General features: G+C 43.2%; 1 protein-coding gene across 1 annotated transcript; it reads right to left on the reverse strand.

Annotated features, from left to right (window-relative positions):
- Nucleotides 1-4429: 4429 nt before the first annotated feature.
- On the reverse strand, nt 4430-34886 carry gprc6a (G protein-coupled receptor, class C, group 6, member A). The gene is made up of 6 exons (XM_041187266.1): nt 34633-34886; nt 25103-25406; nt 22127-22972; nt 20824-21027; nt 9802-9925; nt 4430-7154 (listed from the first exon to the last, which is right to left on the reverse strand). The coding sequence occupies exons 1-6, from the start codon at nt 34818-34820 to the stop codon at nt 6073-6075; spliced, it is 2748 nt and encodes a 915-aa protein (XP_041043200.1). The 5' UTR covers nt 34821-34886; the 3' UTR covers nt 4430-6072.
- Nucleotides 34887-72089: the final 37203 nt, after the last annotated feature.

The following is a 72089-nucleotide window of genomic DNA, read 5'->3' on the forward strand; positions in this document are numbered from 1 at the left end:
GATGAATTTTAATTTCCCATTCCCAGTGGGAGCATAGCAGTAGCAGAATTCCAATTGTATTAAGATTCCTTTCGCCTTGCACATGCCTGCCTCGATTTCAATTGCACCAAGCAGTAAGGAGCTGCATTAATACATGCAACCAACACACAGAGAGCGGACCTGCGTCAGAAAGGCAGCGGCAGCAGGAGATAAAAACCCGCAGCAGTGAGGGAGGCCCAGCACACGGAGAGCAGACCTGTGTGAGAAGGGCAGAGATGGCAGGAGATAAAAACCCGCAGCAGAGAGGGAGGTCCAGCACCCGGACAGCGGACCTTTGTGAGAAGGGCAGCCACGGCAGGAAATAAAAACCCGTAGCAGAGACCCCTTCAATCTGTTCCTACCTGTCAGAGTCAGTGTCACAGGAAATGAGATAGGTGATTGATGGGTATCTCTTCCGTGTCTCTTTTGATTGGCCAAGTGGTTTAACTCAGGAGACTGAGCTGAAGAGTACAGTGAAGAAATTCACTTTTAAAATATTTAACATCCAAATTAATTAATTAATTAGTATAGAGATGGCTGGGCAGGCGATGTGTTGCAGCTGTAGCATGTGGGGGCTGGTGGACACCGGTGCGATCCACGGTGACCACATCTGCAGCAAGTGTTGGCTGCTCGAGGAACTTAGGCTCAGGGTTGGTGAGCTGGAATCCGAGCTGTGGACACTGTGACACCTCAGGGAGGGGGAGAGTTACCTGGACACTGTGTTTCAGGAGGCAGCCACACCCCTTAGATTAAATACAAATTTTGTCCGTGGTCAGGGACAGGAGGATGTGACTGCGAGTGAGGAAGGTGTGGGGATCCAGAATTTAGTTTTGGGGGAGCCTCAGCCAGTGCCCTCATCCAATAGCTATAAGGTTGTTGCTCCCGGTGTGGATGAGGGCACAGACTGCAGGGAGGATGAGCGAACTGACCACAGCACCGTGGTACGGAGCACCATTCAAGGCTCTTTATCTGAATGCACGCAGCATATGTAATAAGATAGATGAGTTGATGGCACAAATAGAAATAAATGAATACGATTTGGTGGTTACTACAGAGATATGGTTGCAGGGTGACCAAGACTGGGAACTCAATATTCAAGGTTACTCAACATTCCAAAAAAATAGGCAAAAAAGAAAAGGAGGTGGGGTAGCTTTGTTAATAAAGGAAGGTATCAGTGTGGTGGTGAGTAGTGATACAGGTGCAATAGATCATGATGTGGAATCAGTTTGGATGGAAATAAGGAATAGCAAGGGGGAGAAGTCATGGGTGGAAGTTGTATATAGGCCCCGAAAAGTTGCCTCACTGTAGGACAAAGTATAAATTGGGAAATAATGGAGGCATGTAAGAATGGCGCTACAATTGTCATGGGTGATTTTAACCTGTGTATTGACTGGACAATTCAGATTGGCAGGGGTAACTTGGAAGCAAATTTGTAGAGTGCATCAGAAATGGTTTCTTAGAGCAATACGTTGCAGAATCTACCCTATTTTAGATTAATGTAAGGCTATTTTAGATCTATTAATGTGTAATGAGGTGGGATTAATGAGATATCATAGTTAAGGATCCTCTAGGGGGTAATGATCACAACATGATAGAACTTAAAATTCAGTTTGAGGGCGAGCAACTCGGGTCTCAAACCAGTGTCTACAACTTCAGTAAAGGTAATTACAGAGGTATGAAGAAAGAGTTGTCTAAGGCGGGCTGGGAAAATAGGCTAAGGGAAGGTCAGTGGGTGAGCAGTGGACAACATTAAAGCAGGCATTTCACAATGCTCATCAAAAATTTATCCTGGTCAAAAAGGAGGAGAATTTTCTCCCTGTTTTGGTGGGGGGTTTGGTTTGAATGGGAGCAGGCACGAGTGGACCGCTGCTGCCATTTTATGTGGGTGGGCCAATTAAGGCTCGCCCAATGTGATGCGCACCTGGAAGCGTTCAGTGCTACCTGTGCGGGTGGGGGGAGTAGGCTGAATAATGGCCCACACTTTTTCACACATGCACATGAAAGAACACAGAAATCTCCCTGAGGCACAGGGCTGCTTCAGGGAGGTTACTATGATTATCAAAAATTTTTAAGACATGTATTATTATTAATATGTATCCACCAGCGAGATGAGGTTTCATGTAGGGTTTAAAAAACTTTAATAAAGTTTGAGTGAAATTTATTAACATGTCCCATCTCGTGTGACATTGTCACATGATGGGGACATGTTAAGGCTTTTTTTAATTTTTCTATTTTTAATGTTTGTACAACTGTCAGCGATCTCCCTGAGGCAGCACTTAGCCTTAGGGAGATGTGTGCTCTTTTGTGCGTATGCGCGAAAAAGCGCACTCTTGCATTTGGGGTATCCCCCTCTGCCCGAACAGGAAGCGCATATGAATAAAGGCAGCAGATGAATAAACACATTATCTATTTCCCCAACTCCATCTTGACTTAGACGTGTACTGTCATTCTTTAGTCATGGGCGGGCCTTAATTAACCCACCCACATAAAATGGCAGCGGGGCCCTTTTCGCCAGCGGGGATCAGCTCCCTATCCGCTGGAGATTGGGTCGAGCTGCCCGCCTGGTGGGCAGAAAATTCTGCCCTTGATGTCTTTCCTGGTTCTCCTCTTCCTCCAAAATAGGAACTTACAGAGGAGTGTAAAAAGAAATATCTATAGAAAAAGGAAATCAATTAGATGTCCACAGGGAAAATGTGGGCCTGGAATTTCCTCTAACGTTTCAATGTAACTATGGCATTAGAGTGACATTGCATCAATTTTAGAAGGAACTTCATGTGTAACTGATTTACATCATCTTTATGATGAAACATATGAGGAATGAGAATTTCCTCAATCCTTTGCTTTACATATAGAAGCCTCACTTAGGTCAAGAGTCCAGACAATGTAGGTTTCTTGCATTTATGGCAGTACTGAATGGATGTAAATTTATGCTCAAACTTTTAGGTGCTGTAGGACCTAAAGTAATACTTTAATGATTCTTTCAGCATTTTTTTAAAATTCTCCTTATTCAGAACTGCATTGCATTTTGGCATATCTTCAAATGTTTCTTTATGGCTTCAGAATCTATTATATTAAAAAGAGAAAATCTTTCACAGTTGAATTTTTTAAAACACGCTGGGCAGGAGTTTCTGTTAGGTAGTGAGTTTCTTTTTAAGCACAATTCATCTGAAATCAGCCAAACCAACTCAAAAGATTGAGGAATTTTAAGCGCAACTTACATTTAGCACAACGCAATTTCCACAACCTTTTGCACTAGTTTAAAAAAAGAGTTAGAATTCGGCCTTATCCACAAACCGGCACGCTTCCAGATCAAGTTAATCACCACTGCAAGTTTCCATTAAAAGCACCTGTTTTCGGGGCGCCAAGGAAACTCTTAAAATTATATTGTTCTTATAACGTAAGGAACTAATAGACACATTTTGAAAGCTTTTGAATATAATCATTCCTTACTTTACTAAGAAGTTGACTGCCATACATCAATATAATGAACAATCCATCCTGTATAGTTTTTTTTGAAAGTTTATTTTCAGTTAATGAAAATTGTGTTACAGGTACACTTTCCCAAAACTGGCTGTTTAAAGACTAGAGTTGTCCAAAAACTGGACATTTTTAGAATGTGCCATGCATCATTTTTTTTTATTCTATTCAATTAAAATTAACTCACCTGGAAAACTTGGCTAGGTGCTGCATGGAGCCGGACTTGTTATCTGCTTCGCCACTTGCGTGCCAGTCTGTTCCCACATTCCAAGAGACCCTTGACCCCACCCGACCGCAGATTAGCCCAAACTATCCATGTCCAAAGTGCCCAACCTGAAATCCAGCAAAATCTAAAATCCAGAATGACCTCGGACCTGAGGCTGCCAGTTTTGAGTGTACCTGTACTAGCAGGTGGTACACTAGACACTCTAATTAAAAATATTTATAGTCTGTGATAAACCCATTCATATTGAAGCAAAATTTTCTCTAAAAAAATAATTATAATCTAAAATACTGCCGGATATCTAAATGAGTTTCAGAAGAAACTTGGCAAAAAAAAAACACTTCGCAAGTTGAGCAGTTTTGGGCACTGTTTATGACTGGATCGCTGATTGCACCCAATGTGAAAACTCCAGGTTATTGTGTTTATTAGGCATTGATGTTGATTTCATGGTTTCAAACTTTAATTTTCAATGTGTTAGTGAGGCAAAGTGTGGCCTAAAAAGAAAGTTAGTGTATGGTTTGCACTTTTCTTAAGCCCCAATTGTTTAAGTATTTTTTTTCTTGTGTAAATTCCCATCAACAAGATTTGTGTGCAAAAAGGGTGTAACTTTCCATGTAGATGCAATCCAGGAAATTCCAGGCCATATATGTTTTTCTAGAATAATTCCACAGTATAGTAAAGCATAAGGATGTCACAAACAAACAAAAGACGTAATTTGATCTTAGGTTTATTTAAACAATAATTTGCAATGCATTCAAAAAATAATAATGTATTACATTTGTACATATTATTCTGAGATATTTGTATATTCCCCTTTACCTTTAAGAAGTAAAATTGAAATATATCAATAAAAATGTAGCATTACATACACAGCTGTGATCTATAATAATCAAGTTACTTAGTACTAAGATGATTCCAAGTTGCTAGTGGCTAGAGGTATAAATAATATTTTGAATAGTATGGGTCTTGTGTAGTCCACGTGTACATTAGTTTTGTCTGTTGTTAGTGGCAAGCATTTTTGTCTGTACAGTTATAAGAGATATTTGAGAGACTACACCTAGGGACAATATTAATAAGGAGATTACAATTTCTATTGAGTAAAAATGCTATGATTTGTAATTTCACAAATGTAAATTTCAAGATCGAAATATTCAGTATTTATATATATATATATATACATTACCAAAAACAGAACTCACAGAATATTAATTTAAAAGTAGTTTTGATTGGTGTCTGATCGGCTGTGGTAATTTACCCATTTCTTTACGGTTTTTAATTTACTGGTCTACTCAGCCCAATGTGTTTTTGCCATATTGCCAGAGGTGAACTATTTTAAACATTACACTGAGAAGCTTCTCTTTGTATAGTATAATCACCAAACTACAAGCTGTGGATCAATCTGGTGATACAATTTGATGTTAGACTTTAAGATCATCTGCAAGGTTTCCTTACATACTGAGTTTATCATCTGGTACTTTCAAACAGAGTAATCAACATGGAGAATCAGCTGCTGATTCACTCCAGAATCTGCTCATCAGAATCTCCTCAGGAATGAACACAGTGCAGCACTTTGAGAGGCCAGAAAACAGGCTGCTGAACAGCACCCATGTCATGGAATAAGAGGATCTAAGATGTGAGATGATACCTTATTCTTTGTTCTTGAGTTTTGGGTGATGGTGGCATATCTTTGGCATTCCTGAAAGGACTCTGGTGAGCCTTATTGTTTTGCTGCAGGGCATTTGGTGATGGTTTTTATGTGATGGTGTAAGGAAAGGAAAATGAAGAATGGGAGATATTAATACAAAAAAAACTATTTTCCATAATTTTCTTGAGAAAGAATTTCTTAGGAGTTATTGTTTGAAATTGGAAATTATATAAAATTAACGTATCAGGAAATTTACATTGTGTAGATTCACATTATGTAATTTCTCTGATATCCAGTGATGATTCAAGATTCAGAGATTTTATTGCAAAAAAGGTAGCAAAGATCAATTGGCATCACAGTCATCCCATCTCTAACCTTGATCATTAATTGTATGCATTACGTCCTCATCAGAAAGGATAGCTGTATGGGTAATAAATGACTTTGTGCTTCTGTCAATGAGTAATAGACTTCCATCTTGGACTGAAGTGTTATATTTGTGATGTGGGAAAGTCAGTCTCTGGCTTACCACAAAAGTACAATCCTTTGTTATTCTGAGCCATCTCATTTGGCAACCGAGATCAAAAAATTACAAAGCGCATTAGCATTATAGTGGGCAGAATTAAACTGGCCATAACGTAGATTCAAACCTAAAATACCTTCAATATGAAGTGACTATTCTGAGTGCAAATCGTTTTTATCATTTAAGCATTTACCAACTAGAACATCTTTTCCTTGAAACACCAGTGATTCTGTTGCTTTGTACAGAAGAATCAGAAGTGATGCTTAATGTATTGTGACTGTTGTTATTTTTGATGGACTTGCAAGATCTGGCATGTACTGAATGGTTTCGTGAAAATTGACTGTTTGTTACAATGTTTGTGCTTTTCAGTGAATAGTCAAAGAGATTTTTCAAAAATGAGGTGGTAGTGTTACATTCTTTCTTAAACAGAATAATATAACACTTTGGGAAAAATTGGCAGCATAATATCCCATAAGTTGAAGATAAAATTGCAACTACTTCCACTGCTGGGAGATACAGGCCATGAGTGGTTACATAAACAGGTACAAATGTAATCCATGAAATGAAGTAAATCAACATGCTAAATGTAATAAACTTGGCCTCATTGTAGTTTTCTGGCAACTTTCTACCTTTAAAGGCAAATGTAAAACAAATCAGTGCAAGGAATGCTATATACCCTAACATAACAGCATATGCTACATAAGAGCCCTCACTACACTCCACCAAAATTTCCTTTTGCAATCTGCTGACATCCTTGTTAACTCTTGGGCCATTAAAAACCAACCACATTGTGCAAATGACAACCTGAAGTCCAGTGCAGAAACCTGTGATGAGCCCGGAATTGTACAAATTCTTCAACTGATTTTGATTCGCTGGGTTAAAGTTGAATGCTAGTAGTATTTTAAGTGATTTTGCCAGAGCACATGAAACAGCAAGAGTAAAGCTGATGCCAAATAAGCACTGCCTGCTTCTGCAAGTAGTATCATTTGGTTTTCCAATGAAAAACCCAACACTTAAAAAACTGAGTAATAAAGAGGTGAGCATAATGAAAGACATGGTACCACCATTGGATTTAACAGCTGGTGTGTTGACATTCTTAGTAAAGATAACTGCTATTACAATGATCAAAACAATTCCAGAGGCCGAAAGAGTTAGCAGTACAATAGAAAATCCATTCCCCCAGTCAAGAAATACATTGCGTTTTTTGTGGCAACTTGCACTTCCACTCGGTGCCCACTCATCTGCTAGACAAGGATAACATTGCAGTGCATCTGAAATGAAGAAGATCAAAAATTATAAAAATTAACATACCAAATTATTCAGTTAAGCTGTCCTTCTGGTCTTAGTGGAAAAAGGTTTGTTGTGGTCTACCCATGTGTTCTTTTAATCCTATTTGCGATTGTTCTTCCACAAACTGAATGACTTTGCCTAGTGAACAATTGAACAACATGGTCCAAAATGGTCCCAGGTGCTATCCCTGGTCCTTGATAACTTAGATGATCTGAGCTACGACGGTGGTAAGAACGCTATAGTTGACATTAGGAAAAGGACATAGGCCAGACTTTTACTCCTAAACACTGCTCAGTAAGCTTTCTGGAGGGAAAAGATTGTGTCTTTGTATGAATTACAAGCAAAAACTAGATAAGGTTGGCTGTGATTTTCATCTTGGTTGAATATCCTGCCTGCAGTCACTGGACACAAGAATCAGGAGCAGTAGACCACGTGGCCGGTCGAGCCTGCTCCACCATTCAGTACGACCATAGCTGATCTTGGATTTCAACTCCACTTCCCTGCCCGCTCCCCATATTCCTTGATTTCCTGAAAGACCAAAAATCTGTCTATTCCAGCCTTAAATGTATCCAAGGATGGAGCATCCACAGCCCTCTGGGGTAGAGAATTCCAAAGATTCACAACCCTTTGAGTGAACCTCCTCATCTCAGTCCTAAATGATCAACCTCTTATTCTGAGACAGTACCCCCATGTTTTAGATTCCCTGATCAGGGCAAACAATCTCTCAGCATCTACCCTATCAAGCCCTTTCTGAATATTTTATGTTTCAATGAGATTGCCTCTCATTCTTTTAAACTCCAGAGAATATAGGCCCAATTTACTCAGCCTTTCATCATAGGGAACCCCCTCATCCCAGTTACCAACTTAGTGAACGTTCATTGTACTGCCTCCAATGCAAGTATCTCCTTTCTTAAATGTGGAGACCAAAGCTGCATAAGGTATTCCTGATATGGTGTCACTAAAATCCTGTACAACTGTGGCAATACTTCCTTATTCCTGTATTCCAATCCCCTTGCAATAAAGGCAATTTGCCTTCCTAATTGCTTGCCATATTTGCATGCTAGCTTTCTGCATTCTTGGTATGAGCATCAACACTTAAAAGTTTCTCACTTTTTAAAAAATATTCTGCTTTTATATTCTTATGACCAAAGTGAATAACTTCACGCTTACCTTCACTATATTCCATCTGCCATCTTGTTGCCCACTCATTTAACCTGTCTACATGTCTTTGCAGCCTTTCTGTGTCCTCCCCACAGCTTACCTTTCCAACTAGCTTTTCATCATCATCAAACTTAGATATGTCACTCTCTGTCTCTTTACCTAAGTCAATATTATAGATTGTAAATAGTTGAGGCCCCAGCACTGATCCTTGCAGCACTCCAGTATTCACTGCCTGCCAGCTTGAAAATGCTCTGTTTATGCCCACTCTCTGCTTCCTGTCCTTTCACCAATCTCTATCCATGCTAATATATTACCCTCAACTCCATGAGCCCTTATTTTGCCTATTAACCTTTGGTATGGCACCTTATTGAACGCCTTTGGAAATCCAGGTATACTACATCTACTGGTTCCCCTTTATCTACCTTATTAGTTACATCCTCAAAGACACAAATAAATTTGGCAAACAGGATTTTCCTTTATAAAACTATGTTGACCTAATCATTTTCCTTAATAATAGATTCCAGCATTTTCCCAACAAGTGTCGTAAGTTAATTGGCCCGTAGTTCACTGTTTTCCCTCTCTCTCTCTTGAGAAGTGGTGTAACATTTGCCAACATCTAATCTGATGGGACCATTCCCAAATCTAGGGAATTCTGGAGAATCATAGCTAGCACATCACTATCTCTGCAGCTATCCTTTTTAGAATCCTAGGGTGTAGACCATCAGGTCCAGGGGATTTGTCAGATTTTAGTCCCTTAAATTTTCTAATACTTTTTCTCTGCTGTTATTAATTTCCTTAATTTCCACACTCTATATAGCCCCTAGGTTACTGCCAATTTCTATATGAAACTTTGTGTCTTCTACTGTGAAGACAGACTTAAAAATACCTCTGCCATTTCCTCATTCAATTATACATCAGAGAGCCGAGGAGGGAAAAAAAATTGGTCAAAAAATTTTCAGTGTAAAATGTACACTGTTGTGAGATGCATGGAATGATTTTTTTTTTTATTCATTCAACTGATGTGGGGATCATTGGCTAGGCCAGCATTTATTTCCCATCCCTTAATTTCCCTTGAGAAGGTGGTGGTGAGCTGCCTTCTTGAACCACTGCAGTCCATGTGGTGTATGTGCACCTGCAGTGCTGTTAGGGAGGGAGTTCCAGGATGTTGACCCAGCAACCCAGTGAATGTATCCTTACGGCTCAAATTCTGTAGCATAGATTCTATTAGGATTGCTTTCTTCTTCAAGATTCTGTTAAAAGCTACATTATCTCACTGTGGATGTGGCTATAGAGGTGGAAGACTTGGAAAGTACATGACTAGTGCATTGCTTCCATTAGAAGCTTATTGATGCAAAAATATCGTCTCCTCCCTTTTACCACTCATACTTCACATATGTGGTATAGTGCATGACTGCACAAATAAATGATGTAGACAATAATTTACAGATGGATTTGTTTATTACCTACCACTTGTTTCAGAGTATGTATTGGAACTGCAATTTGCACAACTGTAGCAACATGTGTGCTGGCTTTCAGATGACAACTTTATTTGCCCTGGTTGACACTGGTTTGAGCAATTAGATGTGATAACCTTTTACAAAAATGAAAATAATATTTAGAAATGCAGAAAATATCTAGTAAGTACTACAATCACAAAATGCAATATCTAATTATACTTTCAACTAAGGTTATAATATGCTAGTTAATTATAAGCTTAAAAGCAAACAGAGGCAGCTTTATATGGTTGAAGCAAGTCCAGCTTGGAGTAATGCTGAGGCCAATTTGGTTGTTCTAAACTAAATTAAGCAAAATTTTCAAGAAGGAAAATTGTCAAGCGAATGGAAAATTTCAACCAATGTAAAAAGAATATCTAGTTGAAAAGTGGTAACTTGTGTGCTTTAAACATTTGCTAGCCAATTAATTAATTAAACCAATTAATTATGAACCCACCTTAACATATAAGAATCAAGACCGAGATTTTCCAGTCCCACCCGCCACAAGCAGGACTCGGAAATCTGGTGCATAACTATTGGTTATTGTATATTTTCAACTGAAAATAGTGTAATTTTCATATCCTTATTTAATCATCAGTAAATAGCCTAATCAGTTCTGCTCATTAGCATTTCCTTACTTTGTCTTTCAGCCAATGTCAGGTCTAATCAGTTAAAAATTACTTTAAAAAAAGTTATTGTAGTTAATCTAATGGCCATACATATTTACTGCCAAATATTTGTAGATTATTCAAAAGATGAAAATCATGGAGTTTCTGCTTGATTATGTCTGTTTTACAATGCAACTCAGTCTAAGTCAGTGTAGCCAGTACCAAAGATTTAAGCACAATCTGCCTCCAACACAACTCAAGCATCTGTGATCTTTTGGGAATAAGGGGAGGAATTTAATACCTTTCCATGTGGCGAGTTTGGTGGTGGTAACATTTAATCAGGCTAGAGGCTGGTGGGTGGAGACTCTGCTGCCTTCCCGCCTCCACTTCATTAAATCCATGGCAGGAAGCATCTGGACAGCCTTCCCGACCCAATGCCAATTAATGCCCAATTAAGGGCCTTATCTCGCTGTCATTGATATTAACCCGCCAGTGGGTGGGTATGCAGAGTTGCTTGCTGGCTCCCAAGATGGTCCCATCATTCAAAGGTACTCAGTGCATGATTGGAAGAACTGACATCGGGAATGGAGGACCTTGCTGAGGGGCATTGTTGACTGATAGGCAGCTGAGTAATCTCTGCAGTGCCAGAACACAGTAGTGCACGTTGCTGGGACTACAATGAGTCCAAAAAGGATGATGGTAGGTCTGGGGATTTTGTTGAGGGAAGGATTGGGGACGCTTGTAGGGTGGGAGGGGAGGGCTTTAAAGGCCAGCAGTGACTCACAAAGGGGGTTACCATGTTGGAGGCAGGGTGCCCCCAGTAGGCACAGGAGACCCCCCCTAAGAAAGTCCCTCCACTTGCTTCCCGGTTTTGAGCCTGAGCTGTAAAAGTTGCACCTTCCCCTGCCTGATGTATTATGGCAGTAGAGGCAAAATGAGGTCCCTACCTAGCCTTTAACTGGCAACTTAAAGACCTCAATAGGCCTAAGGGCAAGCAGTATATGATGACTTACCCAGAACATGGGGGACAGTTTGGGAGTGAGCGGGAAGGCGGTGGGCTGGCCACCTGCTTTACTTTACATGCCTCACTCACCTTCAACTATACTGGTGGGGAGCTGTAAAATTCCACGCTTGACCTCGGGTGGGTGTCATACCAGCAGCAGCCACCACCTCCCCAGTGGTGCTGCCTTTCAATAGAGCTGCTGATTTCTGGTTGGCGGCAGCTCTCGGTGGGCAGGAATCCCGGCACGGGATCCTTGGTCCCGACGAAGGACTGCTGCTGTCCAGTTAAGCGCCTGAGTGGCTCTTAATTCGTCGGACCTTCTCTAAAAGAGGCAACGTGGAGTTCACGCCGGCTTTCTAGTCCGCAGGCAACACATATAAACATAGAAAATAGAAGCAGGAGTAAGTCATTTGGCCGTTTGAGCCTGCTCTGACATTCACATGATCATGACTGATCCCTCGACTCCGTACACCCGTTCTTTCCCCATACCCCTTGATGCCTTTAGAGTCTAGAAATCTATTTCCTTCTTAAATATATTCAGTGACTTGGCCCACATAGCCCTCCGTGGCAGAGAATTCCACAGGTTCACCACCCTCTGCGTGAAGAAGTTCCTCCTCTTCTCAGTCCTAAATGGCCTACCCTGGATCCTGAGATTGTGGCTCTTTGTTCTAGACTCCCCCAGCCAGAGGACACATCTTCACTGCATCCAGCCTGAGCAACCCTGTCAGGATTTTATACATTTCAATGGGATCCCCTCTCATTCTTCCAAGTTCCAGTGAATACAGTCCTAGTCAACTCAATCTCTCCTCATACGACAATCCTGCCATCCCAGGAATCAGTCTGGTGAACTGCATTCCCTCTATGGCAAGTATGTCTTTTCTTAGGTAAGGAGACCAAAACTGCATGCAATACTCCAAGTGTGGTCTCACCATGGCCCTGTGCAGCTGCAGTAAGGCATCCTTGCTCCTGTACTCAAGTCCTCTAAAAATGAAGGCCAACATACCATTTGCCTTCTTAACTGCTTGCTGCACCTGCATGCTTGCTTTCACTGCTCAAGGACACCAAAATGTCCATTTTAAAAGCTTTTGAATATTATCTCTCTTAATTTACTAAGAAACTGGCTTCAATCTATGTAGAAAATTGATTTATATATACTTTTTAAAAGTGATTTTTAGTAATTTAAAATCAAGTTACTGAGAAATGGTGCATTAAAATGCTTTTCTTTATAAACCCATCTTCTTCTGTTTTAATTAAACATTACCAAGTTACCACTCTTCAAAAATATTCAGAAACAGCATTTTAAGAAAATATGTTTTAAAACGCTGCCTGATTGCACCAGCTCATGACAGATTCAGTGCTGTGGAAACAAGTTTGAGTGGAAACTCATGGGGGAAAAAACTTTTCAAACAGGCATAATTTTGGGCACAATTCATGCAGGAATTGTTGATTGAGGCCAAAATTGTAACTCTACTCCAGGGTGAGCAAGGGATTGATTATATTCCATATTCATTAGTTTCTCTCATAAAACCTCCTATTGTTTCATACTAAAATATCCGGTCATTTAATCCTCTCCTGTCCTCCATTTAAACGTTATAAAGCATTTAATTTCTACTCTGTGTTTACATGTATTATCTCATCCCTTCCCCGTGATCCTTTTCAAATGCTGTTCATCTGTAATGTCTTCCAATTCTGACACCCAAAACATCAATATGCGTCTTTTGCCCCAGAATTACAGAATTATAGAATTGTTATGGTGCAGAAGGAAGCCACTTGGCTTCCAAATGAGCTTTATGACTTAGTGCCAATCTCCTGCCTTTTCCCCATACCCCTTCACATTGTTTCTATTCAAATAATCATCTAATGCCCTCTTGAATGCCTCGATTGAACCTGTCTCCACCACACTTCCAGGCAATGCATTCCAGACCCGAACCACTCACTTCATGAAAAAGATTTTTCTCGTATCGCATTTGCTTCTTTTGCAAATCACTTTAAACCTGTGCCCTCTCATTCTCGATCCTTTTACAAGCAGGAACAGTTTCTCTCTATCTACACTATCCAGTCCCCTCATGATTTTGAACACCTCTATTGAATCTCCTCTTAGCCTACTCTCCAAGGTGAACAGTCCCAACCTCTCCAATCTTTCTTCATAACACAAGTTTCTCATCCCTGGAACCATTCTTGTAAGTTTCTTCTGTACTCTCACCAATGCATTCACATCCTTCTCATAGTGTGGTACCCAGAACTGTGCACAATACTCCAGCTGAAGTCTAACTAATGCCTTATATAAGCTCAGTGTAACCTCCCTGCTCTTGTACCTTATGCCTCTATCAATAAAGCCCAGGATAATGTATGCTTTATTAACTGCTCTCTCCACCTGTCCTGCCACTTTCAATGATCTATGCACATATACAACCAGGTCCTTCTGCTCCTGCACACCCTTAAGAATTGTACCCCTTATTTTATATTGTCTCTCCATGTTTTTCCTACCAAAATACAACACCTCTCACACTTCTCCACATTGAACTTCATCTGCCACCTGTCTGTCCACTCCACCACTGTCTATGTCCTTTCAAAGTTCTACACCTTCCTCCTCACAGTTTACAATGCTTCCAAGTTTCATATAATTGAAATTTCCTCTGCATGCCAAGATCTAGATCATTAATATATATCTAGAAAAGCAAGGGTCCCAATACTGATGCCTGGGGATCTGCACTACAAGCTTTCCTCCAGCCCAAAAAATATCCATTGACCACTACCCTCTGTTTCCTATTAGTCAGCCAATTTTGTATCCACATTGCTACTGTCCCTTTTATTCCATGAGCAATAACTTTTCTCACAAGTCTATTGTGTGGTACTGTATCAAATGCCTTTTGAAAGTCCATGTACACCACATCAATAGCATTACCCTTATTTACCCTCTGTGCTATCTCTTTAAAAAACTAATGCAATTTAGTTAAACATGATTACCCCTTTAGAAATCCATGCTGGCTCTTCCTAATCAACCCACATTTTTCCATGTGACTACTAATTCTATCCTGAATGATTGTTTTTAGAATCTTGCCCACAACTGAAATTAAACTGACTGGTCTGTAATTGCAAACTTACCCTTACAACTTTTTTTGAAAAAGGGTGTAATGTTTACAATTCTCTAGCCCTCTGGTGCCTTCCCTGAGTCTGAAAGATTATGGTAATTTCCACTCTTACTTCCTTCAATATCTTTGGATGCATCTCATCCGGTTCCAGTGCCTTGTCAACTTTAAGTACTGACAATTTATCCAACACTTCCTCTTTATCAATTTTGAAACCTTCTGATGATAGAGTTTCCTCCTCTGTCACTGTGGCCTCAGTAGCATCTGCTTCAGTAAAGACAGATGCCAAGTATTCATTTAACACTTCAGCCATGCCCCCTTCCTCCATGTGAAAATCTCTGTTTTAGTCCCTAATCAGCCTTACTCCTCCTTTTTCCACTCTTATTATTTATGTGTCGATAGAAGACTTTGGAATTCCCCTTTATGTTGGCTGCCAGTCTTTTCTCAAACCCCTTTTTGCTTCTCTTATTTGATTTTTCACCTCCCCTCTGAACCTTCCGTATTCCACTTAGTTCTCAACTATATTTTCTACCTCACACCTGTCATACGCACACTTTTCCTTCTCTATCTTAATTTCGATCTCCTTTTTCATCCAGGGAGCTCTGGATTTGTTTGCCCTACCTTTCCCTTTTGAGGGAATATACATTGACTGTGCCAAATCAATTCTATTTTGAAGGTAGACCATTGCTCAGCTACTGCTTTTCCTGCCAGCCTTTGGTTCTAGTCTATCCGTTCTTGCCCCATTGAAGTCGGCTCTCCCCCAGTTAATTATTCTTACTCTGGATTACACATTGTCCTTTTCTACCGTCATCCTAAACCTTATGATATAATGATCATTGTTTCCTAAATGTTCCCCCACTGATGCTTGATCTACTTGGCCTATCTCATTTCCAAGAACCAGGTCCAACAGTGCACCCTTCCTTGTTGGATTGGACTCATACTGCTGTAGAAAATTCTCCTGAACACAATCTAGGAACTTTTTCCCCTCACCGCCCTCTACACTACCACTGTCCCAGTCCAGATTCAGGTAATTAAAGTCCCCCATTATAACTACTCTATAATGCTTGCATCTCTCTGTAATTTTCTTGCAGATTTGTACCTCTACATCCTCCTCACTAGTTGGGGGTCTATAGACTACTCCAAGCAATGTAACTGCACCCTTTTTATTCCTTAGCTCTAGCCAAATTGATTCTGTCCTTGAACTCTCTGGGACATCCTCTTTCTCCAGCACTGCAATACTCTCGTTAACCAATACCATCACCCCTCCTCCTTTTCCTCCTTTCCTATTTTTTCTGAACGTCTTATTATTCTCTATACTAGTGCGACCTGTCTCTCCCAGTATTTTGTTCATGCTGGTATTCCTTTCTAATATTCTCTCCTGGTTCCCATGCAACACCCTGCTAAGTTAATTTAAAGGTCTCCCAACAGCAGTAGCAAAACACCTCGCAAGGAAATCAAGCCAGGCTCTGTTCAGGTGCAACCTGTCCGGCTTGTACAGGTTCCATCTCCCCCGGAGCCAGCCCCAGTGTCCCAGGAATCTAATGCCTTCTCTCCTTCACTATCTTTCAGCCACACATTCATCTGCCTCATCCTCCTGTTTCGGTACTCACTTGCAGGTGGCACTGGGCGTAATCCAGAGATTATTACATTTGAGGTCCTGCTTACTAATTTCTGACCTAGCTCCCTAAATTCTGAACGCTGGACCACATCCCGCTTCCTACGTAAGTCAATAGTACCAATGTGAACCACAATCTTTGCAGCTGCTCGGTGACATCCTTGACCCTGGTACCAGGGAGGCAACATATCATCCTGGAGTCACGTCTATGGCCGCAAAAACACCCATCTGTTCCCCTAACTAATGAATCCCCTATCACTATTGCTTTTCCTTTATTCTTCCTCCCACTCATGGTGCCACAAACTTGGTCCTGACTGCACTCCTCTGAGGACCCAACTTCACCAGTAACCAAAACGGAAAACCGATTAGCAAGTGGGACCCCAGGAGGCTCCCAAGGGAACCTGCCTGTTTCTCTTGGACTGCCTGGCAGCAGATCCTGTCTGATATGCTGAGAGGTTCCAGAGTTTTCTAGTTTTCCTTCTGCAGTATTTTGCTTTTTATTGAAGGGCAAAAAATTGGTGCCCTTGGACCTGCCGTCTTTTATACACCTTGACTGATTTTCCTATCCATTGAAGTCAATGGGAAAGTGAATCAGGTAGATAATGTAACAGATGGCCAATCTGATACCCCCAGTTTTTCATCTCTGACTTAAGTTGAAAGTTACCGCTTATGTACCTAATGAAAAATTGAAAATCAGGAACAGTGCTTGCCGCTGAATCAAAATCAATTGCCCTAAGAGAATGAAATCAATCACCAAACTCAACTACATCCTAGGATACAGGGACAAACCTTAAAGGTATAACTGTTTTGACTATCAATCTAATACAACTTCATTAAATTAGCTTTTCTGTTTTAAACTTGCTCACCCATGATTTTACTTCAAAATGTGGAAAATCATCAGCTGATGCATGCAGAAGTGGACAATTCCACAGCAATCCTTGACCCTACAGTTTTAAAGCTTGACAACACAGACCAGGAATTACATTAATGATATTAAACGCTATATACTCAACAACAGAAACTTGCACTTATGTAATGCATTTAAAATAAAATATCCTACTAAAGTGATTCAAAAAAATGGTCACACACAAATTTGAGATGCTGGGAGAGATGTATAAAAGCTTGGACAAAGATTAGATTGTAAGGAGGGTCTTAAAGGAGAAAAGAGAGATGGGGAGGTGAGGGCGCTTAGGCAGGAAATTCTAGAGCATGAACGGTTGAAGTCATGGTTGTTAAATGTTTGGGCAAAGGAAGGAGAGCTGCACAAATGGCTAGAGTTGGAGGAGCAGAGAGCTCTGAAGTTTGTAGGGTTACAAGAGGTTTTGAATTTAGTGAGGAATTAGGTCATGAAGTGACTTAACCATGAAGATAAAAATTTTAAATTTGAAGTGTTGGGGGACTGCAAGTGAAGGCAAATGTAATGCCTGAATGGGACTTGGTACAGTATAGGATATTGGTAGTGGAGTTTGGATGAGCAAAAATTTACAGATTGAAAGCTGGGAGAAAGTTGGCTGGCTGAACATTGAGATAATCAAACTTGAGGTGATGAAGGCATGAAGGAGAGTTTCAGCAGCAGATTAGCTGAAATTAGGGACAGAAAGCAGATGGTATTGTCACTCAACTGGTGATATAGTGACTTGGGGTAATGTTCTGGAGACCAGGGTTTGAATCCCACCACAGCAGATGATGGAATTTGAATTCAATAAAAAATCTGGAATTAAAAGTCTGATGGTGACCATGAAACCATTGCTGATTGTTGTAAAAACCCATCTGGTTTTCTAATGTCTTTTAAGGAAAGGAAATCTGCTGGCCTGACCTACCTGTAACTCCAGACCCACAGTAATGTGGTTGATTCTCAAATGCCTCTGGAGCAAGGGCAATAAATGCTGGCCTGACCAGTGATATCTACATCCAATGAATTGAAAAAAAAAGTTATGGAGATGCAAGTAAACACCTTTTGTGATGGGGGGGAATGCATGGTCAAATGAGGATGGTGAGATTTCATCCTGAGCCAATGGTTGGAAGGGGAATGAAATTGATGGTGAGGGCAGGGAACCTGTGTTAAGAGCCAAAGACCATAGGCAGAATTTTTCCGTCAGCAAGCTGGGAGTGGGGCCCACTTACCAACACGAAAATGATGCCGGATGATGTTGGGGGGAACACTCGACATCATCCGCCCCATTTAAATATTCAGGAAGGCGGGGGGACAGCGCAATCAGCTGTCCGCCCACCTACCTGTCAGTGGCCAATTGAAGCCATTGACAGGATAGTTAAATCAATTAAAAGCCCTGCCTGTCCAACCTTAGGGTTTCCGGGCAGGCCAGGAGCCCCGGCAGGTTTCCGAAAAAACATGAAAACTCATCCGCCAGTAGGATGAGGTTTCATGTCGGTTTTAAAAAACTTTAATAAAGTTTTTGTGATATTTATTAACGTCCCATCTCGTGTGACATCTTGTCGTCGATGAGGTTTCATGAGAAATGCAAAGACCGCCTGGGGGCTCTTCGCCTGCCTGCCAACCTTAAGGTTGGACGGGCAGCCCTGACAAATGCCTCTATTAGTTGATTAATGGCCTTAATAGGCCTATGACAGTTCAGCAGGCACACAGCCGACTCCAGTGCGTGCTTGCCAAACTGAAGATCGGAATGACGTGCGGTGACATCACCGAGCATCATTTTATGCGTGGCGGGCGGGTGGAATGGAAGATTCAGGCCCATGTCTCATTCTTCCAAATTCCAGAGAATATAGGCCCATTATACTGAATATCTCCTCAAAGGACTTCCCTCTCATTCCAGGAATTAATCCAGTGATTTGACGATGTACCACCACCACACCTCTCCCCCACCCATCTGCCCAACACCCCATTCTCCTACTCCCCTTCAAGGCAAGTATTACCTTCCTTAGGAAAGGAGACCAAAACTGTATACACTACTTCAGAAGCAGTGTCACCAAAGCCTTATTTAATTGCAGCAGGGCTGCTTTACTTGAAACTCCTTGCAATAAAGGTTAACACACCATTTGTCTTCATAAATTGCTTGTTGCACCTATTTAAATGAAGGAAACAAGTGAAATATATTCATGCTGGCAGACGATACAACATTAAGTGGGAAAGTAAGCTGTGAAGAGGATACAAAGAGGCTGCAAAAGGTTACAGACCAGTTAAGTGACTAGACAAGAAGGCAGCAGATAGAATATGAGGTACAGAAGTGTGAAATTGTTGTACCTATGTAGTAACTTTCTATGAATCGTGCACAAGGATGCCCAAGTCCCTCTGCTTATCAACATATACTAGAATCTCACCTGTTAGATATATCCTGTGTAACCACCTGTTTTTCCATTCTTCCCACCAAAGTGATAATTTCACACTTCCGCACCTTATATTCTATCTGCTGCCTTCTTGTCTAGTCAGTTAACTGGTCTGTAACCCTTTGCAGCCTCTTTGTATCCTCTTTACAGCTTACTTTCCCACCTAATGTTGTATCACCTGCCATCTTGAATATATTCCACTTGGTTCCTTTATTTAAATCATTGATAAAGATTGTAAATAGCTGAAGCCAAGCAATAGCTGTGCCACCCCAAAAGACCCACCTGTTCTCTGTTTTCTGTCCATTAAATAAACCTCAAACCATGTTAATATAAGATCCCAATGTCAAATATCACCTGAAAATCCAAATTTACCACATTCACTATTTCCTGCTTTCCTATCCTGCTAGTTACACCCTCAAAAAAAACCTAAAAGATTTGTCAAACATATTTTTCTTTTTATGAAACCATATTGACTCTGCATAATCATTTTTGAATTTCCAAAGATTCTTCAAGAAATTAAGAGGTCTATGAACTCCTTGCATTATTGGAGCTTAAGGTGGAAAGTGCAGGAGAGCAGGGTTTAAGGAGACAAGTGATAGCGGAGAAAATAAACTGTAGCTTATCACTGCTCTCCAGGGTGATCCTGTAGCAGTGGACAGTTTTGTGGGGGAGAGTGAGGCTTGATGGTGCATTCATCTGTGCAACCAGATCTGGTGATACAATTAAAACCAATATGCTCAAATCTGCATTCTTAGACATAAGGGAGCAAAGCTGGGGCCATGCCAGGGAAATTAAAAGAATGGGAGAGATAAGAGGTAGTAATGGCATCAAAGGTGTACATGAAGGAATGGTTGAGCAAAATGATGGTTGCAACAATTTTGTGGTGCATTTCGAGTTTAAACCTTGGCAGTTGAAAGTTTAAGAGTACAGTTGTAAGTAATTTGAGTTTTTTTCTGTTGGGTGAATACAGAAAGAAATGAGGCTGGAAAGAGATAGAGAGCTGTGGGCAGTGTGTGGGATAAGGAAGACGGTCTTGTCTGTAACCTGTTGAGAGGCCATCGGAGATGACAGGGTCAAGACAGTGAACATAAATTCAGGTGGGACAGTTTTTATGGAGGAGGTTTAGGGTGAGCAGGGGGACAATGAATTCAGGGGAAAGAAGGGACAAGGGGAGTGAGGATGGAGATATGACATGAATCTATTCATGAATCCATTCACTATGTTAACATGCATTAATACTTCTGTCACAACAGAAGACAAAGGAAAGTCTTCAGTGCATTAAGCATATGATTGGTAATATTGCTAGCTGTAATTTCTATGTACTATGCTTAACTCTAAAATGTAAAAGTTAAGAATTATTAATATTATACAAAATTACCTCTAAATTATTCAACCTTGAATCTTTAACTCTAATATTATCCTCCTTTATATTATATTCAGCAACTATGTGATTAAACTCCATTTTGCCTCTGATAAATTTCCATATGACAATATCATATCCAGACATAAAATCTCCTGAAGGATCAAATTGGATCCTGGTTCCTTCATCAGTCAGGTTGACTTTCTTCAGCTCTTCCAACAACTGCAGGAAAAATTGAGGAGTAATTAAAATGCATTTATTTAAAATAATAGCACTAATAATAAAATATAAACTAATAATATGAATCATCATTGAATTACAGGGTATTACTATTACAACCTTCAGCATAAATATCAAAATTGTGAAATTTTACTGTGAATGTTCTAAACAATTCTTTGAAGGCATTCAAAGGCATTAAATAGCTTTTATTTCTGTCCACCAATTTCTTTTCTAGGACACATGTAGGTAAACTATGGATTATACAGAAAGCAATTCAAGCTTAACGAGATTCATGTTAGAGAACCGGATTTCACAAAGAAGAAAGCAGTAAACTGATCGTTTTCTTGTTTGGTGAAGAATTTCCTTTTACCAACAGCGTGAATGACAACTGGTATTTTGTGGAAAATTACAGAAGTAAGATTATAAATTTAAAGATTCTCCCTTTTTGCTGGCCCACGGAGAATTAAACTTAATTGGAACCACAGCATTTGGTTTAGGCGTAAATAGCCTGGAAAGGTCAGCAAACCATGGTAGGACCCAAGCTATAGCTGAGGAAAATCCCCGTGACCCTTTCAGTAGTACCACTCATAATAGGTTTCATTACACTTATCCATACCAAATCATCAACATACAGTAATGGGAGGGAATGTTCATTTAATGTTGAACATCATGTTAAAAGCCATTTCCCAGTGCAAACACTACTAATAATATAAAACAAAAACAGAATTACCTGGAAAAACTCAGCAGGTCTGGCAGCATCGGCGGAGAAGAAAAGAGTTGACGTTTCGAGACCTCATGCCCTGTTGAAGGGTCATGAGGACTCGAAACGTCAATTCCTTTCTTCTCCGCCGATGCTGCCAGACCTGCTGAGTTTTTCCAGGTAATTCTGTTTTTGTTTTGGATTTCCAGCATCCGCAGTTTTTTGTTTTTACTACTAATAATATACCTGACTCAGATAGAAGAGGACCGCAAAGCACCATACACTTTAAAGGAGAGTCAATAAACAAATACATCGAGGATTTACATGAAAACTACATTTGTAGCATGTGTCTGTGACTTGGATAACGTCATTCATTGTTTGTGCTGTAGGATAAAGGTTTACCTTCCAAGGTGCAAAATCAAACGATTTCCAGCAAATTCCTTCATTACACTTTAGTAGATTTCGAAGAGCATGAGCAAGAGCAGTCACCGACCACTGTATGTTGGAAATGACACCTGGTTCAATATTATTCACCAGAAAATCATCTTCCTGGTGCTGTATTTCCATGGCTTTATTGGCAGCTTGTTTATCAACCTCCACATGATGCGTATTGTTTGAAATACACATCTCTAGCTCATCATTTTGAACATTTGCACAAAGCATTCGAAGCCTGTAGTACTCTGCTAAAAATGTGTTAAAATTTTTAGCATTAACTGGTAATTTTTTCAAATAGTTTTGAAACTTGGAAATATTTCCACTCTTAAATGTAAATCCAACAATATCCCCAATGTTTTGAATGTTCTCCAAGTGAGTAATGTGACTGTTGGTTGACCAGCTGTCACTGGCAATCCAAACTTTGCTTATGTTGTGAGTGCCTAATATTCTAAACAGTTCAATGACATGAGAACCTTTTCCAAAAATAACAATGGCGTTCACTCTTGTTCGGTTGATGATAATGTTTGCTATTTCTTTTATTCTGGAATTAGTTATTTGAATTGATGAATAAAATGGAATAACTTCTTGAAAAGCAATGCATATACCCAAGCTCTCTGCTTGGGTAATAAAGTTGTCTATTCCAGACCGGCTGTATTCATCATCACTTGCAATAGTTCCCACCCAGTTCCACTGGAATTTTTGAACCAGCTTGACCATGGCTTTGGTTTGATAGCCATCACTTGGAATAGTTCTTAAAAAAGCAGGAAATCGAGCCTTGTCACTAAGGATTTTAGCAGAAGCTGAGTAGCTGATCTGTAAAAGATTTCAATGTTGAGAAGGAAAGTATTACTTTTGAAATCTACGTTTATAGTACGCTTCATAAATTAAGGTTATTAGTCAATCATTTTATTATAATTTTGCCGAAATATAAGGCCACATGAACATAGGAATTTGAAGCAGGAGTAGGCCATGTGGCCCTTCAATCCTGCTCCACCATTCAATAAAGTCATGACTGATCTGTTTGTGGTCTCAGCTCCACTTTCCTGCCTGCCCCCCATAACCCTAGACCCCCTTGTCTGTCAAAAATCTATCTAACTCAGCCTTGAATAAATGTAAAGACCCAGCCTCCACTACTTTCTTCGGAAGAGAATTCCACAGGCTAACGACCCTCTGAGAGAAAAGATTTCTCCTCATCTGACTTAAAAGGTAGACCTCTTATTCATAAACTGTTTTCCATAGTTTCAGTCTCCCCCACAAGAGGAGACATCCTCCCAGCACCCACCCTATCGTATCTCCTATGAAGAGAACTGTTATTCAGTGCAAGTAGCTTTTTGCAACAATCATTTTTGTTTGCTTTTTCAGTTAGGAGGAAAATAATGGCTTTGTAAATTCCAAATGCAGCATGTTACAAAACATAATTTGAAGTACATAGAAATATCGAGCATTTCAGAATGGGCAGTGATAAATGAACTTAATGAAAAGAAAAAAATACTTTTTCTTTGTCTGGCAATTACAAAGAAGGCTTTACATTCCAAACAAATAACACTGCATGATCTCATTACTGTTCATTTGAAAATTATGTGCCACACAAAAGAACAGGATAACGTCCAAGATACTGTAAATAAGAAACGCAACCATAAAACATTGGTCAGGCTGATGAAAAAGGGAGACAATTTTTACAGGGGCAAATAGTATCATACCAATGCAGGTTATATTTCAATTCTGAAGTTGCAAGTTCTGTATAGGGATGTGATCAGCTCAGCATGTTGTACAGTCAATATAACACACAAGGATGCTATTTCTAGTAGCATTCAGTGAAATATGGCATTATGAATCATAATAAATAATATTGAAATTGAACTACAGAAAATCATGGGTTTCTGCACATTTTCATAAAACTGAAAGCAACTCTGTGGGCTGGGAATTTGTAGAATATTTGATGGTGAAGTATCAGTGTTTGCCATTATTAACTCTTCAAATCTGCCCTCAACCTCAGGATTTAGCATAAGCACAGATTAACAGGGAAACCCTGAACATTCACTGTTCCCCCTCCCCCAAGGTGCAACCGACTTTTTAACTGTAATCTAAGTAATAACTATTTCTGAGCAACCAACCTGGTCCTGAAAAAATAATTTTATATCTGTGAAGTTTTGTTAAAGGTCTCCATAATGGTCAATTAGATTTTTAAAATGATTTTGAAAAAATAATGATATTTCAATTTCAACCTTAATCCTTTTTGTATATCCCAGTCTTTATTCTACCTGTTATGAAATTTGTAAAAAAAAAGGTTTAATCTTTCATACTTTTTATTTCCTGATTGGCTATCTGTGAAAATTCTTGAATGTGATTGGTTGTTTGGATAGTGTGATGACTGTTTGGCACTGTGGATCCCCCTTAAAAACTGTTGCAATCAATTATATATCAAGAGAACTAATTTAAAAAAAATATTTTAAGGTCATCGGCAAGTGCCCTTGCTCTTCTGCTGACTGCAAAATCTTGGCCATTATGTAGAATAACACTTGTAAGAGTGAGGGCCAGGCATTGACATACTACAGAACTAATAATATTTAACACTTTTAAGATGGGGAAAATGGAGAGAAAAACAGCTTTGGAGTAAGTTATCACAAAATATAAGCGTATAGATGTATTTCTAGAAAGAGAGGTAATTGAGGGTTACAGTTTAAAGTTTATGCAGGATTTTTATCAATCATAAAAGGACAGGTTTATTGACCTAGTTGCTTTTTCCCTTTTCTAAATTTTTATTTTCTTATGTCATCTGAACTTATGAATGTGTTACCACTTTGTTACACAATTCTCGCTTTGCATTACCCTATGTATAAGAATACGGAAAGCCTTTATGAGATACGATAATCAGGGTAAATACTAAAATAATTTTACAGCAAAATAAAAAATGTCTCGATCCAAAGAAGAAAACATAGTTACCTGAGGCATAAGTTGGATGTTTAACAACCTTGCAACAGCGATGCTAACTTCTGAGGTAGTAGCTCCTATAACTGCCTTTACTGTTGGCTCATAATCTGTATAATTACACTGAACTTTGACACAGTTGTCTGTAGAGTTGGATTTAGAAAGGAATCTCAAGGTTGCTTTCAGTGCCTTTGTAGGGTCCGTGCAAGTGTCATAAATTTCATATCCCAGTTTGATTCCAGGCAACAGAGTCGAATTATTTATCATCTCTATAGAGTGGATCAAGGCAATGGTTTTTACCAATCCTCGCACGTCATACCTGAAAATCAGACAGTAACAGAAATGGAAACAAGAATGGTAGATTATCAGATAAATGCATTGAATATATGGTATTATTCCAACAATATGATCATTAACTATTGTTATTCTGATCATGACTTTCAATGGGCTGGATTTTACCGTCAACAAGCAGGGGGCGGGGCCTGCTCGCCGACGGCAAAATGACGTGGGATGATGTTGGGGGGAACCCCTGACATCATCCCGCCCCATTTAAATCTTCAGGAATGTGGGGGCACAGCGAAATCAGCTGTCTGCCCGCCGACCTGTCAATGGCCAATTGAGGCCATTGACAGGGCAATTAAAACAATTAAAGGCCCTGCTTGTCCAACCTTAAGGCTGGCGGGCAGGCCAGGAGCCCTGGAGGGCTTCTGAAAAAACATGAAACCTCATCCACTGGATGGATGAGGTTTCATGTAGGGTTTAAAAAAGTTTATTAAAGTTTCAGTGAAATTTATTAACATGTCCCATCTCATGCAACATTGTCACATGAGGGGGACATGTTAAGGATTTTATTATTTTTCTATTTTTAAAGTTTATACAGCTGTCAGCGATCTCCCTGAGGCAGCACTTCGCCTCAGGGAGATATGCGCTCTTTCGTGCGCATGCGAGAAAGAGCGCACTCTCGCATTTGGGGAATCCCCCTGCCCGCACAGGAAGCTATGGCCTTCCCGGCAGATGTCACGCTGGGTGGGCCTTAATTAGCCCGCCCACTTAAAATGGCGGCGGGGCCCGCTTCTCCACCAGGGATCGGCTCCCCGCCCACTGGAGATTGGATTGGGCCCACCCATCCAACAGGCAGAAAATTCTGCCCAATGAGTTTTTTAATTCTTTCATGTGATGTGGATGTCATTGGCAAAGCCAGCATTAGATGCTCATCCCTTATTGCCCTTTATCTGAGTGGCTTGCCACACCGTTTCAGAGGGCAGTTAAGAGTCACCACATTGTTGTGGACCGAGAGTCACATGTACACCAGACCAGGTAAGGATGGCAGGTTTCCTTCCCTAAAGGGCATTAGTGAATCAGATAGGTTTTTTTGACAATTGACAATGGTTTCATGGTCAAAATTATTGAGACTAGCTTTTCAATTCCAGATTATTATTTGAACTCAAATTCCACCAGCTGCCATGGCGGGATTTGAACCCTTGCCCCCAGAACATTAGACTGGGCCTCCAGGTTACCATAAAAGCACAATACTGCATATGCTGGAAGTCTGAAATAAAAAGAGAAAATGCTAGAACAAATCAGTTGGCCTGACAGCATCTGTGGAGAGAGAAACAAATTTAACACTTCAAATCTGTATGACCTTTCTTCACAGCTGACACTATTCTTCAAATTGTGTCAATTGATCTTTTATATCCACCAGAGAGAGCAGACGGGGCTATGGATTAATGTCTCATCCAAAAGTCAGCATCACCAATAATGCGGCACCCTTTTATATTGCATTATAGATTACATGCTCAAATCTCTGGAATGGGGTTTGAACTCATGGACCTTGAAATTCGGCTTACTAGCTACCGATATGGCAAACTGGAAGAGTGCACATATTTCTGGCCAGAAGTGCGCCACCTACCAATTTGGATAAGGTAGCAAAAGCGCATATTAGGAATATTTAAAGGCCACACTAAATTACAGTCCTACACATCTTGCAAGATCCATTTTTGTTTTTCAAATACTTAAGCATTTCACTTGCCATGAGCTCACATAACATAACATGGTTATAATATTCCAAAAAGTCAGTTGGTGAAGGATAGCACTGGAGCCAATCTTTATACAATTTTCTAATCATTTATTTGTGGAGTTACACATTACAAGAGTATGTCTCCTAACCACAAACACCATTTGAGTCCATGTATATTTAAGTGAATTCCCAGTTAATGCCCGCCATTCAGTTAGACAGAATTAATGTACAATTAATACATTGTACTAACTGGCAAGAAGGTCACTTGAATGAAATCAAGAACAAAAGAATTAGGAGCAGGAGTAGGCCACTCAGTCCATTGAGCCTGCTCTGTCATTCAATAAAACCATGGCTGGTTGTGATCTGATTGTGGCCTCAAATCTATTTTTCTGCCTCCTTCCATAACCCTTGACTCCATTGTCGATCAAAAATCTAACAATGTGAATGTGCAGCTGGGAGAAGCAGAGTGCCTCTTCAGTAGCTGACAATGGTTCCAACTAGCTGCTGATTAATTCTTCAAATCAAAGATTTAATGAAGGGATAAAAGACATAGAAGAAAATTCAGTCAAATTTAAAATTCTCATCCTTGTTTTCAAAACCTTCCATTTCAGTAGCTTTCTCCGGGTGCATTCCTCTAATTCGCTCCACCTTTGATGGCCACATCTTCAGTTGCTTAGGCCCTAAGCTCTAGAATAGTCTCCCTACACCTCTCCGCCTCATTTTCCTCCATTAAGACGAATCAAACTTAAAAACTTGTTATAAGCAAGTTATCACAGTCTCCTGGACATCTCTGTGGCAGTGGCCTCTAAGCATAGTTGCTTTAAAAATCTCAGCACCTCATTCCTCTGTAAATACAGTTTTCTGTCCTTTAAACATGTTATATGACATAAAAGCAAAATACTGCAGATGCTGGAAATCTGAAACAAAAACAAAAGTAGCTGGAAAAACTCAGCAGGTCTGACAGCATCGACGGAGCGGAACACAGTTAATGTTTCGAGTCCGTATGACTCTTCATCAGAATATAGTTGTTTAACCATTATTGACAAATTTGAGGCAAGAGAAAGTGATGCAGTTATTATTGAAACTTAGGCCAGAATTTTCCGGTCAGCGATTTGGGGGCGGGGCCCACTGACCGACGGGAAAATGATGCAGGATGGCGTCGGGAGGAACCTCCTACATCATCCTAGTCCCTTTAAATTTTTAGGAAGGCGGGCGGACAGCGAAAACAGCGGGCTTCTGATAATTCATGAAACCTCATCCTCTGGCGGGATGAGGTTTCATGTCTGTTTTTAAAAAGATTAATAAAGTTTATGTCCTTTTTATTAACATGTCCCATCTCATGTGACATTGCCACATGAGGGGGACATGTTAATAATTTTTTAATTTTTCTATTTTTTTACTTTCCTTACCTGTCATTAATCTCCCTGAGACAGGACTTTGCCTCAAGGAGCAGTGCGCTCTATCCCGCGCATGCGCGAAAGAGCGCACTTTGATAGATGGGGAACCCCTCTCCCTCCTCACAGGAAGCACATAGCACTTCCTGTTGGGCAGGCTGCTGGGCAGGCCTGAATTGGCGCACCCACTCGAAACGGCAGCAGGCCCCGTTTCGGTGGCGGGAGTCGACTGTCCGCCTGCCGCCGAGCCGGTGGTGCCCTCCTGCCATCTGAGGGCAAAATTCTGCCTTTAGATAGGAAGCTTGTGTAACTTTGGTACATGACTTCTTGATCTTTCCCTTATCTCAATATTTTAGCTCCAATTTAGCACAGGGTGCTAATTCGACAAATTAGGTGCAAGGGAGACAAGGTGGGCAACTAGCCACCATGAATTTTTTGGCTTTACTTTAATTTATCTGACAGGGCCTATTCTCAAGACTGTGACTTTCAGGCAGAATTTTCCCCCCATCAGGGAGGAAGTTCAGGAGTGGGCGCATGCGGGCACTCCTCCGATTGGCGCACCTGATTGGGGGTGCCCAGCCATTTTATGTGGGTGGGCCAATTATGGCCCACCCAGCATGAGATCCGCAAGGAAATGCTATGCACTCCCTGTGTGGGCGGGGGTTTCCCTGAGCCGAGGGTGCGCTTTTTCGCGCATGGGCGCAAAACAGTGCTCTCAGGGAGATCAGCTACACATTAAAAAACGTTAAAAACAGAAAAAAAAAATCCCTGGCATGTCCCCTCATGTGACACTGTTACATGAGTTGGGACATGTCCATCATTTTCAGTTTCACTTTTATTAAAAATTTATAAACATATATGAAATCTCATCCCGCCCATGGATGAGGTTTCATGCTTTTTCCAATGCCCACCAGGGCTTCCGGCCTGCCGCCAACCTTAAGGTTGGACGGGCAGGTCCATTAATTACAGTAATTGCCTTGTCAATAGCCTCAATAGGCCATTGACAGGTCGGTGGGTGCACTGCTGATTCCGCTGAGCCCCCGCTGATCTGAAAATTGAAATGAGGCAGAGTGACGTCAGGAGTTCCATCTGACATCATCCCGTGTCATTTTACGCATTCCCCGCCCCCCCCCATTCACCGAATGGGAAATCCTAGCCTTGCAAATGTCCAACTTCCATCTCCCATCTTATCTCTTGTCCCTTTTCTCTTTCTTCCAGGTCTTTCTTGGCAGCAGAATGCTTCTGCTTAAGAAGATATCTTAGAGGAGCACATTTCTCCTGAGAATGCACTGTTATGCATTCTATCAAGATGCTCAGTATCAGTGGGCAGCAGCAGGACCTGAAGGCTGGAATAGCCCAGGAGAGAAAGTATCAGAGCTTGGGGTCCTCTGGTTATGAAAAGAAAATTGTTGTTCTTGCACATGCAGTTATATGATGAGATATTCAAATACGAAAGAATTAAAAAACTATGATGGAAAGTATGGAGGAGTCCACTTCTCCCCCAGGTAATGTCATTTCCTTTGGCTTCAAAGCCTGCAGTCTACTTGGGAGCATGTGGTCACCTCCAGGAACACTGCAGCCAAGGCCTTACAATAAAACTCTATTCGAGCATGCTTTATAGCTTAGTTGGAAGCTCAAACAGTTGCACATGGAAAGATTGATCAATTGAATGGCAACCACTCATCTTCTGTAATCTAGTCCACATTTCAGTGGAGGTACTGAGGCCAGATTTCATGGGAACAGCAGTAGCACCGGGGAGTGGTACATGTTGGCCTCTCTCAGAATGTCAGCACCTTTGTTTCTTCTCAACTCGAAACCTGCCATTGTGCCAGCAAGTCAGCTGCGCCAGACTACCCTGGCAATAGCTGAGGTGCACTAGACTATAGCTCAGCCCTTATATGTGCGAAACACTCATGGATCTTTCCATGTGGAACAGTAGCCTTTCACTAGCTTTGCTGAGGCCACTAGGAAAGCACCGCATGGAAGCTGCTTAGTCTTCGTTTAAGAGCACTACTCCGGGTGATCATTTGGGTGAAGAATGAATAGAAAGCAGGTTATTTTGTTTTGCATTAAATTTATCCCATTTATCACATTTCACACTTTGGGCTGCATTGGTGAAGCAATTTGGAGGGACAGTATAAAATAAAGGGAGAAACTCTAAAGGAGGTGCAGGAACAGAGGGACCTCGGGCATGTTGCGAGAGCAGTTAATAAAGCATTTAGTATCTTAGGCTTTATTATAAGTGGCATTGAGTACAAGAGTAAGGAAGTCATGTTGAACTTGTATAAGACACTAGTTAGGCCTCATCTGGAGGACTGTGTCCAGTCCTGGGTACCATAGTTGAGGATGGTTGTGAAGGCATTGGAGAGAGTACAGAGGGGACTCACAGGAACGATTCCAGAGATGAAGAACTGTAGCTATATGGATAGATTGGAGAGGTTGTGACTGCCGTCCTTGGAGAAAAGAAGGCTGAGTTGAGACTTGATAAAGGTATTCAAGATCCTGAGGGGTATGGACAGGGTAAATAGTGAGAAACTTCCTACTCAAGGGAGCATCAAAAACTAAAGGGCACAGAGTCAAATTAATTGATAAAAGGAGTAAAAGCGACGTGAGGAAAAATGTTTTCAACCAGAGGGTGGTTGGAGTCTGGAATGAACTTCCTGAGAAGGTGGTGGAGGGACGTTTGATTGGATTGCTATCTGAAAAGAGACACTGTGTAAGTTATAGGGATAAGGCAGGGGAGTGGGACTAGGTTGAATGCTCTTTCAGAGCACCAGTGCAGACTCAATAGACCAAATGGCCTCCTGCACTGTAAAGATTCTGTGATTCTGTGATGCAAGGGAAGCCAATCACAGCTGCTCGCTCTTACTGACTCACTTATAGTGCTTGCTCCATTTAAGGCAGCTGAGTGCTACAGACTGCAATGTGCATTTGATGTTACCTGTAGCCAACTGCAAGTATCCAGTAGTTAAAAGAATTAGGGGCTGTGGTGCCTTTGAAAGTGCAGTTTAAGGATCTGGGTCATATAGGGTTAATGTGGGACTGAGTGCAGTACAGCCCACAGAGTGATGTAAGAGAGCGCAGGACCTGCACCCAGGGACAGTTGAGTTATGGACAGACCCATGTTTACCAGCAAGCATGAAAACAGGCCCTAGCCTGTACCCTTTACTGTTTATATGTAAATCATTCTAAGAGTCAATAAAAACGTACAGTTAACCTACGTATGACTATGAAGACTTCTTCAGACCTACTGAACTGCAAACAACACTCTACAACAGAAAATTGCTGATAAATCCTGACTCCATGGTGCAGGAGGCAACAGGACATATTCCAGGAGGTTGTGAAGATTTCTAACAGCCTATTGATAGAAGCCTCCTCCTGCATTGCTCCTCAGGTTAGCTTTGGCCGATAGACCTATGCACTGGGTATGATCACTTATCAACACCTGACTTGGGCCCACCACTCCCCCTCATCCACTGACTTCTGAAAGATTGGAGGTGTTTGTTGAAGTTTTTGCTGCTGTTAAAAGTACTGTAGCAATAATTGTATTCATAATAAGGACAGAATGCTTACAAAGGATGGTAAGGCCAAAAAGTCCCGCACCAATGTGGTTGAATGGCTTCACAAAGTATAGGATGTGTCCGATGGGAAACAAAAGCTGGTGTCCTTCTGTTCAATGGCAAAAGCATGGGTGTTCCAGAGTATTACTGAACCACACATTCATTGAAGACCATAAGACGTAGGAGCAGAAGTAGGCCATTCAGCCCATCGAGTCTTCTCTGCCATTCAATGATGTCATGGCTGATCCAATAATCCTCAACTCCACTTTCCTGCCTTGTCCCCATAACCCTTAAATCCCTTACTGATTAAAAACTGTCTACCTCAGCCTTGAATATACTTAATGACCTAGCCTCTACAGCCCTCTGCAGTAAAGAATTCCACAGATTCACTACCCTCTGTGGGAAGAAATTCTCCTCGTTTCTGTTTTAACTGGGTGCCCCCTTACTCTGAGATTATGCCCTCTGGTCCTAGATTCTCCCACAAGGGGAAACAGCCTCTCAGCATCTACCCTGTCAAGCCTCCTAAGAATCTTATATGTTTCAATAAGGTTGTTTCTCATTCTTCTAAACTCCAATGGGTACAGGCCCAACCTACACAACCTCTCCTCATAAGAAAATCCCTCCATACCCAGGATCAACCAAGTGAATCTTCTCTGGACTGCCTACAGTGCCAGTATATCTTTCCTTAGATAAGGGGACCAAAACTGTTCTAACTAGTGCCTTGTATAGCTTAGCAAAACTTCCCTATTTTTATACTTCATTCCGTTTGAAATAAAGGCCAACATTCCATTTGCCTTCCCCATTAGCTGCTGAACTTGTATGATAGCTTTTTGTGATTCACGCATGAGGACGTCAAAATCCCTCTGTGCTGCAGCTTTCTGTAGTCTTTCTCCATTCAAATAATACAGGCCCAACCTAGTGGGATCAACATTATGAACCTTCTCTGGACTGCCTCCAATGCCAGTATATCTTTCCTTAGATAAGGAGACCAAAATTGTTCACCGTATTCTAGGTGTGGTTTAACTAGTGTCTTGTATAGTTTTAGCAAGGCTTCCCTATTTTTATACTCCATTCCCTTTGAAATAAAGGCCAACATTCCATTTGCCTTCCCTATTACCTGCTGAACTTATATTCTAGCTTTTTATGATTCATGAACAAGGACTCCCAAATCCCTCTGTGCTGCAGCTTTCTGCAGCCTTTCTCCATTTAAATAATATTCAGCTCTTCTATTCTTCTTGCCAAAGTGCATAACCTCACATTTTCCCACATTATATTCCATCTTTCAAGTTTTTGCCCACTCACTTAACCTGTCTATATCCCTCTGTAGACTCCCTGGGCAGAAATTTCCCCCCATTGGGGGGGCTGTGTAGGGGTGGGCAGGGGCAGGCATGAACCCGGTCGGCGCACCACAGAGGTGCATCAGGGAGATTAGTTTAAGAATTAAAAATTTAAATAAAGAAGAGGAGATATTTTAAGACATGTCCCCTCATGTGAGAGTGCCACATGAGCTGGGACATGTTCATGAATTTTGATTAAAAATTTTTTAATTAATGAAACCTTCATGAAACTTTATTTCGCCAGTGGATGAGGCTCCATGGAAAATGAGAAGTCTGCCTGGGCTCCTCGCCTCGCCAACCGCAGCCCTGTTAATTGTTTTAATGACTATTTAAATGGCCTTAATAGGCCTTTGGCAGTTCAGCCGGCGCACAGCTAAGTCGGCTGGGTGCCCGCCGAACTAAGAATCTAAATGATGCATGGTGATTTTGGGACACCCGCCCGCTGTCACCACACATCATTTTATGTGTCGGCAAGCGGGCCCCCTTCCCCCTCCCCCTCCCCCCTCCCCCTCCCCTTCCCCCTCCCCTCCCCTGCCCTCCCCTCCCCCCCTCCCCTCCCCCCGCCGCTCGCTGACAGGAAAATTCTTCCCCTTGTGTTATCCTCACCATTTGCCTTCCCACCTATTTTTATGTCATCTGCAGTCTTGGCAATAGTACACTCACTTCCCTCATCTAAGTCATCTAAGTCTAAGTGAAGTCTATAATGTTATAAAATGTCTTAGGATCAGATGGATCACAGCAGTGAATGGCATGAAGATGTGCTGCCCAATGTAACTTTGTGTTGCTCAGGGGACCTAAATCAGTAAACACCTACACGTGTCAGTGGCATTCAGTGGGTTTGATCTAATGGCTTTTTTTTAAACATGATACAACTTCATTTCTAACGTAAAGCAAAATTATTTCAATAATTTGAAACAGTGCATCAGGATTCTTGTTATTATATAAATTTATTATTTTATTATAACACCAAAGAGCTTTAAGATAAAGGACTACAGCATCTTAAATGGAACAAGATATCTACTTGTGTAATGGCATGCATTATAATGTGCAAAAGATTTTCCCTTGCAGTCCTGCATTTTAATAATGTATTTACATCACTGTGCTAACTTTAGCAAATTTAGTATTGTATAAAAATACTTTTGATTTAGAACAGTAATTTTTCACACCAATTACACTGACTTAAGTTATCACTAGATATATATCACTCCTTTTGTTATGTTTTAAATCAGTCACTTACCCTGCACATTTTAGACTCTCTGGTTTTTTGAGACTTATAATCTTTTCATGTAATGAGAAAAGACCACCAATGATGATATCTCCTGGGGCCCTGGTATTGTCATCAAGAATGTCACAAGCAAGTAGTGAATTGATCGATAAGCTGCTCAACATGAGAAACATATTGTACAGAACCATGCTTCGGAGCATTTCTATATTGTTTCCTAATGATAGATTGGGTCAGATTATGATTATTCTTTGTACACAGCCAGCAAGTTCCTGGTATCTGTGAGTTACATGAGAAACAAAGTCTGCAATACTCAGCCACACCTTGTTCAAAAGTTTCTGCTTGCCCCATTGGTTAAATATAGGCTTCTGGTTTGCAGAAACACAATAGGCACCAATCAGAAATTCACTGATGTGTCATCATTGTGCAGGTATTACATTCCAGTTTTATTTGTTTGCACCATGTTATGGCAAGTTTTACATTGAATGCTTTGCAAATTTTATCAGTCTTTCGCAATTAGATTTTATCACCAAATGGTTAGATTTGTGGTTAAGCATCAGCATATTTTAACTGCCATTGGTTTGCATGAGGAAGCTGATAGTTTTTCAGTTTTCAGTACTCCTGCTGCAGTACAGGTTCAACACCTGGGCCCCTTGAACATGCTAATCTGTTTGCACCATGCAAAGGACTGGGAATGGGCAGGAATCAGCTCCTGGTCTTTGGAACATTGGGTGCACCTTGGCCACCCGCTGTCAACTAAGAGGTCGGAATCGCCCTAGATTAGTGGGTGGGAAGAAGGACTTTATACCCTCCTACCGCAATGACAGCTGTTCATGCCGTATTGTCCCAATCCCATCACATCCCACTTCATTAATAATGCATTCCCGGGAAACACAATGGGTCACTGACAGGGTGGCCTCTGATTCACCCGCCCCACCATCACCTCAGGCTTTAGTAAACCAGGCGACATATTTAAAGGCCGCCCCTACACAGAGCGAGCACTCTTCAAGGGATAGGAAGCTGCTGGGAACCGATGGCTGCCAAAGGGAGGAAATATGCTGCCCTCAAATTTAGCAACGCCTCCCTCGAGCGCATACTGGACGCAGTGAAGGCCCGCTGCGATGTTCTCTTCCCCCGCTCTGGGCGAAAGCCTGCAAGCAAGGTCACCAACCCAGCATGGGAGGTGGTGGCAGAGGTGGTCGGGGTCAATGCCCTGTAAAAGAGGACAACCATCCAGTGCCGAAAGAGGGTGAATGATCTCATCCTCCCACCAGGGTAAGTCACTCTTCTCATCACATTCCACTCAGACACTCAGAAATCCACAGGAATCTCACACCTCAAGGGACAACACGCCGAACTCTCTCACATGCCCTCACATCTCCATCAGACTCATATCCTCTGGAGCTCACATCCTTATCCCATCCATGGCTCTGCTCACCACACAAACATTCCACGCAGTGCCATGTGTCCTGTTCACACTCTATCCAACTGTTTTCATGCAGGAGAAGCCTGCTCACAACAACAGGGAGAGGTCCCAGGCCGAGATGGAATGGCCCACATTAAGCTCCACACTCACCCTGAGGACTATGCCATCGGGCTGACTGGTGAAGACATGGACCATTCCTACGGCAACTGTGATGTTGGCGGCAAACACCTATATGAGGATCCTGCACCACATTAGCCCTCTCCCAACCCAACAGTGAGTGGTCTCTCTTCTGCAGGCACTAATCATCTTAACTTTGGTTCATAGGGAGCTATGCCAAGCGGCTGACACCCTCTGCTAGCCAGTCCCTCAGCTCCATTCAGATCCTCACCTCCATCCAAGAGGACACCTCCTCCATTGAAGAGTTTGAAAAAAGCAGCCAGGAAGACCCATCACAGCGCTTACCCACACCATCCATCAGCACAGAGATACACGCCTCAGTGGGACCTAGATCTAGAGCAGGCTCAGGTTCACAATCTGCTGGTCACTGCATGGACATGTGTCCACAGCAGGAGGAGGCAAGTTCAGCTGAGCTGCCAGGCATTCAGAGGGCTTCTGGGGAAGAAGCATCTGTGAGTTCTGAGTCAGATGATGAGCCTTTGAATTCGGCCTTCCTACTCATTGTGGAGAGCCAGCAGAAGGTGGAGGATAATCACGCAGAGCTGTTGGAAGCCCTCAACAGAGTGGCACACAAGTCGGAGGAGCACATCCCCTTGCTCTCTGATGAAGTGGTGCCCACACATGTGCTCATTGAGGTCTCCATGGTGAAGATGGCAGATGCCATGGAGACCCTTGTCCAGCAGAATGCTGGAGATGCGTGCAAACCTGCACTCCATCATGGTAGCCATGGGTGAGTTCCTGCAGTGGCAATGGGAGAGGGAAACAGGGCACCCTGATACCCCTCCAGGCACTCCTTCCCCTAAGAGAGTCAAGCTGGGGCTCTCGGGCACCCACAAGGAGGTGCAGTGGTAGCTGGACACCTCGGGGTCATCCACTCAGGAATCTCAGAGGCTGCCTTCTCTCTCCGAGCTCCCTTTGCCTGTGACCCCCTCAACCTCATCCTCTGTACAGCAGATGGAGCAGCTGACCCACAGGAGGACAGCCAATGCAAGCCGGGGCCCCTAAGACCTCAGCTCTCCAGAGGACCGACACTGAAGTCATCAGAGGCAACAACACCAACCATTGCATAAACTGTCTCCACTCCTGCAGATGTCCAGGCAGCATCTAGAAGAAGTGGTAAACCTAGAAAATTTAAGAATTTCTGATCACAAGTGGTTGCACAGGTGAACACATTTTGTCACTTTATAACCTGATAATACATTCACTTTCGCTGAGTAATGTATAATGGTGTCTTTCAGCTTCACTTACACACTTCATGAGTCCTCCCCCTGCATCAGCCCCCACTAGCAGTTCAGCTGCATGCAGCTAGTCCAGGAGTGAACCTGTGTGTGCATGGAGTGTGTGTGGCCTTTTGGAGCCTTGTGCAAGCACTCTCGCACACATATGAAGTCTTCCTCCATCACACTCATCTCAAAGTCCCGAACATTTCCAGTGCTGTCTGCTGGAGTTCTCTTTCAGTTGTCCATCTGAACTGCCCTGCATACCCGCCCAGCCACTGATCGCACTCCCATTCAACACCTATGCCCGCCTAACCTGATGCTCCTCTCACTTTTGATTTCAAGAACATGGTTGTAGCAAGGTTTTTCTCAGCTCCTCCATTCTTTCCCCTCCCCCAGTCATCCATGTCCTTTCCTTCATCACTGTTGACCCCACTGGCATCACTTCCCACCTCTCTACCTTCACCTGCCAACCAGAACCCTTTCCCTTCCAGGATGTCCAGGTAAATGTGCACATTCCCTGCTTTCCCAAGAATCCCACTCCCATCCACATTGACCCCCGCGACCTCCACCTTCCCACCCCTAGGGTGGGTGTCTGCCTCCAAAATCCCACCAACCACCCTCACCGTCGCTTACACCGCTACTATCGCACCATCACTTCCCATCTTTCCAGCTCACTCTGCCCTCTCGCATACTCACCAATCCATCCTACCACACCCACCCTCAGCTCATTCCCTAGGAGGCAGTGATTGACTCCACAGAAACCCCACATTGCACATTCACCTGCACACCCTCCCCTTACTACCTCCTCCACCCTCACTCCCTTCTCTCCACAGACTGCACTCCACCCCCAGACTCCTTCCTCATTCCAAACTCCTTTCTCCTCCCTGGACTCCTTCCTCCTACTGGACTCCTTCCTCCCTCCAAACTGCTTCGTCTCCAGAAGTCCTTCCCCACTCCAACTCCTTCCCCTTCAGAACTTCTTCTCTTACGCCCTCTTACACCTACCCCCACAGTTTCCATATTCTTCCCCGGGGAGGCGATGACATACTGATATTGTTGCTGGACTAGTGACCCAGAAATCCATGGCAATGTTCTGGGGACCCAGGTTGGAATCCCACCACGGTAGATGGTGGAATTCGAATTCAATAAAAACCTGGAATTAAAAGTCTAATGATGACCGTGAAACTATTGTCGAATGGTGTAAAAACCATCATAATGTCCTTTAGGGAAGGGAATCTGTCTCCTTACCTGGTCTGGCCTACACGTGACTCCAGACCTACAGCAATGTGGTTGACTCTTAAATGCCCTCTGAAATGGCTAAACAAGCCACTCAGTTGTATCAAACTGCTACAAAGCCACAAAACAGGAATGAAATCGGATGAACCACACGGCACCAACCTAGGCACCAAAAAAGACAACGGCAATCTCAGCTCTGTCAACCCTGCAAAGTTCTCCTTACTAACATCTGGGGGCTAGTGCAAAAATCAGGAGAGCTGTCTCACAGACTAGTCAAGCAACAGCCTGACATAATCATCCTCACGGAATCATACCTTACAGACAATGGGCAGAATTTTCCCCCGGTCGAGGGGGAAGTTTAAGAGCGGGCACATGTAGGCATGCCTCCAATCAGCGCCCCCAATTGGGGGTGTGCCGCCATTTTACTTGGGCGGGCCAAATAAGGCCTGCCCAGCTGGACATCCGCCAGAAAGCACTATGCGCTCCCTGTGCAGGTGGGTGGGGGGAGGGAATTCCCTAAGCTGAGAGTGCGCTTTTTCACGTGAGCGTACTGATCTCCTGAGGCTAAGTGCTGCCTCAGGGAGATTGGCGCCAAAGTTAAAAATGTCAAAAATAGAAAAATAAAATTTCCCTGACATATCCCCTCATGTGACACTATCACATCAGTTGGGACATGTCAATCATTTTTAGTTAAACTTTTATTAAATTTTTAAAAACTTGCATGAAACCTCATCCCGCCTGTGAATGAGTTTTCATGCTTTTTCTAAAGCCCGCCAGGGCTCCTGGCCTGCCCACCAACCTTAAGGTTGGACAGGCAGGTCCTTTAACCATTGCATTTACTTTTAAAATGGCCTCAATTGGTACAGCTAATTCGGCTGCGCCCCTGCCGACCTGAAAATGTAAATGATGCGGGTGACATCGGGAGTTCCGCCAGACGTCACCCTGCGTCACTTTAGGCGTTGGTGAGCGAGCCCCAATGCCCGCAAGCTGACTGGGAAATCCTGCCCAATGTCCCTGGCTCCATCATCACCATTCCTGGGTATGTCCTGTCCCACCGGCAGGGCAGGCCTATCAGAGGTGGCAGCACAGTGGTATACAGTCAGGAGTAAGTTGCCCTGGGAATCCTCAACAACGATTCCAGACCCCATGATGTCTCATGGCATCAGGTCAAACATGGGCAAGGAAACCTCCTGCTCACCACTTACCGCCCTCCCTTAGATGATGAATCAGTGCTCCTCCATGTTGAACACCACTTGGAGGAAGCACTGAAGGTGGCAAGGGTGCAGAATATACTCTGGGTAGGGGACTTCAATGTCCATCACCAAGAGGTGCTTGGTTGCACCACCACAGACCAAGCTGGCTGAGTCCTAAATGACATTTAGCTGCTAGACTGGGTCTTCGGCAGGTGGTGAAGGAGCCAACAAGAGGGAACAACATACTTGACCTCATCCAACCTACCCGTAGCAGATGCATCTGTCCATGACAGTATCGGTGCGAGTGGCTGCTGCAGTCATTGTGGAGTCCACCATCACGTTGAGGATGCCTTCCATCGTCTTGTGTGGCACTACCACTGTGCTAAATGGGATAGATTTCAATCAGATCTAGCATGTCAAGACTGGGCATCCATGAGGTGCTGTGGACCATCAGCAGCAGCAGATTTATACACGAACACAATCTGTAACCTCATGACCCGGCATATTGACCATTACCATCAAGTCAGAGGATCAACCCTGGTTCAATGAAGAGTGCAGGAGGGCATGCCAGGAGCAGCACCAGGCATAAATAAATGAGGTGTCAACCTGGTGAAGCTATAACACAGGATTACTTGCGTACTGAACAGCATAAGCAGCATGTGATAGACAGAGCTAAGCGACTTCTCAACCAATGGATCAGATCTCAGCTCTGCAGTCCTGCCACATCCAGTGGTGAATGGTGGTGGACAATTAAACAACTCACTGGAGGAGGAGCCTCCACAAATATCTCCACCCTCAATGATGGAGGAGTTCATCATATCAGTGCAAAAGATAAGGCTGAAGCATTTGCTACAACCTTCAGCCAGAAGTGCTGAGTGTATGATCCATCTCGGCCTCCTCCAGAGGTCTTCAGCATCACAGATGCCAGTTTTCAGCCAATTCGATTCACGACACATGATGTCAAGAAACGGCTGAAGGCACTGGATACTGCAAAAGGCTATGGACCCTGGCAATATTCCATCAATAGTACTGTAGACTTGTGCTCCAGAACTTCCCCCCCGCCCCAGCCAAGCTGTTCCAGTACAGCTACAAAACTGGCATTTACCCGGCTATGTGGAAAATTGCCCAGGTATGTCCTGTACACAAAAAGCAGGACAAATCCAACTCAGCCAATTACTGCCCCATCATTCTACTCTTGATCATCAGTAAAGTAATGGGAAGGGGTCATCAACAGTGCTATCAAGCGGCACTTGCTTAGCAATAACCTGCTCATTGATGCCCAATTTAGGTTCCACCAGGGCCACTCAGCTCTTGACCTCATTACAGCCTTGGTTCAAACATAGACAAAAGCGCTGAACTCCTGAGATCAGGTGAGAGTGACTTCCCTTGACATCAAGGCCACATTTGACCAAGTGTGGCATCAAGGAGCCCTATCAAAACTGAAGTCAATGGGAATCAGGGGAAAAATTCCCCACAGGTTGGAGTCATACCTAGCACAAAGGAAACTGGTTGTGGTTATTGGCGGTCAGTCATCTCAGCTCTAGGATATCACTACAGGAGTTCCTCAGGGTAGTGTCCTCGACCCAACCATCTTCAGCTGCTTCATCAATGACTTTCCTTCCATCATAAAGTCAGAAGTGGAGATGTTCGCTGATGATTGCACAATGTTCAACACCATTTGCGACTCCTCAGAATCTAAACCAGTCCATGTCCAAATGTGGCACGACCTGGACAATGTTTGCAGATGTGGTGCCAATCAAGTGGGCTGCTTTGTCCTGGATGGCGTCAAGCTTCTTGAGTGTTGTGGATGATTATTGCCTGGAACCTCCTCTCCCAAGGTTGGGCTGACAAGTGGCAAGTAACATTCACACCGCACAAGTGTCAGGCAGTGACCATCTCCAACAAGAGAAAATCCAACCATCACCCCTTGATGTTCAATGGCATTACCATCAGCGAAACCACCACTATCAACATCCTGGGGGTCCATTGACTAGAAACTGAAACTGAACAGGACTAGCCAGTTCAGTGGCTACAAGAGCAGGTCAGAGGCTAGGAATAGTGCCACAAGTAACCCACCTCCTGACTCCGCAAAGCCTGTCCACCATCTATAAGGCGCAAATCAGGAGTGTGATGGAAACACCCCCACTTGCCTGGATGAGTGCAGCTCCCACAGCACTCAAGGAGCTTGACACCATCCAGGACAAAGCAGCCTGCTTAACTGGCACCACATCTACAAACATTCATCCCTCCACCATCAACGCCCAGTGGCAGCAGTGTATACGATCTACAAGATGCACTTCAGGAATTCACCAAGGCTCCTTCTACAGCACCTTCCAAATCCACCAACACTACCATCTAGAAGGGCAAGGGCAGCAGATAGATGGGAACACCACTACCTAGAAATTCCCTTCCAAGCCACTTACCATCCTGACTTGGAAATATATCACCGTTCCTTCACTCTCGCTGAGTCAAAATCCTGGAGCTCCCTTCCTAACAGCACTGTGGGTGTACCCACATGGACTGCAGTGGTTCAAGAGGGCAGCTCACCACCACCTTCTCAAGGGCAATTAGGAATTGGCAATAAATTCTGGCCCAGCCAATGAAGCCCACACCCCATGAATGAATAATAAAAAAACCCGCCATCCATACCCTCCCCCCCAACCTCATCCTCCCCTGACACCTTTGATCCGCCCCTCCAAACTTTAGCCACCACTGCCCCAGGTCCACCTTCCTCTTCCAGTCAAACTTAGACTTTCTACTCCCACCCCGCCCCAGGGTACACCTTCCTATTCCACTCACAGCTATACCTTCCTCTCCCCGCCCTTGACAATCATCTGTATCAGCCTATGGCCAAGACTGAAGTTCCGAAGCAGACCCCAGACATCCCTGGAGATCTCCCACCTTCGTGGTGGAGCCATGTACATGAGAATCCACCCAGCATAAGATGCACATGTTCCTCCAGGTTCCGGTAGCTGTGGGGCTCCAGCATCTTCTGCTCCTCGGATGTCCATGGTGTGAGAAAAGCCCTAATGGTAAGTCCCAACTTCTGCACCGGTGTGTTTTCCTGCCGACGTGGGCAGTAAACTTGACATTGGGAGATGATTCCAGCAAGCACGGCTCATAATTAGATGCAAATGTATTAAAATGACATTCCTGACATGTGGCAGTGGGAAACGGAGCCTGCCATTGACAGGTGAAGTGGGTGATCGCAAACTGGTTTCACTACCTCGTGAAACCGATTTTTCACCTTCTCATCATCTTGCCCGCTCACGCCCACCATAAAACCCGACGTCAACAGGGCCAGAAAATTCCGGTCAGTGTGAGGAAAGTGCCGGGGTTCTCTAAGGAGAGAAAGCAGACGAGTTCTGGGCAGGGGAGGTACCTTTGCTCAGGCCTGATTAAAATTGGTGGCAGGATCCAATTGGCATCACTGAATCCCTATCATCGTGGCTTTTGGACATTGGCTCAGCCTAACTATGCTTGAGTACAAATTGCAGACAGCAGAATCCAGGCAGCTCAAGGGCTGCTAAGTTACCTGGGTAATTTTAACTGGCCCCTTCTCTCCGGTTTAAGGTAGCCCCCATAGTAATTCCCTCCACAAATACAAAAAAACTCAACACATTTGTTACCAGTAGTCAAATGAAGAAGCAATAAGTGACCCCAGAGTAGATTTTTACTCTTGGGTTTCTGGCCTGAGGATCGAATGGGCTCACCGCAAAGTTCTACTGGCGGGAGGCTGAGTTTATTTTGAGGGCTGGGCTTTGAGGGCCAGACTGCACAGCTGCAATACTGGGAGACCCAGAGGCTGATCCAGCTAACAGGAAGGCCATTCCAAGGTGTGCCGCGGGGGCCTACTGGGCAGTGGGGTCACCCAGGAAGGCAGTCTGCTTGTCCTGCAAAGTTGTGTCGAAGTCCAATGTGAGTCATATAATGTCATGACTCCCACATTCATGTGGGACACCCATGGAAAGCTCCAAAAATATGGTGGTGGTGTGGGACCTGACGGTAAGCTCATCACTGCCATTTTAACTCGGCTGCTGTCAGCTGCCATATGGTTTGCCAGGTTAAAAGCAACCTGGAAGTCAAGAGGAATTGAAAATTAACAACCAAATATTGTTTCAACTCGTAAATATAGAAAGATATTCTTAAGTTTTTTTGTGTATCATATTCTGTGCCATATCTACACATGCACAGGACCATACACATTCAAGAACGTATTCCTCCTTTGCTTAAACTTTCCAAACAATGTCAATGTAATGTTGTCCAGAATGTACACATTTTTTAAAATTAATGGCACTGGTGAAGCACAAAATTGCATTTATGTTTTATATTAATACAGCCCCAAACCTTCTTCATTTTTATTTCTATTTGAAATTGGAGCAAAAGGCACAGTTTTCTGTATGTATTGAGTAATCCTAAAGTATTTGCAATTGTTATTGCTTAATCACATTTTAGTGCCAAGCCTTGAGTTTCCCTAAAGCATTCCATTTTTTTTATCATCTGTTCCTATTAAATTTTAATCTGCCAATCTAGGTGTCAGTTATTGGTTCAGTAAAGAAATTGATAGGCTAGCAAGATAATTAATGGTGTCCTGGTTACAGAGAATATTTGCATCAAGGAAAGATGGAACAAAGTTTTTGATTGTAGGGAGATTTAGTCTGATTTGAAAGACACTTGTTACGCTGTTCCAAATTAAAAGTTTAATATTGTTCCTCAAATTACTTCCAGAACACAAGTATATCAGGTAGCTACATAAGATGGACAACAAGTGCATCTTGTTCAAAAACAGAATTACCTGGAAAAACTCAGCAGGTCTGGCAGCACCGGTGGAGAAGAAAAGAGTTGACGTTTCGAGTCCTCATGACCCTTCGACAGAACTAGGTGAATCCAAGGAACGGGTGAAATATAAGCTGGTTTAAGGTGGGGGGTGGGGGGTGGGGGTGGGGGGGTGGGGGGGGGTGGAGAGAAGTGGAGGGGGGTGGTGTGGGTGTAGGGACAAACAAGCAGTGATAGAAGCAGATCATCAAAAGATGTCACAGACAGCAGAACAAAAGAACACATAGATGTCGAAGTTGGTGATATTATCTAAACGAATGTGCTAATTAAGAATGGATGGTAGGGCACTCAAGGTATAGCTCTAGTAGGGGTGGGGGGAGCATAAAAGATTTAAAAATATTTTAAAATAATGGAAACAGGTGGGAAAAAGAAAAATCTATATAATTTATTGGAAAAAAACAAAAGGAAGGGGGAAGAAACAGAAAGGGGGTGGGGATGGAGGAGGGAGCTCAAGACCTAAAGTTGTTGAATTCAATATTCAGTCCGGAAGGCTGTAAAGTGCCTAGTCGGAAGATGAGGTGTTGTTCCTCCAGTTTGCGTTGGGCTTCACTGGAACAATGCAGCAAGCCAAGGACAGACATGTGGGCAAGGGAGCAGGGTGGAGTGTTGAAATGGCAAGTGACAGGGAGGTTTGGGTCATTCTTGCGGACAGACCGTAGGTGTTCTGCAAAGCGGTCGCCCAATTTACGTTTGGTCTCACCAATGTAGAGGAGACCGCATTGGGAACAACGATTGTAGTAGACTAAGTTGGGGGAAATGCAAGTGAAATGTTGCTTCACTTGAAAGGAGTGTTTGGGCCCTTGGACGGTGAGGAGAGAGGAAGTGAAGGGGCAGGTGTTACATCTTTTGCATGGGCATGGGGTGGTGTCATAGGTGGGGGTTGAGGAGTAGGGGGTGATGGAGGAGTGGATCAGGGTGTCCCGGAGGGAACGATCCCTATGGCCTGCCGCCAGGGGGGGTGAAGGGAAGATGTGTTTGGTAGTGGCATCATGCTGGAGTTGGCGGAAATGGCGGAGGATGATCCTTTGAATGCGGAGGCTGGTGGGGTGATAAGTGAGGACAAGGGGGATCCTATCATGTTTCTGGGAGGGAGGAGAAGGCGTGAGGGTGGATGCGCGGGAGATGGGCCGGACACAGTTGAGGGCCCTGTCAACGACCGTGGGTAGAAAACCTCGGTTAAGGAAGAAGGAGGACATGTCAGAGGAACTGTTTTTGAAGGTAGCATCATTAGAACAGATGCGACGGAGGCGAAGGAACTGAGAGAATAGGATAGAGTCCTTACAGGAAGCGGGGTGTGAGGAGCTCTAGTCAAGGTAGCTGTGGGAGTCAGTAGGCTTGTAATGGATATTGGTGGACAGTCTATCACCAGAGACTGATACAGCGAGGTCAAGGAAGGGAAGGAAGTGTCAGAGATGGACCACGTGAAAATGATGGAGGGGTGGAGATTGGAAGCAAAATTAATAAATTTTTCCAGGTCCCGACGAGAGCACGAAGCAGCACCGAAATAATCATCGATGTACCGGAGAAAGAGTTGTGGAAGGGGGCCGGAATAGGACTGGAACAAGGAATGTTCCACATACCCCATAAAGAGACAGGCATAGCTGGGGCCTATGCGGGTACCCATAGCCACACCTTTTATTTGGAGGAAGTAAGAGGAGTTGAAGGAGAAATTGTTCAGTGTGAGAACAAGTTCAGCCAGACAGAGGAGAGTAGTGGTGGATGGGGATTGTTCGGGCCTCTGTTCGAGGAAGAAGCTAAGGGCCCTCAGACCATCCTGGTGGGGGATGGAGGTGTAGAGGGATTGGCTGTCCATGGTGAAGAGGAAGCAGTTGGGGCCAGGGAACTGGAAATTGTTGATGTGACCTAAGGTGTCAGAGGAATCACAGATGTAGGTGGGAAGGGACTGGCCAAGGGGAGAGAGAAGTACATCTTGTTGATAAGCTTAATGTAGACACTTCTGAACCAGGTACTTACCTTAGAGGTGAACAGGATAATTTAACAGTCTAAAATTGATTGGCAATTCTTTGGGAACTTCCTTATTGGGGACATTCATTATTGCATCATCTTTAAATTTTATTTGTAATTTATTCTTGAGTGTTGCAGGCAAGGTCAGCTTTTGTTGCCCATCCCTAATTGCCCTTGAGCAGTGGAGGTGAGTCGCTTTCATGAATCGCTGCTGTTCACCTGGTATAGGTACACTCAAAAATGCCATTATGGAGGGAATCCCAAGATTTTGACCCAGCAACAGTGAGGGAACAGTGATATAGTTCCAAGTCAGCTTGGCATATGACACCAGGAAATGGCCAACTAGTTGCTATGCTGCCAGAGCAGTTGATATACTACAAGTATCAATTTACAGAGCAACATATTTGGATAGCAACACATTTCCTGTTGATACCTTGGCTCCCAAAATGTATGCTACACTCAATATGTCAAATTCCTCCATAACTAAACTGGCCACATAAATTATGGGCAGGATTTTCAGGTCATTGGGCAGGCGCAGTAGGCGGGCCCGGGAGCAGCTGGGAAACACACCGTCGCCCACGATTGGCTCCTGACCATGATTTCATGCATGAAATGTACACTGAAAGGCCCAGCGATGCCGGGGTATGAATGGGAAGAGGGCGAGAGCTGAAATAAGCCCAGGTATGTGGGAGCACACAATGATAGCTCCCTGAAGGCAGAGAGCTACCCCAGGGAGCTGAAGAATTTTAAAGCCAAAAATAAATATTATGAAATTCTGAAATAAAGTTTCCACCCATAAGAATCACTCACCTAAACATATTGATGATAAAAATTCTGCCCAAACATTTTTTTAAATTAATAGCGGAAACATCAGGCTGCCCTTGGATGAGGTTCCCTCAAAAATCCAAATGCCGCCTGACAGATTTGTCTGCCCGCCAAAGTAACTTTGGACAGGCAGCGAAAATTTCAAGTCAATTACTGCATTAATGGCCTTAATAGGCCTCTTAATCATCAGCGGGCATGCTGCTAACTCTTGTGCATGCCCACCGACTGAAATATCATGCAAGAGCACAATGATGTCAAGACACTCACCTGACGTCATCGCAGGCTATTTAACACCTGATCGGGTCGGGCATGTGCCTGCCCACAGGAAGTAAAATTCTGCCCTCTGAATGACGACTACAACAGCTTGCATTGACATAGTCCTTTATCGTAGTGCTAGATGCTTTACAGGAACACTATCAAACAAAATTTGACCCTCCGCCAAGAAAGAAGATATTAGGTGCGATGACCAAAGGTTTGGTCAATGAGATACGTTCTATGGAGTCTTATAAAGGAGGAAAGAGAGATAGAGAAGGGAGAAATTTTGGGATGGAATTCCAGAGCTTAGGCCCTTAGCAGCTAACGGCATGGCCACCATTGCTGGAGAAATTAAAAATGAGATGCAAAAAAGATCAGAATTGAAGGACTGCAGATACCAACAGAATTGTAGGGCTGGAAGGAATTACAGAGATAGGGAGGGACTGGGGGGATTGCAAATTGGCTGAGAATTTAAAAATCAACGTATTGGGATGATGGGTGAATGGGTGGATGGGACTTAGTGTGATTAAGGACATGGGTAACAGAGTTATGGATGACCTTAAGTTTCCAGAGGGTAGAACATGGGAGACCATCCAGGAATGCATTGGAATAGTCAAGTCTGGAGGTATGGATGAGGATTTCAGCAGCAAGTGTGCTGAGGAGTGGAAAAATTGAGCAAAGTTATAGAGGTAAAAATAGGCAGCCTTGGTGATGTCAAAGACATGTGATCAAAAACTCACCTTGGGATCAAATATGACACCAAAGTTGTGAACTATCTGGTTGAGCTGGGTGTTTCAACATATGTGTGAAAACTGCCGCTGTTTTCAGGTGATGTTTCCAAGGACAGTGTATAGGAGGCGCAAGAGCAAGGATTAATCCTTGGTTGACAGCAGAGGTAACAGTGTGGGAACAGGAAGAGAAACCATTGTATGTAATGTTCTAGCTCTGACTGGATAGATGAAAATGGATCTGGGTGACTGCAGTTCTACCCAGCTAGATAGCTGGGAGGCATTAGAGAAGGGTGGTGTGTTCAATCATGTCAAAGGCTGCAGGCAGTTTGAGAAGTACAAAGGGGGAACGTTTATCTTTGTCACTGTCAGATGGAATGCCATTTGTGACTTTGATAAGAGCTCTTTTGGTGCAATGGCAAAGATGGAAACCTGATTGAAGGGACTCAAATATAGAGTTCTGGGAAAGATTAGCACCAATTTGGTATATTCAAGGATTTTGGAGATGAAAAGAATGTTGGAGATGGGTAGTAGTTCATAAAGATGGAGGGGCCAAGGTTGGTTTTTGGATGAGAAGGATGATAACTGCAAGTATAAAGGATAGGGGGATAGTACCTAAGGAGAGAAAACCATTAGTGATATCTGCTAATATGGGAGCCAGGAAGGGAAGTTTGGTGATTAGTAATTAATAGGAATAAAGTTAAGGGAGCATGTAGTGGGTCTTGTGGACAAGATGAGCTTGGGGAGGGCATGAGGGCAGATAGGAGAGAAACTAGAGAGAGATGCAAATTCAGGACTAGGGCAGAGGTGATCATTAAAGGAATTCTAGCCTGTTGGCTTAGGAGAAGGGAGGGAGCTGGAAGAAAAGGCTGATTAAATGGTCTCAATCTTGGTGACAAAGAAAATTCATGAGTTCTTCATATTTGTTGCTGGAGTTGAGTGTGGAAGAAAGAAGTGGCTAAGATTGAAGAAGATTTTGTTTCCGGTAGAGAACAGAAGCCAAGGGTTACCTTCGTATTCCAGGATAATCATTTTGGCAGATGAGCGCAGGAACAAACCAGATTTGGTAGTGAATGATTAAACCAGTTGTCCATCATATCCATTCACATGTGTGAAATTTGGAGATCAGGGATTGGAAATGAGGACTGTAATGCTGGGGGGAGAACAGACAGAGTGAGAGAGAGTAATTATTTTAATGGGCTAGGGCATGACATGGTAGAAGTGATGAGTGGTTGAATAGATCATTAGCTATAGGAATGTTTTGTTGAACAGGGGACCAACATTGGGACTTTGAATATGCAGTTGTAAGCGAAAGGTGTGTTACAATCCCAGCTGACGTTAATAATGGACAAGTCAGATTCCAGAGTGAAACTGGGCTTGATTAACTTTGTTTTTTAAAGGAACCATGGAGGAAAGTTACTGAACAAATGAACTTTTAAGATAAAGAATAAAACATTTATTAAACAGGAAAATAATCTCAATGGAATGATCTCAATACAAACTCAAGAAAATGATTCAAACTCACACCATTCATTTTATCCCTGAAATGCCCTTATAGGCACAAAACCCCAGTGAAGATTTACCACTATCTCAACACCAAGGCTTCTTCCTTGAGCTGTCTCAGTTACAAATTGCTTCCTTCCGGCAGATTTCTGAGCATTCACTTGATGCTTTTCCCCCAGCTGATATCTCTCCCTGAGACACTCAAATCTACACTCTAAACTCACTATTACTTCAACTGAAGAGCAAACACAAGTTCCCTAAACTCAGACCCCAGCCTTGCAGTGTTTCTTGTCGGAGAGCTCAGAATTCCTGTCTTCACCCTCTGATGTACATACACTGAGCTTGTTGTCTATTTTTCCCTGTGTTTCTGTGTATCACTGGGCCCCTGTCACTAACTACTTTATGTTGTCAGGAAAACACAACATTGTAATATTTTCCTTCTAGTAATAACACTGGCATATTTTCTTATGTACTGGAAGTCAGGCTGCAATTGGATTAAGAGCTAAAGTGACGGCAAGGGTCTAAAGCCAACAGTAAGACATTGTTTTAATATGTTAATGAACCAAGAGGAACTTCAATCAGAGTTTTACATAAAGCAATAACAGGAGTGTTTTTGGATTGAGTTGTTATAGTTCAAAGGGGTATATATGAGATATATGCGGGTTGTAAAATGGTGTAAGCAACTGAGGTAATGATAGGGGAAGTTTGTTTTTACAAGTCTAAGAGCTAAAGTAGAGAATGATATAATCAAGTCTGGGGAGAAAGCATTTCTAAAGAGACTGGTTGAGACAATGGAAAGATCAAAGGGAAGGAATGCATTTAAGGAAATACTAAAACCTATGAGGTGGGGTGTGTGTGGTGGGTGGGGGGGGGGGGGTGGGGGTTGTTGTTGGTAGCTGCTTAGATCTCCCAGAAGACAGCAGGGTATCTTATCAGTACTCTCACAAGACAGTGAACAAGGCCATACTGAAAGAATCAGATCCTGCCAGCCTCAAGGTCACTACCCCATGTGGTAAAACTTACTAGGCTTCTATAGATTTTAAAATTTATGAGGATAGTTGCTGAACAGAAAAGAGAAAGGCTAGCACTGAGGGTAGTTAATATTTGTTGAACTGTTCTAAAGTACTCTGAAAAAGAGTCACATGGACTCAAAATGTTAACTCTGTTTTTTCTCCCCGCAGATGCTGTTTGACCTGCTGAAATTTTCCAGCATTTTCTGTTTTTGTTTCAGTTTTTCAGCATCAACATTTTGCTTTTATCTTAAGTACTGTTTAATATGTGAAGTCATTCTTGTGTTTAAATGTAATTGTGCTTTTTTCCCCTTTATTCTTTTAATAAATGTTTACTTCCCTATAAAATCACCACAAGTAGTTGAGGAAATCATTTCCTGATTTCAGAACCACTCCTCATATTATACAAATTGCAAAAATCATTATGGCAGCTGTTTTAAGTTTCCTTTTGGGATTTGAGCAGCTTGGCATTTACCATCTGCCGTGCCATAACAGTGCCTTTCCCCAAAATCACTAAACTACTAACTCCTTTGTAACCCATCTCATCACTTCAAGGGTTGTTAAACCTTATTAAAAATGCATGTATACAAACAAATCCAGAAAATCTTTTTGTTAGGAGATGCTCCAGACTTCCCAGAATCAAGCTCACAATAAAAACACTAAATGAAACTAAAACTATAATCCACCTTCTTAACACACAAATACAAAAATAAATTAAACTGAAAGTTATGCTTTGTTCCTAACAGGAGTGAGAGCTTTTGTAGAGCTAGACACAGAGGAAGTCATGTTGGAAGTGGAAAAGGGATAAGGGTGGACAGCAATAAAAAGAAATGATCAGAAATGGCTTTGTCAGTTCTGAAGAAGAGTCAACTTGAAACGTTAACTCTGTTTCTCACTCCACAAATACTGCCAGACCTGCTGATTTTTTTCCGGCACTTTCTATTTTTATTTTCGCTTTATCTGTCAGATTGATATGGTTGAGTAGCAAGGTTATGTGAAACAGCTAGGTAAAGGTCTTAAATATGGGTCGAAAAGTTAAATGAAGGACGGGAAAATGGTCAATAAACTAGAGGAGAAAACATGATGAATTGAGATGGAGGTTGAAATAATTGAGGAAAAGCCATAGAATTATAGACTCGTTATGGCACAGAAGGAGACCATTTGGCCTACTGCATCCATGCTGACTCTCTGCAGAGCAATCCAGTCAGTCCCATTCCCCCACTTTATCCCATCAGCAATGCAAGCTTATTTTCTTCAAGTGCCCATCCAATTTGCTTTTGAAATAATTGATCATCTCCGTTTCTACCCACCTCATAGGCTGCAAATTACAAGTCATTACCAATTGCTGTGTAAAAAAGTTCTTCCTCATAACCCCACTTAAACTCTTGCCCAAAACCCATCAAGCCTTTATACTATCAGCTACTTTGTCTACCTTATATAAATGTGTCATAATCTTGTACACCTCTATTAAAGCTCCCCTCAATCTCCATTACTCCAAGCAGAGTAATTTTATCTGCTCCAGCCTTGTAGCTAAAATCCCTCATCCCTGGGACCATTCTTGTAAATCTCCTTTCCATCATCTCAAGGACCCTCACATCCTTCTTGGTGACCAAGACTGGATACAATACTCTGGTTGTGAACTAACCAAAGCTTTATAAAGGCTCAGCACAACAACCCTACTTTTGAAGTCAATATCTCTATTTATGATTCCCAAGATCCCATATGCTGAGTTAATTACTCTCTCTATATAATCTTCAACCTTCAAAGAACGATGCTCATGGGCCCCCAGGCCCCTCTGTTCCTGAGCACTCTTTAGAATTGTGTCATTAAGTCTATATTATATCTCTCTATCCCTTCTGCAAAAATACATCATTTCACACATGAGAAGTTTCTTTTTGCAGAGGGTGAGTGAGGAAAGCAGTGAAGGTACCTGAAGAAATGTTTCTGGTGCTTGCGTGAATATAGAGATTAAGAATCAAAAACAAGTTGGGTGGAACAAGTCAAGATGATCAAATGAGGAGGCGCGGACAGACCAATGTGTGATATGGAAATAAGAGCTACAACATCACTGCAATGGTCTGGGCGAGGCAAGAGGTGGAAGGTATAGTCATGTGAGGAGGCTTCATTGTGGGGAAGTTAGCATCAGCCTCAGCTAGGGATCACAGAAAACACTGGATCAGCACTGGCTGGGATGAGTTGGATGAGAAGGAGATTGGTAAGTTTAGCCTATAGATGTCATGTTAGGGAGGGAGTTCAGTGAGAGAGCCGAATAGGGCAGTTGGGGTTTCTGTTCATAAGGAGACAGAGGAGAGTGCTTCAATGGACCCTTTGGAGAATGCCAAAGAGAGGCACAGAGGTAAGTTTTTGGTTTACTTAAAAGGGAGTCATACCTGGGACTGCAGCAGGAGAGTAGGAAGGTTGAGAACTGCTGAAGGGTTGGAGCAGGGATTTGGAAGAACAGACTATATCTGAAAGGGGAGAAGTGAACGTAGGTAAGATGACAGGAGAGATGGTTTTAGGAGAGACAAACAGAAAAGAGGTTAAAAAAGGGAGGAGAAGAATGGAAATGATAGTGATGGGCTCAGGTCTGAGCCAGCATCCAAAATGTGAATACAAATAGACATAGGACAAGTTTAAGATAATACAAGGTTATGTATAGGTTATATATATATATTTGTATGGAACATTAGTTCAGTCTCAACTGAAGTATTGTGTCCCATTCTGGACATCAAACTTTCGGAAAGATGTGAAGACATTAGAGAGAGTGCAGAAAAGATTCACAAAAATGGATCTGGGGATAAGGAATTTCAGATACAGGAAGTTACATTTCTTTCACAAGGTCCATCTCTGACACTTCCCTTCCCTTCCTTGACCTCTCTGTCTCAATTTCAGGTGATAGACTGGCCACCAATATTCATTACAAGCCTACTGACTCCCACAGCTACCTCAACTACAGCTCCTCACACCCCGCTCCCTGTAAGGACTTCATCCCATTCTCTCAGTTCCTTCGCCTCCGTCGCATCTGTTCTAATGATGCCACTTTCCAAAACAATTCCTCTGACATGTCCTCCTTCTTCCTTAACCAAGGTTTTCCACCCACGGTGGTTGACAGGGTCCTCAACCATGTCCGGCCCATCTCCCGCGCATCCGTCCTCACATCTTCCTCTCCCTCCCAGAACCATGATAGGGTCCCCCTTGTCCTCACTTATCACCCCACCAGCCTCCGCATTCAAAGGATCATCCTCCGCCATTTCCGCCAACTCCAGCATGATGCCACCACCAAACACATCTTCCCTTTACCCCCACCCCCAGCTGCATTCTGCAGGGATCGTTCCCTCCAGGACACTCTGGTTCACTCTTCCATCACCTCCTACACCTCAACCTCCTTCCACAGCACCTTCCCATGCAACACCTGCCCCTTTAATTCCCCCCTTCTCACTGTCCAAGAGCCCAAACACTCCTTTCAAGTGAAGCAGCATTTCACTTGTACTTCCCTCAATTTAGTCTAATGCATTCGCTGCTCCCAATTTGATTTCCTGTACATTGGAGAGACCAAACGCAGATTGGGTGACCGCTTTGAGGAATGCCTTTGGTCTGTTCGCAAGCATGACCCAGACTTCCCTGTCGCTTGCCATTTCAACACACCACCCTGCTCTCATGCCCACATGTCCGTCCTTGGCCTGCTGCAATGTTCCAGTGAGGCTCAACACAAACTGGAGGAACAGCACCTCATCTTCCGACTGGGCACTTTACAGCCTTCCGGACTTAACATTGAGTTCAGCAACTTCAGATCATGAACTCTCTCCTCCATCCCCACCCCCTTTCTGATCCCCCTTTTTCCAATAATTTATAATTTTTTAAATATATTTTTCTTTTCCCACCTATTTCCATTATTTTAAAATTTATTTCCATCCACTGTTTTACCTCCACCTTTTAGCCTTTTTCAATCCTTTCCCCCCCCCACCCCATCCCCACCAGGGCTATCTGTCACTTGCTCGTCCTGCTTTCTACTCTTAATGTCATCATTAGCATATTCCTTAGCTAATATCACCACTGTCAACACCCCTTTGTCCTTTAGTCTATGTAATCTTTGGCAATCTCTTCTTTGCCTCTACCTATCACTGGTCCTCTATCCAGCTCTACCTGTCCCACCCCCCTCAATCAGCTTATATTTCACCTCTTTTCTATATTTCTTTAGTTCTGATGAAGAGTCATACAGACTTGAAACATTAATTGTATTCCTCTCCGCAGATGCTGTCAGACCTGCTGAGTTTTTCCAGCTATTTTTGTTTTTGTTTCAGTTACAGATGGATTAGAGAGGTTGGGGCTGTTGCCAAGGAGAAGATAAAGTTGAAAGGAGATTTGATAGAGGTATACAAAACCATGAGGAATCTGGACTGAGTAGGTAGAGAAAAACTGTTCCCACTGGTGAAAGGATCATGAACAAGAGGGCACAGATTTAAGGTAATTGGCAAAAAAAGCAATGGAGACATAAGGGAAAACTTTTTCACTCAATGAGCGGTTGGGATCTGGAATGCACTGCCTGAGAGTATGATGGAGGCGGATTCAATTGAGACATTTGAATTGGATTATTATCTCAAAAGAAAAATGTGCAATGTTACGAGACCAGGGAATACCACTAGGTAAATTGCTCCTTCAGAGAGCCAGTACAGACAAGATGGACTGAGTGGCCTTCTCTTGAACTGTAACCATTTTGTGAAGTTACATAGGCTGGTTACATAACAATCATTAGGATACATATATTCTGGTAGTGTGGTGAATAGGGGGAAGGCGGTAGGAAGGAGTCCAGAGTCAAAATCCGAGTTCCTGTGGTCGGTTAATTTAGTTAGAGTGGAGTGAGCATGCAGCATTGACTGAATGTTGTCTGAGTTCAGAGACAGGTCTGGCGGGCAAGGAAATTCCAGAAGCTATTTGTTGGATGGAATATCAGAGCATGCATTACTGGAGATATTTCTATGGGAATGAAAATCCAGGGTGTATACAGTTGCAGGCAGAAACAAAATGGTGGAGAAGTTGGAAGTCACCATGAGATCCAGAAGTAGCTGAGAAAAGTACTTTGACCAGGAATGTGAAACACTAACCCAAATTCAGATTGTAGCCTAAACTGAAAAAACAGTAGAACCTGTAGGACAGTCACACACTCAAGGGAACAGCAGCAGTGGGGAAATGACTGTCAGCTAATGAAAGTTATTTCAAAGTTTAATCAAGTTAACAGTACAGCAGATCAGAGATATAGCAGCTGAGTTTTGTGGTGTATTGCTTCTGCATGGTCAGTGCAGAAGTATAGGGGAGAATTTTAACTTTCTTTAGCGTTGGGAGTGGAAGAGGGGGGCATTTTAATCCCACCCTATGCTATGACATTACATGCTTTCTGCCTGAAAGCCAAATAATTGACAGATTTGGTACCCAGTCAGACTGGGAACAGATTTGGTACCCAGTCAGGCTGCAGTATCAGGTAGGCCCATGATCTGACCCTGTGGGGTGACCGATTAAGAAAGGTCCAATCTGGGGGTGAGTCAGTTGTGATCTGAATTTCTGAGATCCCAGAGTCCCAGGATCCTGGAGTCCCAGGGAGGTGTGTTATCTGATCCCAGGATCTTGGGAAGGGATCCAATGCCAGGGCTGCTGTCGAAGGGGAAAGGATACAGGACCCTGGTGGAGGAGATTGGGAGGAATGGGCTGTTGGATCCTATAGTAACCCTGAGGGGGAGAGGGATACAATTAGTAGTGAGGGCTAAAATGCACTCACTATTAGAGCCGGGGGTGCTTAAACATGAATGAGAGAAAGAACAAAGGATGGCAGTGAATGGCTAGGGGTAGAGATGCACAGGAGCTTCCTAGGGTGCTGACTGCCCAGGAGCCATCTTGCAAACAGCAGTTTTACATTTTAACATGAAAGAAAATCTAATTTTGTAAAATTATTTGAATTGGCTTTCTGATATGACTTTGGAAACATTGAGCTATTTGCTTGGTTGATAATTATGCTAGGTAATTACCATTGGAGACCTAAATGATTGCTTTACTCTAGGATTTCTGTGGTTTCTCTGGGGGTTTGGATACCTGGTGGCGGGTATCACTTAAATCCCATGTAAATGAGACAGGAATTATGCAGCATTCTACTCCCATCTCCCTTTCCTCTCTCTTTATCCAATGGGCACCCACTTCGAGGAACACCCGGAGGTGAGCATTTTCTTTTACAGGCACATTTGAGTTGGAGAATTCTGGTTACTGTTTCGGACAGCAAGCCTTGCAATAGCAGTTGGATTTCCACTTCCATTTCTGGGATACATTAGGCCATGCAGAAATCACCCATAACTATGAAGGGGTTCTGGTAAAGTCATTAGATCATACTTCAGAGGATACTCAATATGGCTTGTATCTAGTTGAGGGGATAGGGGAAGGGAAGAAAGTATGGCCCTCACAGTTTTAGACTTCAGATTCTGGAACTGTTTTCTCCGTATCTGTAGATTACCCTCCATATGTTGGTGCACGCTCTGCTTTAGTGCAATTGTCTTACTTTGAATAAGCCTATTTGTTTTAGCCTTTGTGAAACAGCATGATACTTACTACCTTTAGACGATCGCTTGAGAACATAGCGGGATCACAATAAAAGGGTAATTATTAAACTATTGACATTCAATCTCACTCACAGCATGTTTAAAACGTGTGGCCCTGAGGATTTTGTGTCATGTTTATAAACTAATTGATAGAGATTGATTGCTATGTAATTAGTCAACAACTACATTATCGTTATACCATGTGACTACCAGGTTGGTAGAAAGTGAACCAACAGATTTTGATTTTTTTTTCACCAGGCAATTCTATGCATGCTGTTATGGACAGGGATGAGAGAGAAACTGAAATCCTTATTCCCTTCCCTAAATGCCCATAATCAGTGTATTTTTTGAAAAGGAAGGTCAATTTGAATAACCAGTAGCAAACTTTTGTGGTTTAAATAAAGAGAATTATTTAACCACGCATTCAATTGTAAAGTCTAATGCTATGTCACTCACTCAGCACTTGTAGATACACACACACTCAAGGAAAAATGCAATTAAAGAGAAATAGAGCACCTTTACAAGTTAGAAATAAAAGAATACTTTGTAATTCACATGTTTGGCTTGACTAGGAAGAGATAATTGCATTGTGGGTCCGGTGGAGAAGGTGTTTTCACTCTGAAGGCTATTCTAGGGGGATTTTTTAAGGGCAGAAATGTTGCGGTCTTTTCTGCTGCTGTCTCTGTAAACATTGTTCGCAGACTGGCTGGTTTCCCTATCTTCCTGGAGTAATAAGATTTGTTATCTGTAGTCAGTTGTGATTACATGACCAATACTTCTATTGTCTACCCAGAATGATTTGAAGTAGGAAGCCACTGCTACACAATGGAGAATGGATAGGGGTTATTCACACTAACTATGATGAACTGGTTTCTCTAAAGCTCCCCTTGTTAAATTTTGAATTCAGAGACAGATAATCTGGAAGCTCTTTGATTTTGAGTTTTGTTTAAGTCCATAAACAAAAGAAGATGTGAATTCCACAGATGGTTTTTGTCTTGACATGTCCATTCAAGGGGGCACCCGACTCATGGTCAATCAATTAGGAATGTTCTGGAGACTTGAAGTAGCCTGTGCAGAAATTGCAAAGGTCACCTGACCCTTGGCAGCCTATTTGCAACTTTTTAATGTTTATTTTGAAAAGCGATGGCAGTTCCAGAAAATTCTGTACTGAATACAGCCCATGCTGAAAGTTATGCATAACAATGTGAAATAGCATTCCTTTCTGACAGTGTTGTGTTTGATCTTTCTTCACTCATTGTGCCATGAATACAGCGATGCTCAAGGGCATTATCATCACTGAATCCCTCACTATCAACATCCTGGGGGTTACCATTGACCAGCAACTGAACTGGAATAGCCATTAAAATACTATGGCTACAAGAGCAGGTCAGAGGCTAGGAATCCTGCAACGAGTAAGTCACCTCCTGACTCCCCAAAGCCTGTCCACCATCTACATGTCACAAGTCAAGAGTGTGATGGAATACTCTCCACTTGCCTGGATAAATGCAGCTCCCATAATGCTCAAGGAGCTTGACACCATCCAGGACAAAGCAGCTCGCTTGATTGGCACCGCATCCACAAACATTTACTCCCTCCACCACCGACGCACAGTAGCAGCAGTGTGTCTACAAGATGCACTGCAGGAATTCACCATGGTTCCTCGACAGCACCTTCCAAACCCATGACCAGGAAGGACAGGGGCAGCAGATAGATGGGAACATCACCACCTGTAGGTTCCCCTCCAAGTCACTCACCATCCTGACTTGGAAATATATCATCGTTCCTTCACTGTTGCTGCGTCAAAATCCTGGAACTCCCTTCCTAACATCACTGTGGGTGTACTTACACCACATGGACTGCAGCGGTTCAAGAAGGAAGCTCACCACCACCTTCTCAAGGGCAATTAGGGATGGGCAATAAATGCTGGCCCAGTCAGTGAAGCACACATCCCTTGAATGAATATATAAAAAAAACTGCCCAACATGAGGGTGGTCCATGGGAATATTTTCCAAAGGTCCATGTATCCTTGTAGGGAATATGTTAAATAAGGCACATCTGTTGGTGTTTTTGATTTGGATTCCTGCTTGAAGTTGCAATTTCTCTAAGTTCCGAGGAAGGCTGTTCGCTTTGTTGGTTTACATCAGTGAATGCTACATGACAATTTCAGTTGACACTTTCCATTCCGCCTTTATCAGCTATACCTTTCCTTTGGGCTATAAATTTATTAACATTATGTTAATGTGAACAAAGGTATCCCCATCCAGTGCTTCCTCTTTCTTCAAACTTCCTTCATTGTCGAGTGCTATCCTTTACAGTAGAGAGCTAATTTGAATGAATTCTGAATTGCCATGCTAAATCTTCCTTGAGTTTTCATTCAATGATTTAACCAAGAATGGCTTTTCTATTTTGAAACTGGGATCTTTGCACATACCATGGGTGCTGGAGACTATTATTTTTTCACGACTTTTGCACCTATCTATTAGCTCTTAAAAACTTGTATGCTTGGGCTCCCAAATCTCTACAGTTCCCATTTAAAAGATACTCAGAATTATTGTTCTTAGATTCAAAATGTACTAACCCTAAAATTAGAGCCATCTCATTCATTCAACAAACATCCCTTTATGTAAAGAGCAATAGAACAGATGAACACTGCTACACAAAGGGCAATAAATGTTCAAGCGATAATCTTAAACCTGAAATTGTGAGATTCTTGCTCACATTCCTCATACATTCTCACATTAAATTGATCTGCCAATGTTTTGGCCATTCACAGAGGAAAGAACCCCCCCAGCCCCCCACCTCCACCATCCGCAGGCAGAATCACCAGGGTATATCTGGTGGCTTGTCAATGTGGTGTGGTCTTAATTGGCCACCTAAGGTTATCAATTGCCCTAGAGGCAGGAAGCTGACCTCAACCATCCCCGCCCTGGACTTAAATGTGGCCCCCCAACAACTTCCAGCCCACTCCTGGGATGAGGGGCCATTAAATTTCACCCAACCTGCCCATGTCTATTTGTAATATGTTACTTTTTGTCCCTCCTAATTATGTGTTACCTGTGAACTTTGAGGTGCAGCCCTCTATTCCTTCACCCAAGTCATTAATAAATAAGGGTAAAAGTTGAGACTTCAGGGCAGATCCTTGGAGAGCACTACTATCTTGCCAATCTGAGTATATACCCTTTATCCCCATTCCCTGCCTTTCAACCAATTTCCAACTCAAGTCAAAATGTTACCTCCAATCCCATGCACTCATTTTTACCAATAATACTTTGTGTGAAACCTTATCGAATGCCATCTGGAAATCCCTGTGGTAACATCTATAGAAAGTCCTTTGCCTACTTTATGAAAATTATAGGTTGAAAAAATTCAAATGAATTAGTTAGATTTGACTAGCTTTTAACAAAGCCATGTAGTCTCTCCTTGAATAATACATATTTGATCGATTTTTCAGCCTATCCCTTATGTCATTGCTTCCCCACAAGTGACATTAAGTTGACAGGCCTTAGTTATCTGGTTTTTCTTTCCCACTCTGAATAACAGAGATCCATAGACTTATGAGCCAGCAACCACTCTTCAGGTAATTCTAATTTCAGAAAATTCCTACCTGGTACAAATTTGCCGAGGATAAAGGCAAAGGGTTTTGACAACGCCCACGCTAGTGGTGATGATACTTCTGTATTTGCGTCAGACACTATTTATATAATCATAGAGGGATGTGTAATTTAATAACTCCTTCACTAAATCTTTAAAAATTGACAGAGAAATTAAGAAACACTTCCTCTCTTTTTGTATATTGACATTAAAAGCACAATGAATCCATAAGCAGCAAATGGCCAGATAGCCAGTTTTTGGTTAAGGGAAGAACATTGACAGGAACACAAGGAAATTCTCTCCTATTTTTTTGAAAAGTGACATGGGATCTTTCATATCCACTTGAGTAACCAAACAGGGTTTCTGTTTAGCACCTTCCATTATCCACAATTTTGTAATTAAATGTCAAATGCTCAAATCTGAAGTGGGACTTGAACATTTCCTGAACCCACTTTGATTTTTTGGCAGTACACATACTGTTATGTGGCATACCAATCTGTTGAGTAGGACTTTTGTTAGAATCTAACCAGCCATCACAAGCAGTGAGATTCCTCTGTGGTTGTCACAATCAGACTTTTGTCCTTTTCCTTTGTACGTGTGAACAATCGTGGCACTCTTCAGCTCCTGAGGAATGGTTTGTTGATCCCACATTCTGTGATATAATTACATGAATTTAATGACTAGCTGGGGTGCCCCAGATTTGTAATTTTTTTCTGGGATCCCACCTAACCTGGAGCTTCCCTTGAGAACAGGGATCTAATGGACATGTGAAACTCCAAAACAGAAGGTTTACATCCAGGTTTTCCCATTTGGGCTATTCTGAAAGCTTGTCTATAGTTGCCCCATTTACGGTGGATGGGCAGTTAAGCACATTCCTAAACTGTCCAGCCCAGTGCCCTTTGATGATTGCCCTGTCTGACAGGACAGATTCCCCATCAGTGCTGAGAACAGGTGAGTGAATAATGAGCCAATAAGTCTTCAGGGCTTTATAGAAATTCCTGCTGTCATGCTGATTAGCCTAGACTTGAACTTCTCTGGCTTGTTTGATCCACCATATGTCTTGCATTCTTGCATCCTACATGCTTCTTGCAGGTTCTTTTCACTCTACTGAAGTGCTTTTTTAGCAGTGGATGTATCTTTTTTTTCACAGCCATGCTGTACTTTGCATTTTTCTCTGTAGTAGTTCCTTAATTTGACGCCATTTTCATCGAGCCAATCTCAGTCGCTTCTTTTCTGTGTCCCCAGGACATCATAGGCAGCTTCCAGAACTGTTGATTTGAAGGTTGACCATGCCATTTTAACATCATCATTTGGATTTTCTTTGGAAGATAACTGTTCCTCAAGCTGAATTTGAATTGTTCACAGCGCTCTGTGAATGCCAGTTTCTGCACATTGACCTTTCTTGGGGGTCTAATGCATGATGTTCTTCTTTTCAGTGTGATAGTAAATATCATTTTGGTGTGTAACATCCTGCAGTCTGTAGACCATTTTGCCCCTCTCATAACCCTAATGATCATTCTTTAGGTCGCTCTACTGGGTGATGATAAAGTCAATCTGATGCCTGTGTTTAAATCTTGGGTGCATCCAAGCATTTTTTTACTTTACCTTCTGTCTAAATTTTCCAGTGGATGCAAAGACTCAAGAGAAGCGTGCCAATACTGTCACATTTCACAATACCATGATTTTCTACGACACCAGCCCAGGCCTGATGGTCAGCTCCTATCCTTACAGTGAAGTCCCCATCACAATGAGATGGGTCTCCTCAGGAGTATTTGTAATAACCCTATCCAGGCCCTCATAGAATTTCTCCTTAATATCCTCAGGATTAGTCATTGTTTGGGTGTTTGTACTGATGATTTTTGCTTACTTGTTATTCTCATGAGGTAGGCATAAAATCATGAAACAATTGTTTATGTCCCCAGGGTAAGTATCCAAACTTTTTTGCAATGTCAGGCCTGATCGCAAAGTAGGCACATGCCTCTCTGCTCTCAATGTTTAACTTGCCTATCCAGAAGAATATGTAGCCTAATGTTAGCTCTGTTAGCTGGCCATCCTCAACTAAGCAAGGTTTGCTTCAAGCAGTAGTGCCAATATTGCCCTGCAATGGTTCTCTGCCCATCAGGGCAGCTATGGGCTGGGATCTTTGTCAAGTAGAGTTCATATGTTCCAAGAAGCTAAGCAGACTTCCTGTTTTTTTCTTCCTTTTGTCTCGCCTGTACTGCAATGTACTTTGGGGTATGGGTGAATAGTAAAGGAATTCATCACAGGGCTGTGATCACTCCTGCGCACAAGCAGCTATTTGGAGCCACAGGTGAGAACTGGGTAAGTGTCAAGAACCAGGTGCAGTTATCCATCTAGCTATGAGATAGGATGTGGCTGATTCCTGGGGAGACAATGGCGTAGTGATGATGTCACTGGACTAGTAATCCAGAGATCCTGGCTAATGTTTTTTTTTAATTCATTCATGGGATGTGGGCTTTGCTGGCTGGGTCAGCATTTATTGCCCTTCCATAGTTGCCCTTGAGGTAGGTGGTGGTGAGCTGCCTTCTTGAACAGCTGCAGTCCATGTGGCATTGGTACACCCACAGTGCTGTTAGGAAGGGAGACTCTGCATCCTAGGGTCTTAAAAGAACTGGCTGCATGATAGCAGATGCATTGGTTATAATCTTCCAAAATTCCTTAGATCCTGGATGTTTTTTCCCATGGGTGAAAAATAGCTAATGCAACATCTTTATTAAAGAATAAAGGGAGACAGAAAGCCAGAAACTACAGGCCAGCTGGCCTAACATCTATCATAGGGAAATTGCAAAAATCCATTATTAAGGATGTTATGGCAGGATACTTATGATATGATCAAGCAGAGTCAACATGGGCTTGTGAAAGGCAAATCGTGTTTAACTAATTTATTGGAGTTTTTGCGGAAGTAACAAGAAAGTGGATAAAGAGGAACCTGCAGATGTGGTGCACATGGATTTCCAGAAGGCATTTGATCAGCCACATCAGAAGTTACTACACAAGATATGATTACATGGGGTAGGGGGTAACATATTAGCATGGATAATGGATTGGTTAGCTAAAAGGAAGCAGGAAGTAGGGATAAGTGTGTCTTTTTTGGGTTGGCAACCTGTAACTAGTGGAGTACCACAGGGATCAGTGCTGGGGCCTCAACAATTTACAATCTATATCAATGCCAGACGAAGGGACTGAACGTGTGATAGCTAAATTTACTGACGAAACTTAGATAGGTAGGAAAATAAGTTGTAAAGAGGAGGTAGAGGGACAGATTAATCAGTGGGCAAAAATTTGCTGGATAGTGTATAATGTGGGAAAATGTGAACTTGTCCACTTTGTCAGGAAGAATAGAAAAGCAGTTGCTGGAATAAAATCCTGGAACTCCCTTCCATGGAAAGCAATGGTTCAAGAAGGCAACCAACCACCACCTTCTCAAGGGCAATTGGCAGTGAATGCTGGTATAGCCAATAACATCCAATCCCATGAAAGAATTTAAAAAACTGGCCCAGAACCTCTGATCTCTGGAGGACCATACCCATAAGGTACCCAGAAGATGCACTGGGGGTTCCCCTAGAAGTCCCAATGAAGGACTGAACTGCAGTTGCCCAGGAAGTTCAAACTTCCAGTTATCCTACAGCGGAACCCATCTGAAACCCTGATTTAAATCAGAGACTTTTAATGGTTCTGACTGTCTGACCAGAATCGTTACCCAAGAAAAGATAGAAGAATTAAAACCACTTTGAATTCCTGGGTAACTATAATACTGACACCACACCCGCACTGGACTCCAAGACAACCCCCCACCCCTGACTACCTTCTCAACCCCTAGACTACCCCAACCCCTCAACTACCCTCCTGAACCCTGACTCCCAATCCCCTGATTGCGCTCCCGACCCCCCCCCACCTTACCTTCAACCCAATCTACCTTCCCGACCCCCATCTATCCCCACAACAAGCCCCCCATCACCACAACTACCCTCTCAACTCCCAAATATTCCGACTACCCACCAGCTACCCCTAGACAACCATCTTGACTCCCCGACTCCCTCGCCATCCCCAATACCCCATCCCCATCCCTCTAACTACTCTCCCAACCCCCTAAGTGCCCTTCCAACACCCTGACTAACTCCACCCCCTGACTACCCTCCCAGCCCCCCTGACTACTGCTCGATTACCCTCTCGACTACCCTCTTCCCAACTATCCCCCCACACCCCCAACTACACTGCTGACCCCCTGATTACCCCCACCCCCGACTACCCTCTCAACACTCCCAACTACCCCCCCCACACCCCCAACTAACCTCCTCACCCCTTGGACTACATCTCCATCCCTGACTGACCACCCAACCTTCCCCCTCCACTGACCACCCGCCTCCAGCCCACCCCACTGACAACCTGCCCTCCCCTTCCCCAACCACTTGACTCCACCCCCATGCCAACCTACCCACTTACCTTATACATTTACCTTCTCCCTGGCTGCACAAAATGGCTGGACCTTAGAACCTAGCTGTTCTATGGCAGCTAGTGCCATAATAAGGGGGCATGGCTCCGACAATCCTGCACTAAACAAAAGGACATGGGAACCCGCTGCACTGTACTTTTCTCACCAGACCCGAGTTGGAAGGTCAGGTACAAAAGCTCCAGCTCCATTCCATCCGGCTATGATTGCCACCGCTCAGAAGTTCTGGCCCACTATTTAAATGGAGAGAGATTGCAAAACTCTGCGGTACAGAAGGATCTGGGTGTCCTGGTACATGAACCACAAAAAGTTAGTATGCAGGTACAGCATGTAACTTGGAAGGCAAATGGAACATTGGCATTTATTACAAAGGGAATGGAATATAAAAGTGGGCAAGTTTCACTGCAGCTGTACAGGGCCTTGGTAAGACCATATCTGGAATACTGTGCACAGTTTTGGTCTCCTTGTTGAAAAAAGATAAAAATGCTTTAGAAGCAGTTCAGGGAAGGTTCACTCAACTCATTCCTGGGATGAGGGCTTATGAAGAAAGGTTGAACAGGTTGGGGCTATGCACATTGGCATTTAGAAGAATGAGAAACAACCTTATTGAAACATATAAGATCCTGAGAGGATCTAAAAAGCCGGGAGGGTGTTTCCATTTGTAGGGAAGACTAGAACTTATAGACACATTTTAAGAATAAGAGGTGTCCCCTTTAAGATGGAAATGAGGTGAATTTTTTCTCTCAGAGGGTCATTAGTATGTGGAATTCTCTTCCCCGGAAAGCAGTGGAAGCTGGGTCATTGAGTTAATTCAAGGCAGAATTGGACAGTTTTTTGATAGATAAGGGAGTTACGGGTTTTTTGTCGATGGGGGGGATGGGGGTGCGGGGTGCGGGGGCAGGGGTGTGCAGACAGTAAAGTGGAGTTCAAACTGCAACCAGATCAGCTATGATCTTATTGAATGGTGGACCAGCCTCAAAGGGTCGAGTGGCTTCCACCTGCTCCAATGTGCTATGGTTCTAGGTGGAGTTATGGTGCAGATCAGCCATGATTTGATTGGCCTATTCCTGTTCCTATGTTCCTAAAACAGATAGGTCAGTTAAAGTGTAGTCACTTGCTTAATTTTACCATTTTAAAGTTTATTCATCATGTTTAATTGTTAGGTGGTTATCTCCCCACAGACAAATGTTTTTAAACCCGTAGGTAATTTAGATCACTCAGGAAGCCAAAGGATCAAAGAATTCTACAGCACAGTAGCTTTAGCTCATCCTCCCTGTACCAGTTCTCTGAAAGAAATATCTATTACGTGCCATTTTTCTGCCCTTTCCCTAAATTTCTTACATTTTATCATCTTCAAATACTTATTAATTTCCCTTTTAACAGTTTCCGCCTGTTGAATACCCCACGTCTTAATCTCTCCTTTTATCTCAGTAAGTAACAAATGGACTGTATTAGAAATGATTTATACAGTACTCTCTAAGAGGCCTACTGGAGACAGCAGCTGCACATTGGACCATAATGAAAAGAAAATCCAGACATGATTCTTGCTCTCGGCTGTAAGCTGATCAAAGTAGGAGGACACGTGGGCCATCACAATTGATTTCAATGCCCTGGGCTAGGAGTGAGGGAAACAGCATGGTACACACCCAGAAGGAAGTTCGGGGTCATCAGTTAGATCAGTTAAATAAGAACAATTCAGAACTGGCATTCCAGTAGAAAAGTGCCGGTAATACTGGTCATAGGCCAATAGGAACTGTCAGTAATAACGGTGATATTAATAGTAGCACAACAAACTGGTTATTTTTCCAAAACAAAAACAGAATTACTTGGAAAAACTCAGCAGGTCTGGCAGCATCGGCGGAGAAGAAAAGAGTTGACGTTTCGAGTCCTCATGACCCTTCGACAGAACTTGAGTTCGAGTCCAAGAAAGAGTTGAAATATAAGCTGGTTTAAGGTGTGTGGGGGGGGGGGGGGGGGGGCGGAGAGAGAGAGAGAGAGAGAGAAGTGGAGGGGGGGTGTGGTTGTAGGGACAAAAAAGCAGTGATAGAAGCAGATCATCAAAAGATGTCAACAACAATAGAACACATAGGTGTTAAAGTTGGTGATATTATCTAAACGAATGTGCTAATTAAGAATGGATGGTAGGGCACTCAAGGTATAGCTCTAGTTGGGGTGGGGAGAGGATAAAAGATTTTAAGATATTTAAAAATAATGGAAATAGGTGGGAAAAGAAAAATCTATATAATTTATTGGAAAAAAAGGAAGGGGGAAACAGAAAGGGGTTGGGGATGGGGGAGGGAGCTCACAACCTCCCCCATCCCCACTCCCTTTCTGTTTCCCCCTTCCTTTTTTTTCCAATAAATTATATAGATTTTTTTTTCCCACCTATTTCCATTATTTTTAAATATCTTAAAATCTTTTATGCTCTCCCCACCCCCACTAGAGCTATACCTTGAGTGCCCTACCATCCATTCTTAATTAGCACATTCGTTTAGATAATATCACCAACTTTAACACCTATGTGTTCTATTGTTGTTGACATCTTTTGATGATCTGCTTCTATCACTGCTTGTTTGTCACACCCCCCCCTCCACTTCTCTCTCTCTCTCCGCCCCCCCCCCCCTGCCCCCCACACACCTTAAACCAGTTTATATTTCAACTCTTTCTTGGACTCGAACTCAAGTTCTGTCGAAGGGTCATGAGGACTCGAAACGTCAACTCTTTTCTTCTCCGCCGATGCTGCCAGACCTGCTGAGTTTTTCCAGGTAATTCTGTTTTTGTTTTGGATTTCCATCATCCGCAGTTTTTTTGTTTTTATTTTTATGGTTATTTTTCCAGTTTATCCAGTGGCCTTTATTGCTGGTACATTTCCAGTGAGCATCAACAGATGTTAAAAACTGAAGTATGCAGTCCCCTTCCAATGTATATTTCTGTGGCTGCAGATGCTCAAGAATAATAAGTCTGATTCTGCCAATTTGGAGGTTATGTCCTTATGAACACTCAGACCAAAAGCTTGCATAAAAGCTGTGCAATTATCAGTACACTAAAGTGCTGATTGATTTCTGGCTGATTTTGATTTTCTGTTAAGATCCATGATCTTCCCCGTAGTGTAATTGTCCAGCCTGCCTAGCTCCTTCGAGATCGTCCACTCACTCAACCCCTTCATCTTTAGTCAATGGGTGAAACATGCTGCAGATGGGGAGGGAAGAGGAAAAAACATGAGCACTGACTCATTGAGGCCATTAAAGTCGCAACTAAGGCCACAATTGAGATAGCAGCAATGTCTATCACAGGGAGAGGCAAGATGTTAAAACAGATATCTACAGTGAATGCAATCTAAGAAAAAACAGTGCTAGTGGAAGGCTACCTTTGAAAGTGCTCATCTTCCTAGATGAAAACAGGGATTTTGGTCATTTGTGCCAGTGTTAATGAAGCATGGACACATTTGACCATATATGGACTGCCTCTGAGCGCATGTGACCCCCTTAAAGCAGTAGCCAGGTACTTAACAAATAATGTGTCCTCTGTCCTGTGCTGTTTGCCCTTTGCTGCTCAGTGATCACAGAACCGCCCTGGAATTGAACCTGTAGGGAAAAAAAACATATCAGCAGCCTCCATGCAAGATCTGTAAATATGGAGCAAATTATTATACATATATAGACCCTGCATGAATGCAGATGATATGTATCACAGCCTGTCCATCACTTTTAAAGGTGCTTGCTGTGTAAATGGGCAATGATTTTATCTGGAGCATTGAGAGAATCATTATCTTCCCATCGATTACAGTGTAAAATGCTTCCATACGTGTGCTTTCCTTCCCAACTGTGAAAATCGATCTGGGATGGGCTTCAGTCTGGGTGGGGTTGTCACTATGAAGGGGGAAGGCTGCTGTGGGCCTTGTGTTGCAACAGAAAGCAAGAAAAATAGTTAATCTTATATGATTCGTCAGCACTCAGATGGCTTTGTCACGTAACATAAGGGCTGCAATTATATAATCACATAGGATTTTGAGGTCACAGGGCTGGCGTGGTGGGCGAGCCCAGGAGCTGGTGGGCTATTTAAGGCCTGCCCAGCATGAAATGTGGCTTGTCATTAGTTAGGAAGGGCTGGGCGGGGGGGCGGGTGCATGTCGGCTGCCAGGCCCAATGGCAACCCAGCAGCTGGTTTAAAAGCAGCCCAGGCAGCCCATGGAAGGGTGCCAGTGAAGAATGTCTCCTGTGCATCTTCAACATTCAAGTTATGGAGTCAAGTGCGGCTGGAGACGCCAGGCGGAAGGGCAGGTCATGTGGGCACTCGGCCCCTCCGTTATTCCAATGAGTGCCTTGCCACCCTGCTGGGGGAAGTGGCCACCAGCAGGGACACACTTGTCCCCAGAGATGGGAGGAGGAGGCCACTGCACCTGACCAAGAGAACATGGGAGGAGGTGGCAGGAATGGTGAGCAGCCATGACGTGGTGCGGTGCACATGGGTGCAGTGCTGAAGCAGTTCAATGACCTACTGCAGGTAAGTACCATTTTGGCATGGGTCAATGTGCAGAAGTGTTAAGATGTGACCGCCCCCTGCGGGCCTCAGGGATGCTAGATTCTGAGTGCCAACTGTTTATCACGCTGGAGCTGGCCAGGAGGGTGAGCCCTGACTGCTTGGACTGAGTGCCTGTGGCTTGAGGGCCATGACTTGGGTGTGCCCTGCAAGTATTCCTCAGCTAGGGTTGGCCAGGCTGCAATGATGCTGCAGGTACAGAAGGGACTAATCAATGCACCTCTGTCCTTTCAGGAGAAGAGAAGCCATAACCAATCAGAGATGGCACGTACAGGTGGAGGCAGGCCCAACCTCCCACTGCCCTCTCGGTTCGAGCAGAATGCTCTCGAGCTCAAGAGCCAGCACACTCCCCATGCAACCGGGCATGGAGAGGCGGGGATGCCAGACGAAGGTAACAGCGCAGTGCACAGAGGTGAGACTTTCGGATTGTGCAACTATTCGAGTCTCTTCATTGGCTGGAACCTCGAACCGGGAGCCCCATTGATCATTGGAAAAGGAGGGCACCATGACGCAGATCTCCGTTGTCTCACCAGGGTGCCTGACATGCGCAGTGACAGTATGATGACTTTAACAAATGACATGTCCTTCTTCTCTATTTTAGGTTCACCAACAGGTGTCCGATCTGCAGACCCCGAAGGTCCACCCCTAACATCAGAGGACCACCGGATGTCATTTTCACCTGCTTTCTGAAGCAGGTACCATCGCAGATACTAGCACCCCTGTGGGCATCAGTTCAGCGGTGAGTATCTCAGTGCACATTGGTGAAGGCACTTCACAATCGCTTGAGGTGCAGGCAGAGGCAGAGAGTACCCAGGGCGCCAGCAGTCAGAGGACTGCTGGGGACCAGGACAATACTCAGTCGAAGGCTGATGACGGGCTTTTGGAGTCGTCCATTAGGCAGCAGATGCTGGATGTCCAGTGAGATGTGTGGGAGGATTTGGCGGATATCCATGAGGGCCTGAGTGCCATGGTCTCCATGATAGATGAGTCCATGTGGAGCATAAGCACTGCGTTGATTATCATGGGGAAAGCGCACTGCCTCATGCATTGAGAGAGTGTCGACTTTCATGGAGTGGCAGCTCCAGGGGTTCCTGGGGTTGCACTCGGACCTGCAAGCCCTCACTCAGGCCATATCCTCAGTTGGCCAGTGCCACTGTGGGAGATCGATGAGGCACCCAGTATCCTAGGTGCCCGTCCATCAATGGTGTGCAGGTGGGTCCCCAGCAGCGTCACATTGGCTCACGAGCTGCCTGTCGTCTCTACGGGCTCCTCTCAGGGGGCTTTGGATCATAGCAGCAGCTCCTCCAACCCTCTGCCAGTGACCATGACATCTGATGAGGTTGTGACAACTGAGGAGATGCCAGGAGTGCACTGGCCACTACTTCCCAGGCAGGGCCAGCACAGGTTCCACTGGCCAGAGGATGACTACCTAGGTCATCAAGGCCAACAAGAGAGCAGAGTTAGCGGGCTATCTCCAATGCTGGTGCCAGCGAGGTGGGGGCACCTAGATGTAGCACTCGCAAGCATAAGTTTAAAGCACAATGAGCATAAGAGGGACAGGTCATGGGTGATTTTGTGTTCATTTTTGTTTAATTTATGTTTACTGGCCTGGGAATGAAGACCAGTGAACTTTATGTAAATAGTTTGGAATTGTCCACATTAGATAAATTTTGTTTTTGTCGTCATGGTCTCAGTATGCTTCACCTTTTTATTATATTAGTGTGGGGTACACCAGTATTTAATGCTGGACGTGAGTGGCTCTGAACTTTATTTCACAGGCATTAAGTGTTCTTTGTGTTCAAATGAAAGGGTCCTTTCAGACATCCAGGATGGAGGTGGCAGCCCTGGCATGGGTTTGAAACTGATTTTTGGTAGCCCAGCTGAAGGAGCATTGGACTAAGGTGTTCCTGCCTTCCTGG

This window comes from Carcharodon carcharias, chromosome 5 (assembly GCF_017639515.1).
Source record: "Carcharodon carcharias isolate sCarCar2 chromosome 5, sCarCar2.pri, whole genome shotgun sequence".
Classification (NCBI taxonomy): Eukaryota; Metazoa; Chordata; class Chondrichthyes; order Lamniformes; family Lamnidae; genus Carcharodon; species Carcharodon carcharias.

Coding starts and splice junctions, on each gene's coding strand:
- gprc6a (XM_041187266.1), bottom strand. CDS start 34,820: ATGCTCCGAAGCATGGTTCTGTACAATATGTTTCTCATGTTGAGCAGC. Junction 22,973..25,102: donor ACATCCAACTTATGCCTCAG/GTAACTATGTTT, acceptor AATCTTTTACAG/ATCAGCTACTCAGCTTCTGC. Junction 7,155..9,801: donor TACATACTCTGAAACAAGTG/GTAGGTAATAAA, acceptor TCTTCATTTCAG/ATGCACTGCAATGTTATCCT.